Source organism: Chiloscyllium plagiosum, unplaced genomic scaffold (assembly GCF_037043375.1).
Source record: "Chiloscyllium plagiosum isolate Xiang-an unplaced genomic scaffold, Cpla_swu_hap1 HiC_scaffold_53X, whole genome shotgun sequence".
Taxonomy (NCBI): Eukaryota; Metazoa; Chordata; class Chondrichthyes; order Orectolobiformes; family Hemiscylliidae; genus Chiloscyllium; species Chiloscyllium plagiosum.
This window is the reverse complement of record NW_028270191.1, coordinates 14605809-14663446: the sequence shown is the minus strand read 5'-3', so window position 1 is coordinate 14663446 and position 57638 is coordinate 14605809. Positions and strand designations below refer to the sequence as shown.

The following is a 57638-nucleotide window of genomic DNA, read 5'->3' as shown; positions in this document are numbered from 1 at the left end:
TCAGGATCCATTTTGCCACCAGTGTTCTTTATGGAGAAAGTGAGGACTGTAGATGCTGGAGATCAGAGTTAAAAAGTGTGGCGCTGGAAAAGCACAGCAGATCAGGCAGCATCCGAAGAGCAGGAGAGTCAACGTTTTGGGCATAAGCCCTTCATCAGGAATCATTCCTGATGAAGGGCTTATGCCTGAAACGTCGATTCTACTGCTCCACGGATGTTGCCTGACCTGCAGTGCTTTTCCAGCGCCACACTTTTTGACAGTGTTCTATATGCTGACCAAGTGCATGAACATCTCTTTTGACTATTCCTTATACAGTTGGACAGAAGTGTGTCAGTGATGACTGCTGTTGGGTACAATTGTAGGAAATGTGTGTGGAACCTTTCCTGCTCCTTTTACTCGAGTAATCATGTCAAGATGTTTGCTTAAGAGTGCAATTCTGCACAAGCTGAGCCCTGGTTATAAACCAACTGCTGGTCCCAAGTATTCTTATCTTCGAATTTGTCATTATAGATCCAGAGGAAATACAAACTTTCATTTATATATTGTCTTATAGAACTAAGGAAAACCTAGTTGCAAACAATTTGTAAATATAGTTACTGATATTGGAAATGTGGCAGCCAATTACAGCAACCTCCCACAAACTATATAATAATGACCATGTGTTTTAGTGATGTTGATTGACAGTTAAATATTGGCCAGGTCGCCGAAAATACAGCCCTGGCTCTTTTCCAGAATGCTGTTGTGGGATCTTCCACACCCACCATGAGTTAACATGGAAAGTGTTTGTATAACAAAAAGCGAGACGCTTTTATACCTTACTGTGTAAATCTTTGGCAGAATTTCAAACGTCGGCGTAAAAGACTGCAAAGTCTCATGCAGAATAGTGGTAGGTATTTGTTGAACAAATATTAAAATGAAAATTATTTACGTAGCGTGCAACACATTTTCTGCTAAATTTAGTGCAAGTAAAATGGCGTCACTGTAGCTCCACCTATAGCTCGTCAACATTTTCTATTGGACAACTCTGCTCCGATGTGACCACAATGCAAGGTCACGCTTGGTTGAACTGCCAGAGTGTGGCTTCAGCTTGTTCAATAATTTGAAAGTCAGTGGTAGCAACGCGTGGGGGTTAACGCTATTGACAGTCTTCAGTATTTTTTTTTTAAAAAAAGCTCGGTTTGGAGTTTTTTTTAAAGAATCACCTTTCAGGCAGCGTGGAGTGATTAACTGATGTGGGACTGGGGATGAACATCGCATGCGTACTTAACGGGAAGGAAGCCTCAGGGCAGATCCTAAACAGATTTAGAATTCTTCACTTCTTTTCAACTGCATTTTATAGATCCATAGAACATGACAGCGCAGTACAGGCCCTTTGGCCCTCGGATGTTGCGCCGACCTGTGGAACCAATCTGAAGCCCATCTCACCTACACTATTACATTTTCATTCATATGCCTATCCAATGACTATTTAAATGCCCTTAACGTTGGTGAATCTACTACTGTTGCAGACAGTGCAACAGCACTACTCTGAATAAATAAATTACCTGTTTTGGACTTGACTATTTGCATGTAACGTCAAGAATTTTAATAAAATGTACTGGTTAGCTCATTAATACTAATAATATTAGAAAAAAAAAATAATCGGTCATTGCTACCATGACACAAATCACAAGCACGCAATATCTAATGATGAAAACAGAACGCTGAAAATAACAGGTATGGAGAGAAATAGTTAACATTTCCAGATCTTCGACTGGACTATTCGCAGTGTTGTGTACTTATTTCAAAATGTTAGCATCCCTAGTTTTTTTTGAAATATTATATGATACTTAACTACCTGACGTTTAAATCGTTTCATTGGTCTGGTATGCTTTACTGACTAAAAAGTGTGGTGCTGGAAAAGCACAGCTGGCCAGGCAGCATCCAAGCATCAAGAGACATGACGTTTCGGGCATAAGCTCTTCATCAGGTTAGGTGACTTCTAAAAGTTATTGGGCATAACGCGAGCACAGCTTATATGCTATTTTGTTCGTTGTGAAAACTTAAGCAATATGAGCCATTAAAATATGATTACATTGTTCAGTACCAATCACAACTCCTAGATACTGCAGCTAGACAGGATCCGGCTTGGGCCAAGTAAGATTTGCATCGCATACATCACATTTTCAACACAGTCTAATCATCTGCCCCATACCTTCACAGTTTAACATCAAGCACAGAACTATAACAATCGCTAGGATGGCTTTCCGAGGGAAAAGTCTTGCTCGATTAACATTCTTGACTTTTTGAGGTAACAGAGGCAAATATTAAACGGAGAAAATAACTGAGTTAAACTTAGGTATTACCTCCAAGTTAAAAATCACAACACCAGTTCATAGCCCAATAGGTTTATTTGAAAGTACTAACTTTCAGAGCACTGCTCCTTCACCAGGAATCTAGTAATAATCAAGACCGACAGCGAGCTTTCTTCCTCCTATAAAAAGGAAGAGAGGTCACAGTGAACACAGGCCCTTTACAGAACATGGCAAAATGCTGGGGAACCAGGAAATGGTGGAGGAGCTGAATAAATGTCTTGCATCAGTCTTAACCATAGAATTCCAAAAATATTAAATAATCAAAGGACAAAAGGAGGAGGGGAAATAAATCCAATAACTACCACAAGAGAAAAGTGCTAGGAAAAGTAATGGGGCTAAAGGCTGTTAAATCTTCTGGACCTGTTGCGTTAAATCTTCTGGACCTGGTAATCTTCCAGGAAGTCCTGCAGGATTGAAAAGCTGTCACTGAAACCTTTATTTGTCAGAGTCAGAAAGCAGGTAACAACTGTCCTGTTAGCTTTAGAAATACATAATAATCAAGCAGTCAGCATGGCTTTTCTCATAGAATCCCTACAGTATGGAAACAGGCCATTTGGCCCAACAAGTCCACATCCACCCTCTGAAGAGCAACCCAGAGGTCCATTCCCCTACTCTATTGCTCTACATTTACCCCTGACTAATGAACCTCACCTACACATCCCTGAACACTATTGGCAATTCAGCATGGATCATTTCCAGGTTCACAATTATTGACATTACATTAATGACTTGCTTGACTAAAATAAAATGTACTACCACCAAGTATATTCACCCGGCACCAAACCTTGGTTGGACCATACTTAAGCATACTGTATGAAGTCCTAATCACCATGCTATAAAAAGAACTTAAGCACTGGAAAATACCAGAAATGCATGGCAGACACATCAAGAAAGGATTGACAGGCTAAGTTGCTTCTTCTAGGATTCGGGGGGGGGGGGGGTGTGGAGTGGAGAGGAACTGAAGAAATAACCTAAAAATAACCTAATAGAGGTTGTTAAAATTATTAAAGGCATTGATAGAAATGTTTCATTAAAATGAACAGCATAACTCTACCCAAAATAGTCACAATTTGGGACTCATTACCACAGGAGGTGGTTGAAGTGAATAGTATGGATGCATTTTAGGAAGAAGCAAGGTGGACATTTGGGGAAAAACAGAATACAGGGTTGCAATGGGAAATTTAAATAATGAAGGATGGAAGGAGGCTCAAGAGGCATAAAAACATGAGCTGGCTGAGCCATGTGGTCTGTTGCTATGCTGTGAATTCTATGTATCCCATCAACTTCCTAAGATTTACCATTGACCATAAACTAAACTGCAGCAGCCATATGAATAATCAAACAGCAGAATTAGATCAGAAGATTGAGGATGGAGGCAAGTAACTTAACTGACTCCCTAAAGTTTGTCCATTTATAAGACACGTCAGGAGTGTGATGGAGCTCCAACACTACTGAATAACTCAACACCATGTAACATTTACTCCCTCCAAGGCACAGCAGCACTGTGTACAAAAGATGTAGGGCAGAAACTTGCCAAAGGTCCTTCAACAGCACCCTCTAAACATTCAATCTCAAAGACCAAGGCAAGGGAACACCACCACCTGCAAATTCCAGTGTTACAAAGACACTTCATATTTAATATTGTTTTGTGAATTTTGAAAAATTGCACAAAAATAATTTTAAATGTTGTAGAAATTGCTGTAATGATTAAGAGGTTGCTGAAAGGTCTCTGTGAACATTGAGAATTTAAAAAAAAATTTAATCACATAACTACTGTGGCTGTAGACCCCTGGTTTGAAATGTGACTGGCTTGGGGAGGTGCTCGTTTTATCTTCTTTCAATTGGAAGCAGGCAGGGTTGAGAATTTTGGTTAACAATACAGTGACACCAGCAGTGCAGGTTCAACGCCCTCACTGGCTGAGGTTATCACAAAGGTCCTGCCTTCTCCACCTCATCCCTCACCTGAGGCATGGTGACCCTCAGGTTAAACTTAGCACCAGTCATCTCTAACAAGAGTGCAGCCCCCTGGAACTATGATGACTTGACCTTCAGTTGGAGGATAAAAATAAAGAACAGGCCGAGCTGTAAGAAGCTGCTCAGCCGATAGCTAATTTCTGAAAAAACTTGTTTAGTTCAGGATGAAACCTTTTTGTTCCTTTGAAAAAGCAAACGAAAAAATATCTCCTGAGTAAACCATGTCTGCAAGATTTCAGAGATAAACTGTGCACAATTAGCAACACGGCCACACCAGCCAGAACATAAATGGATTCAAACAAACATTTTGTGCTCTATCCTTTTGCATTAAAATAATAAACTATTGGTCAGTGTATTTTCATTCAGAAAGCTCATCCCTGCAGAGAAATGTTTTTTCTCTTCTGAAGACAGTGTGCATGTTTGAGGGATTGAGGGATAAGCTTTTACAATTTCCAAATTACAGTGTATGTAAACCAGTTATTGCATCTTTATTCAATAAGCTGTTTTATAATAAACCAATAACTATTCATTAAGAAACCTGGTTGATAGATCTTGTTTAAAACCTGATGAGATTGACTTTTTGTTGTGACTGATGGCATATTGGGACTTGAGTGATGGTGCACTCCCCACTAGGTTGGCTTGGAACTTGATCACCACTGCCAGTGTAAATCCCATTAGAAACCTGGAACTTCCTCCCAAACAGCACTGTGCATTCAACAATGGTACATGGGCTACAACATCTCAAGAGGTCTCATGACAATCCTCTCAAAGACAACTCAGCATGGGTAATCAATGCAGTTGTGCCAACATTCCAAGAACTAAATACAAAAGTAAAAACACTCCTACTACCATCTGAATGGACCTCTGGGGTACAGTTTTCTAGACAGGTGGCAGCCATTGAACAGCTGAGCAGAAATGTGGACATTTCTGAAACCTGGGAAGATAGTTCTTATGCTGGCCAGACACTCGGCACAAAGGTGTTATCGTAAAGAGCAATGATGGGATCTCTGACAGACCTTACAGTCTCTCTCTTGTTGCTAGTATAGACCCATGTAAGGTCATTGCCAAAAAATGGCAAGGTGGCAGCCAAGTCCTTTGTTAAAATAAAAAACTACAACCACCTAATGCCAACCAGATATTCTGTTGGCATTTCCCTGGATAAGACGATTGTGGATAAGGAAGTTTTCAGGGATCCTGTTTTGAAGTGTAATGCTAGGCAAGAAGCTAAAGTAAAATGTGAAGACAGCTTAAAAAAAAACTCTGCAGTTTTCATAGCTCAGCTCGATAGTATCCTCACCAGACTCCAGCAGGTCACTGAATAGTTGGCAAAAGCCAAAACCTTGGTTCCAATACATGGAGGAAAACTGTAGCAGCTTGACCTTGACATTAGTGGATATCAATGAATCCAGTACTGAAAGTTAAATTGTGACAATTCTTCATATTGTCTACATACAATTATCAAATCCAGGGAAAACAAGCTCCAACGAGGAAACGTTCATATCTGTACAACTGATATTTTGTTTTTCTGTATTTTAAACCTTGTGCAATGTCATTTTGCATCGGTTTTACTAGGACCTTGCAAATCATGAATTGAGACAAATAGTTCTCTCCCCCCAACTGTAATGCTGTTCCATAAAGGAGACACCATGGTCAATTCCTGATCAGAGCTGGATCAAACAATGAGTAAGTGAATGTTGTAGTTAATTTTTCAAAGATTGACAGTAGAAGTTAAGAGATTACCAGGCTGTCAACAACAACATCTGGTGACCTAATTACATAAAACAATGAGCTTGAACAGTATTAAAAAAAATGGGTAGGCCATTCAATTTCTCATGCCTTTCTTCTATTTATACTTGTTCAATAACCCAATCCAAAATACTCATCTTTGCCCCATATCCCTGAATGATTCATTAAAAATTCAGATTTAAAATTAAACTGAATTAGTATTGTCTTTATGAAGACATGGTTTAAGATTTCTACCACCTTTGTGTGTCGAAGAACACATAATTGAGGTGTAGCTCAAAATTTTAGAATATTCCCCCAGTTAGCAAATGTTGAGGTGTATACCTCAGGTTGAGGTCCTGGATGTAGGTTTGCTCACTGAGCTGGAAGTTTCGTTTTCGGACATTGCATTACCATACTAAGTAGCATCATGAACAATCGGAGCTACAAATCTTCTAAAAACTCGCTAACACCTATGGGCACGATATGCTAAAACTGGCTTGAAAATGGGAACCATTGCCATCTGACAAAGCGCCACCCGCGAACAGCTATACTTCCTGCACAAATGCCTAAAGAAGCAAGTACTATTTAAATGTCTTAAACACATACCTCCCCTTAACACCCCACTAGCCAAAAGAATAGCAGAGCAAAACGGCCGCAGAGTACTTAGAGAAATGATTTATGATGTCCACAACAGACGTCGTAAACACAACCGGGAAATTTCGCATCAAAAATCTTTACTCACTAATGCAACAGACCATGAATGGACAGACAGTACAACCAAACCAAACCATAGACATTAGACAGCGACAAACGCAGAAAATGAAAAAGAAACTAGACCTCCAGAAAAAACTAGACAAACTTACACAAAATAACAAAATAGAGGCATGGATAAAAAAAATCGTATCTGACCGACCCTTAACAGACAAATCAAAACTTCCAGGATGCCTACAAGATAGATTTCTTAGCAGTATTAGAAACAATACTGAAAGATAACCAACTCACGAAAGAGTTGGCACAGCATGGTGGCTCAGTGGTTAGCACTGCTGCCTCCCAACACCAGGGTCCCAGGTTTGATTCCAGCCTCGGGTGAATGGGTGGAGTTTGCACATTCTCCCTGTGTCTGCGTGGGTTTCCTCCGGGTGCTCCGGTTTCCTCCCACAGTCATAAAGATGTGCAGATCAGGTGAATTGGCCATGCTAAATTGCCCATAATGTTAAGTACATTAGTCAGAGGAAATGGATTTGGGTGGGTTACTCCTCGGAGGGTCGGTGTGGACTTGTTGGGCCGAAGGGCCTGTTTCCACTCTAAGTAATCTAATCTAAAAAAGAAACCCAGTAAACCATCAGACAGTTGCACCAACATTAAGCAGGAAAAAGGAAGAAAACACGCTCAATTACACAAGGAAAGCAAGCACTAGAAAGACAAAAAATCAAAATCATTGTTATCCTACCTGCAGACAAAGGATGCTTGACAGTCATTTTAAATCAAAGAGACTACATTGAGAAAGCGAATACACTACTTGCAAATACTAACACTTACCAACAGACCTGACCCCACAACTAAAGAACTGAATCACAGCCCTACTCAAAAAAAAACTTCAGAAATTTGGAGAAATAAATAAGACTGACTTCCAAAAAGTGAGACCAGACGGATCCAACACAATGCTTCTATGGATGACCCAAAATTCACAAAGCAGGAGCCCACCTCAGACCCATGGTCTTGCTAATTGGAACACAACAGACTGGCCAAGGAGCTACACCAAAGACTAAAACACTTACAAGACTCAAGCCACTCCATCCAAGAACTCCTGAAGACCAAAGACACCAAAGAAAGAAGAGGATGAAATAATTGTCTCCTATGATGTAACAGCCCTGTTCACACCCATCAATATCAACCTGGCCAAGGAAACACTGACTACACTATTAGAAGAACCAGACACATACACCAAACACGCCAACTTTATCAGCAAGGACAATATCGTCAAGCTCGTGGAGCTATGCCTTACCACCCACTTCAGCTTCAATAACAAAATTTACAGACAAACCAATGGAACATCCATGCGATCTCCAATATCTGGGTTCTTAGCAGAGGCAGTAACGTAATGTAGAGACTCGAACAAACAGCTCTGCCAACCATCCAATCCAAACTTTGGATCCGCTACGTGGATGACACCTTTGTCATCACTAAACAAAAGGAATTAGAGGAAACCTTCAAGGCAATCAATACTACTTACTGACATAAAATTCCCCAAAGACGGAGGAATATAATAACAAACTGCCGAGATGTTGCAGTAGAGCGAACGGCCAATGGGGAACTTCAAACCAGCGTCTACAGGAAAACAACACATACGGACCAAATATTGAACTACAGAAGCAATCATCTCAACATCCACAAATGAAGCTGCATTAGAACATTTCAATGATCCACCATACACTGCAGCACAGAGGAACTACTAGGAGCAGAGGAAAATCACCTATATAGTGTATTCAAAATGAACGGGTAACCAATGAACAGTCCGCCAATTTCCCAGCAACAAACCCAAACAAGCAGACAAAATGCGCCCAGAAACCATTGCCACTCTCCCCTACATCAAAGACATCTCAAAAATGACTGCCAGATTACTCAGACCTACTGGCATCATGGTAGCCCACAAACCCACTAAAACAGCAGCTAATTAACTTGAAAGACCCTATACAGACAACAAGCAAAACTAATGTCATTTACAAAATACCATACAAGGACTGTAACAACACTACATTGGACAAACAGGCAGAAAACTAGCCACCAGGATTCATGAACATCAACTAGCCACAAAACGACATGACCTAATCTCACTAGTATCCTTACATACAGATAAGGAAGGACACCACTTCGACTGGGACAACACATCCATCCCAGGACAAGCCAAACAGAGACACTGACGAGAATTCCTAGAAGCATGGCATTCCAACCGGAACTCCATCAAAACATTGACTTGGATACCATTTACCACCCCCTGAGAAAAGGAGCAGGAAGTGACATCACCAACCCAAGGAAACCTAAACACAAATAAAAAGCAGGCCATGCCATCAGTGCTTCATCCAGAGGCTCACTGACGTTACCTAATCTGGTGAAGAAACCTCTGAAATCAAACCTTCCAGCTCAGCGAGCAAACCTGCATCCAGATATTCCCCCAGTCCTAGGCTCCCCATCCAGGAAATACACCATGTGCATAATTTCATATATTAAACCCTTGGGAGTTCAGGTAACATTGTTAAAATTTTTGCTGCCTGCTCCCTCCAAACTAAACATATCCTGGGCATCATACCAGACAATGTTCACAGTACTCCATTAAGGTCTAACCGAGCTTTGTATCTCAATCAACTTGTTTATATTTTAAGAGACCACATTCTTCTTTTTGGACTATAAACTGAAATGGAACTTAGGACCACTATTACTGAAACGCCAGTAGAGTTTTGCAACTTGAAAATTATGTGCCTCACATTTTGAGCTGCGCAGTACAATGTTGCTTTTTGATCCAGTGAAGGGGAGAACAGGACCAATTGATAGAGAGACTTTTGAGTTAAGGAAGTTCTGCCTGACAGTAGCCCTCTGACTGGTTGAGCTGCAGAAATGTTAAAAGCTGCAAGTCTCAGGGAAGCAGTGCAAAACATCCTGAACCTGTGAACTAAAACAATCTATCTTCCCCTTTGGCGTGGAAAAGGCAGAAAATCAAGCAAGCTTAAAAAGAAATGAGGTTCACCTGATCAACCAATGAAAGAACAACCATCACCTTACAGATAACAGCATGCCATCAGTGCTTAGACTAAAATGAAAAAAAACACTCACCATTGAAATCTGGACTGGTGATGTTTGGGATTTTGTTTACCTAGTTTATGTTTTTACCCAATTATAGTATCTGCAGTTTGCCTTTTGACTTAATCATGAATGTCCGAGTACTTGGGAGTTTTTGAAGGGGCACAGTTTAAGTTGCGTACTAGTAAATTAGAAAATTTCAAAGATAAAAGGACAAGTGTTGCAATAGTTATTGTCTGCTATTCGTCATTTATATAAATGACTTGGATATGAATGTAGCCAGTATGGTTAGTAAGTTTGCAAATGACATCAAAACAGGTTGTGTCATGGACAGTGAAAGTTACCTCCAAGTACAACACAATCTTGATTAGATGGACACATAGGCAGAGGAGTGGCAGATGTAGTTTAATTTAGATAAATGGGAGGTGCTGCATTTTGGAAAGGCAAATCTTAGCAGGTCTTATACACTTAATGGTAAGGTCCTGGGAAGTGTTGCTGAACAAAGAGACCTTGGAATGCAGGTTCATAGTTCCTTGAAAGTGGAGTCACAGGAAATTAGGATAGTGAAGATTAGTTGAACAGAGAAAGACTGATGAAAGCTGCAACTGAAGGATTTGGAAGTGGTTGTGCACAAATAAAAGCTTTGCGGGGGGGGGGGGGGTCGGTGTTCTTGCAGTGCAGTGATAGTATTCAAACTTCTGGTCCACGAGGCCCAGGTTCAACTCCCTCCTGCTAAGAACATTTTTGAACAGGTCGATCAGAAAATACGAAGTTCAGCAGGTAATTGGAAAGGTAAATGGAATATTGGTCTTCATTTCAATGGGAATGAACTATTAAAATAGGGAACAAACAGAAAATGCTGGAGAAACTCAGTAGCATGGTAGCATCTGTGATGAAAGTGTTGAGTCCAATGTGACCCTTCACAACTAAAAGGGGTTGGAAACTGTTTCTATACTTTTGACAGAGATGGAAGAGCAAAAGCAACTGATGGTGTGGAGGGCAAGTGCAGAAGACAAAACAGTTGCTAAAGTGATGAAAAGAGATATAAAATGGGTGTAAATTAAGGTGTGAAAGAGAAGAAAATGGATCCTCTCTGCTGAAAGCACAGTAAACAGGACACAAGCAAGACAAGGCACTGTGTATGTATGTGAAGAGAGGAATGAAGAAAAACATAAACAAGCATCAAGTTGAGAGATTTATTATAGAGTTCGAGAGGATGTAAAGTACCCAAGCAAAAAAAAAAAAGTGTTCTTCCTTCAGCTTGCATTGTGCTTTGTTGGAACATTGCAGCAGATCCAGGACAAAAATGTTAGCATGGGAACATGCTGATTTATTGAAATAACTTTGACCTTCCAGATGCTTGCTACTAGTAGTCAAAGTAGCGATGTTCTACAAAGTGATCATCCAGTCCCCATTTGGGTCTTACCCATGTAAAGGACACTGCGCTGTGAGCAGCAAATATGAGCAGACTAGATTGAAAGAAAGACAAAAAAGAATGCCGACGGTGGAGGGGAGGTTTGTTTGGTAGTAGCATCTTGAGATGACAAATAGCAAAGGGTGATTTTTTGAATGTGGAGAGCAGTGAGGTGGAAAGTCAGGACAAAGAGAACCCTATCACTATGATAGCAAAGGGGGAGGACAACTGTGGGAGATGGGTAGGACATAGGGGATGGTCCAGTCAACCATTGTGGGAGGGAATCCTCAGTTTAGGCAAAAGGTAATGTTGGACACACCTCTGAAAAGATAACATTGGAACAGGCATGGAGATGAAGAAACTCAGAATGGAATGGATTCCTTGCAGTAAGTAGTGTGTGAGGAGGGGTACTTAAGGTTGGCAAATTTGTAAACAGTATTAGTGGACAGCCCATCCCTAGAAATGGGGGTGCAAAGGTCAAGGAAGGGAAGAGTCAGAGAAGTACTAGGTGAAAGAGATAAGAATGGAAATTGGAAGCAAAACGGGTGAATTTTTCCAATTTGGAGAGCATGATGCAGAAATATATTGGAGAGCTGAAGTGGGGATGGGAATGATTCCTGAATACCACTCAAGACAGCTTTATTATATCAACATCAAGGTTTATGAACTCTGGGGATTCAGAATCCCCTTTTAAATGGTACCAATGTTTATCAAATGCCACTTGTTCTCCTTCCAAAATAAATTACTTCACATGCTAAATTTCATTTATGTCTCTGCCCTATTCGTTATCCTTGAGAGGTCAATTATCTAAAAAACATTCACGTTTCCAAGCCTTGTCTCAACTTCCAAGTTTCAAGGATATGCCCCTTAATACACAGGTCGTTTTTAAAAAAATACATCATACACTAAATTTGTGAAAGTAAATGCTCCAAAGCCAAATCATCCCTACCTTCTTCATAACTAGCAGCACTGATAGATTTCTGAACCATACCAGTGTGCACTCCAAACTTCACCATACCTCAACCAACGTGAAGATCTCATTTGCTGTCACAGATTAATTTAAAAACATTAAGAACACAAAGCAAATTTCAAGAGATCCAACTGAAAAACAGGAGCATTGAAAATGTGAGTAACAGAATTGATTGGTTACTGTCTATAGCAAACCTTGTTTCAATAGGCACCTTATCAACCACCACTCTTGATAAACTGGCAGAAGTTCTCTACTTCAAATACCGATCTGTGATGTCTGGGTATTTATACTGTAAATATGGTATACTCCTGCATCACATTTCTATTACTTACTGTGTTTTTACATTGATTTTAGGTGTGATGATTTTACATGTACTTGTTTTGAGGAATGTTGATGTCTCGAAGCTTCACTTGATCAGGGTTTACTGCAGTTATGCATATCCCTTGATATTCCAGAACATTTAATAAACCAGCACCCTCCTAGTCCCCTAGGTACCTGTTAATTAAAAGTTTGCTTTACCTCTTTCTCAAGCTGGTCTTCCTGCAAGTTTGCAAGGGAGGGGGACAGAGCACAGAAATTAATTTAAACTTAATTTACTCGGATTTTCAAAATAAACCTAAATAGATTATGAAACGGATGAAATGCTCAATTTAAAAAAGGGCTGAACTTCCATTTTAGACCTATACAAAGCATCCAGTGTTCTTGCAATACTAAATTCAAATCTGACTTTCCTTCTTACAGACATGTTTGTTGAAAACGTGCTCAAGTTCAGTAACGAAGGCCTTCATATATAATGAGCTACCTTTTGAAGTATAAAAAGGATAATTCACGCATAACAAATAAAGGGAATAGGGAGTAAAACTGTTTAGAGCCAAATGGTTAGTAGAGAAGAGCTGGTCAAAATACAAATAGCTTCCTATTCTTCAAATGGCATGACCGAAATCTTACATCCATCGAAACAAGCAGATGGAATCACTGGATAACATCCCATGAAAGATCAGCTTCCCCACCAATAGAACATTCATAAATGCATTGCTAACATCAAAATTTTAATCCCAAGTCTGAAGTGGGGTTTAAACCACAAATTGGTGATGTGGGAATGTTTGATAACACTTCACAACACTGGTCAAAAGATGCAAAAATTGTCCGCTCTTTAGATGAGATTAGATTAGATTCCCTACGGTGTGGAAACAGGCACTTCGGCCCAACCAGTCCACCCAGACCCATTTCCCTTAACTAATGCACCTAACTCTACAGGCAATTTAGCATGACCAATTCACCTGACCTGCACATCTTTAGACTGTGGGAGGAAACTGGAGCACCAGAGGAAACCCACGCAGACACAGGGAGAATGTGCAAACTCCACACAGACAGTTGCCAGAGGCTGGAACTGAACCTGGGATACTTACAAGCCAATTTAGTACACAGCCAAGTTCAGAATGAACTGCAAAATATTCTTGTGCTGGTGGGCAATTTCGTCCTGAAAACTCAGTATGAGGATTATGAGGTGCAGTTCATCCTCTTTTCTCTAACGGAGTGACTTGAAAGATCATTAATTGCCTATTGAAATCCAAACAGCTTGTCATTACAGCATACTTAAGCAAAATGAATTCAAGAACAAAAACTGTCTGGGTTTACATAATACCACACCCTCTCCAACACAGCAACTAAAAAGCTAAATTTGGCAACAGCCATCTTTGCCAATACACCAAGGACCAAGCACATTATGCAGCACCTATACAATGAAATAGATCAGCTTCAAGATCATTGCAAACAACGTTTGAAGGAGTTCACATGGCTGGTGATCTGCAAGACAAATAGATTGAAAAGGACAAAATCATTTCACAAGCACCACTCAAATTAGTACCATTGCTTCACCAAATTCTCATATGTATCATCAGATTAATGATTTGGGATGTGTTTGATGGTGGTGGTGTAATGGTAATGTCACTGGACTGGTAATGCACCGAAAACACGAGTTTGAATCCCACCATGGCAAATGACGACATTTCAATTCAATTTTAAAAATCTGGTACTTCGTTGTAAAAATATCCCATCTGGTTCATTAATACCCTTTAGGGAAAGAAATCTGCCATCGTTACCCAGTATGGCCTGCATTCAACTCCAAACCCACAGCAATATGGTTGACTCTTAACTGCCCCCCCACTAGGCATTGAGAGGGGCATATGATGGTAGGTAGGAAAATGCTGTTTTTTAATGCAGAAGATCTGGGGGTGGGGAGGAGGAGGAGGAGAAGAGAGAGGAGGAGGAGGATTAAAACCAACATTTTCCTCACTACCATCAGTTCTGAGGAAGAGTCACTGGACCCAAAACTTGAACTCAGATTTCTCTCCACAGATGCTGCCAGACCTGCTGAGATTTTCCAGGGAGGTTATTCTTAAATTACACATAAATCACCATATAAAAGTCAGCATTAAAAAAGGTGTGGTCAACGTCCTGAGTATCCAACACATAGACCGCGAGTTTAATTTGAACTACATGGATGGAATTTGTAAGGGATAATCGATAAATTTCAACAGTGGTCCTAATACTGCAGTTGAAAGCGGTTTTACCCATAACAAAAAACATTGACAGACTCCAAAGTTTGCAGAAGCGCAAACCACAGATTTATACCAATCCATGTCATCTCTCTTCAAGAGCCCTTTTCAGTACTCAAATTTACACAAGGAAAAGACACACCACTCTAAATGAATTTAACTATTTCAAGCCACATTTATTTGAGATTTATCTATATAAATGGTACAAATGTACTGAAGCTGCACCAAAAAGGGACTGTTACCCACTCCTGCATTTTCTGACGCTTACATCGTCAATTCCTGCAAAAATAAAAGAGTTATCAGAAACTTGCAATATTCAGCATAGTCAATCATAATGATTAAAGCTACAACAGTAAAATAAATTTAGAAACTACTCTTCATAGTTAGTGCTAACATTAATTTTTTAAAAACGCAATAAATTCAATCATTAAAAACATAAGCAAGCAACTCACCATAATAGCATTTACAATATCATTGTTGTTATTTTTCAATGCTCGGACAGCCTTGGCCCTCGACACGTTGGCTTGGGACATAACTAGTTCTATGTCCTTAACCTCCACACCAGTCTCATCAACCTATAAAGAAATTAAGAAGTTATTTCCATTTCCTACATTTGTCTCCCTTTAAAACAGGGCCACTACCATTCCCAACCCCATGAAGAGAAATTGCAAGGTGAAAATATACCCATCTGCATGATAACGTTTGCAACAGCATATGACTGCATTCTTAAATTTAAAATACACAAGATTTCTGGACATTTGTAGGTCAACAAACTGTCCATAGGCGCTCGATCCATGAATGCTGCCTGACCCGCTGCGATCGCCAACATTTTTTTCAGTGCCGATCCCAGCATCGGCAGTAATGTGCTCCTACCCATTTCTAGGCAGTCCCTGGATTGCGAACAGTTCTATCCTTCAATCCATTTGCAAGTTGGAACACATGCAGTAAGATGTAAAGGAGCCACTTGAACATACGGGAAGTATTTGCATGTCATATCTTTAAAATTACACCCGTACATGATTAGATTAGATGACTTACAGTGTGGAAACAGGTCCTTCGGCCCAACAAGTCCACACCGACCCGCCGAAGCGCAACCCACCCAGACCCATTACCATTACCCTACACCTAACACTACGGGCAATTTAGCATGGCCAATTCACCTAACCTGCACGTTTTTGGACTGTGGGAGGAAACACACACAGACATGGGGAGAATGTGCAAACTCCACACAGTCAGTCGCCTGAGGCGGGAATTGAACCCGGGTCTCTGCATGGGACTGTATTTGCTTTAACTGATACTCAAATCCAGATTTAACGCAAATAGAAGACTCAAATTTACGTTTGAGGGACGGCATGATGGCAGAGTGGTTAGCACTGCTGCCTGACAGCGCCAGGGATACAGGTTCAATTCCAGCCGAGGGTGACCGTGTGCATAGCTTCCATGTTCTTCTCATGTCTGTGTGGGTTTTCATCATTTTTCCAGTTTTCTCCCACAGTCCAACGATGTGCAGGTTAGGCAGACTGGCCATGCTAAATTGCCCATAGTGTCCAAGGATGCAAGCTAAATGGATTAGCCAGGGGAAATGAAGGGATATGGATGGCATAGGAGTCGAGGTAGGATGCTCTTTAGAGTTGATGCAAACTCTCTTTCCACATTGCCGGAGTTCTATGACTTTATGCCAATAAAGCCTTCAAATATCAGTTCAAATTAACGAATGGACACCCAAGTATATTCCTGCTTCTTGAAGGCAGCTTACATCATGGTCTCTATTTCCCCCTCCCCATTGGGCCAAAGCAATTTAAAAAAAATGTTGTGGGTTATGCACAATAGGTAGAGTTCAGGCTTATTGCCTTCGGTCAACAGAATTAGGCAATTTCTTCTCAAGGTCAAAGTACTTCAATAGCATTAAGGTCAGTTGTGTCGCTGTCCATAAGTGGATAGCCTGCTAACACTCAGTTGAGGACTGCAGACTGGGGACTTGGGTCTGAATCCCACCATGGCAGATAGTGAGATTTGAATTCAACAACAGAAATTCCGGCTTAATAGTGACCATGTAACCATTGTTGTTTGTAGTAAAAACCCACCTGGGTTCACTCATGTCCTTCAGGGAAGGAAGTTTGCCACCGTTATCTGGTATGGCCTATATGCAAGCCCAGACTAATAGCAATATGGCTGATTCTTAACTGGCAATTTGGGATGGACTGATATTGCTGGCTAACCCTGTGACATCCATAACTGATGAACTAATAAGTAAAGATTGTGAAGTAGATAATATTGTTATTGTTTGGGAACTTCGATTCAATAAATGCAGGAAAAATGAATTTTAATTCTCAGTTCTGCAAAGGAAAGCCATTTTGAGCAGTGAACTAAAGACAGCTTTTATTCAAAAGTGTGCGACTGAAGTTAATAACTTGATTTAATAAGTTAATTGTTAAATGTTTACAAAGTTGAGTTAGGGCTCTTGAGATGCAGTGGTTGTGTTCCCACCTCTGGGCCAGGAGACTCAAGTTCAAGAGATGTGCGTCATAATTTAAAAAAAAATCAACCTGTTCAGAGATATCTACAAAGTTGAGTGATGATACGGGAACAGTGATCAGGTTTCATTCAGAATGGGTCATCCTACCAGAAAGACAGTTTTAAGTTTGCAGAGCAGGGAAAAAAAAAAGTGAACAAGGAGTAGGCCATTCAGCCCCTTGAGCCTGTTCTGCGATTTAAGACAACTTTCTTGTCACCTCAAAACCTGCAGTCCCACCTACTCTGCTAAATTTCCAAAATATCTCAAGCTACTTCAGTCCAGGCGATTCAGGATAGCGGCAACCCAGTATGTCTGCCCTGCCGAGCTCTGCACCAGAACCCAGACAAAGTGGTGCACTCACCCTCCCTTTATTACCCAATGTGGTAGAAATAGTTATTGTTTAAGCCCCAGAATTGTTCAATGTTAAAATAGTTAGGAAAATGACCAAAGGGAAGGAACCGCGAGGATCACAGCAAGCAGTCCACCATGTGGACTGTTTCACATGGCTATGGCTAGCCATTCATTTAAATGGTGCACCTGGAACATTAAGGGGACTCATTCACCAATTAAGAGAAAACAAGACTTAGAAAAAAGAGAGAGAGGGTCGATGTAGCCTTACTGCAGGAAACACATTTAACCGATAAGGAGCACTTGAAGATGCAGCAGAGTTCGGACAGGTGTTTTTCTTATCCTTTCATTCAAAAAGTAGAGGAATTGCTATACTCATCCAGAAGAATGTCCCATTTCAACTGTTAGACCGAATTAAGTATGAATATGGGCGATTTATGATTCTTAAAGCTTTAATACATGGACAGGAATATGGGATTTTGAATGTACATTGCCTGCCCCCCCCTCCCCCCGGCACATCCCCTCAAATTTTTAGTGGATGCGCTTTCCAGGTTGATGGCCCTTGGGGCGCGTCATACAATTGCAGGAGGAGGCTTTAATCAACTTATGGATTCCAAAGTAGACAGGACACCTTGAGGCCTTGCAGGTAAGTCCCTGCAATCCAAGCAGTTGATGGACCTGATCAGGGAGCTGGGGTTAGTGGATGCGTAGAGATATCTTCACCCCAAAGATAGGGATTTCACCTTTTTCTCTAATCCACTTAAGTGCGATACCAGAATTGACACGTTTTTGTACCATCAACCTTTTTGAATTCGGAGCTGTCTTGCAGAATCGGGAACATAGCCATTTCTGATCATGCAGTGGACATGGAGGTCAAGGCCGGTGGTAACAGGATAGGCTTGCGACACTGGCACAAGTTTGTAGAGTATTTTTTATGGGAATTTAAAATCTTTTGGGTCATTAATTTGGGTAATCCATTGGTGCTCTGGGAGACTGCCAAGACCTATGCAGGGGGTTAGATTATTTCTTACTCAGCGACCCAGAAGCAGCAAAGGGGATCGCAGCAGCATTTGCTTGAGGTAGCTGAGTTAGCATACTTTGACAGACTGTCTGTAACCAAGTTGCAGCGCATTACAGCCCTCAGGGCTACTTTGAATGCTGTGCTCACTCAGACAGCAAAGAGGGAAATCTCTTTTGTGAAGCAGAGATTATTTGAGTATGGTGATAAACCAGGTAGATTCTTCGCATACCTGGCCAGCAGCGGAGTCAGAAATATGAGCTATCTAGGAGGGACCCCTTTTGTTACTTTCTGGTCACAGGCTTTCTACAGAAAAAGACTACATTGATGGTTAGTCCCTGTAAGTCGGATATGGAGAGAAGAGCGCCCATAGACTGGAGCACACTCTCGGTCAGCACCTCTATCACTTGTTAGGAGGTAATGTTTCGAAAGACATTGAGCGGCTATCTGGAATCTGGACTCAGGAAGTACAGACGCAAGTCTTGTCAGAGGTGTGACAGGAATTTTGGGAGAACGCAAGGAAGATTTTGATTTGTAACAGGATGCAGACTATGCAACTGAAGGTAATCCACAGTGCTCATCTGGCATCGGAGCCGCTTGCGAAATTTAAGAGTGTCGCCAATGTGCCCCAAATGTAAAACAGATGTTGACACTCTTACTCAGCTTGTGGCATGACCACAAGCATCGCAGGTATTGGGGTGCCATAGCGAGTGTTTGGAAGAGGTCTTGGGAACGGAGGTTAAGTTGGATCTCCTGTGTCCCTCCTCTCGGGTTTGCCAATCTCCCCTCTTTGGACACGCATGGGAAGGAAACTGTTTAATATTCTTTCATTGTGTGTGAGGAAGAACATTCTAATGAGCTGGGTGTCACAGAATCCCCCGGGACTCTCAGGCTGGCATAGATTAGTCATGCAGCACATCCCCCTGAACTTCCTTACGAGTATGGTGCACCAGAAAACAGGAACTGTTTTATAGAACATGGCAGCCCTTTCTGAATTATAAAGACGCAGACTTGTCAGCTGTATTGCGTACTCATGAGGGCTATGTCTGACGGTCCGGGGGACCCTGTGGTTGTTTGGGGGGGGGGGGGTGGAGAGGAAAGAAGAGAGAGAGAGAGAAGAATCTTGAACAGATACGGGTTTGTCTATGGATGCCCTTGGTGTTGGGGAGCTTTGAGGGATTGCGCCGTGTGTAGTAACTTAACTGAATATAACTTAATTTACCTTGGTTCAATTTATTTTTTTTTCTTACTTATTGAATTGTAGTTTTTTCCTCTCTCCTCAGAAGTTTGTGGAGTGCAGTAGTAGTTTGTTTTCTGTTACTGTTGTTACATTATATGATTGTTATACTGTTTTGTAGTGATTTTGTAAAAAATTTAAAATCTTCTTTCCCCAATAAAAAGGTTTACAAAATAAAACTACTTCAGTCCAAGGAGGAGTAAAACAGTCAGTCAGTTGAATAAATTGAAAATGGTGATATTTCATTGGGATTGAGCAACTTTCTAGGATATTGCTGGGGAAAAAGGGTTTAATATTTCTTTTTTCTGGTTTATGTCAAGATCTTCTACATTAACCTTTTGACTTTGTGTAATAAACAAGAGTATGTTCAGTTACTGGACTACTATAATAACCAAGCTAGGTTTCAGTCACAGCCAACTTGTCCAGTGTTACCATTAGTCGAGATCATAAGATGAACATTTACTGAAGTTAAGCATTAAAAAGAAAGGTAATAGTGCCAAAGAACCCAAGTTCCTTAAGGAGGACTAGTGATACTATTGATAAAAACTGCACTATTACATATTTAAAATATTGAAAAATTACATTTGGGCCAACCACGAAGGGACAGAGTGACCAAAGCACAGGGTGAAAGATGATTCAAGGAAGAATGGGAATCTGGAATTCTTCCCTGACAAACCCATGTTTCCACCCCCCCCACCCTGCAAAAGACATTGAGACAGAGTCCAACAAACAGTTCAAAGCGGAGGTAAATAAGATAAGATTGTTATGACAAGGGTATTAAAGATTACAGAATACAGGTAGGTAGATTAAGGGATAACAGTCTATTCTTGTTTGACATCCCCAAGGCACACGCATGATCATTACTTACATGTACAGAGTTTGTTTGGACCCAGTATGAAACTTGCGATCCCAAATTAGATATGGGCAGTACCAAGTACCATGCTGTTTTCCAGAGCCACATGATAATTACAGAAGATATACATACATACCTCTTCCTCTTCACTTTCCTCTTGTACAGTTGGAGTCTGTGTGTTTTCTTGGATATTGGCAACAGATTCTCCCTGTACCTTGAATTTCTCTGCAGCAGCCAATTGAGCTTGCTGAGATAAATCTTCAATCTAAGCAGAAACACAAGTCATTGTCACTGTACAAAAGCTACTTTAAACGTTGCAAGAAAATACTCTTTAAAAACAACAGCCTCAGTAGAAGAAGAAAATAGGATCGTCAAATGTGAAATAAGCACTCAACCAGCATTGGTATATTTCAAAGAAAAGCAGGCAACCCACTCCAGGAATAAGATTCATACCCATACTGAATTACAAAGCAAAACAAAATGTACATGAAATGGAGCCTTTCCTGCTTTGTGCATCATCTAGTCTCTCCGCCTTTCTAAATACAGAGGAACCTCAATTATCCGAATATCGATTATCCGAAGGAGAGCTCGAGGTCCCGATAGAAACATTACATTTCCAAAACTGACCATGTCTTTTGATTATAATGATTAAACAGGCACCGTCTCCAAATGACTGACTTCCTGCCCTCTTTCTCTCCCTCCACACTTTCTCTGGAGTTCTGCAGAGGGGAGTACCCTAAAGCCATACCTTTCCCAGCTAATCTCTCCAACATTGTCCTGTACATGATAAAGGTGGATTTGTGTGCGTGTTTGTTTGTTTTATTTGGAGACTTACTCCACAAAAGGTGGCAGCAGTCTTGTTGTTGATGTCCAGTTGAGTTGCCCCGGAGAGAGGGGGGTTGGGCAGTGGACAGTGTTGGATAGGGTTGGGGTCAAGCGGGGGGCCAGTGTTGGACCGGTGACAGGGGGAGCAGGGGCTCGCGCACAGTGTATTGCTGCCTCGTCTCCTGGACAGGGTGCAGACTTTAAAAACTCCAAGCCCCAGAGGAAAGGCATTTATTCGGTTAATCGATTGTCCCAACGAAATAGTGCTCGTCCATCTCGTTTGGATTATAGAGGTTCCTTTGTATTATATGATTGACCCAGGCCAAAGCACAGGGAGACAATCGTTGAGTAAACGGGTACATTAAAGAGGGAGGGATACTAAAAATGCTGTTACAGGGTAGCTTTATTGATTATTTCTGATAGCACTAAGGGGGACAAAATTAGCCATGCCTGTAATAAGCCTTAACAAGGTCACAGTTTCAGAACAGGACCTTCATTCCAGACTCATCTTGCTAGAAAGTCACCCAAGGTCAGTAAAAAGCCCCAATATTACAAATGCAAGTTAAATGTACCTTCGCTTCGCCAAAAACAATATAGGTATCTGATGCCGGGCTCTTGTAGACATCTGGTTTTGTGATGACAAACAAAATGTTTTTAGATTTTCTTATCGTGACTCTGGTTACTCCAGTAACCTGGCGAAGCCCTAGTTTTGACATTGCCTGTAAGGAAAACAAGGACTTTCAGGAACGTTCTAGTTACATCAATCTTTCTAATTTTCCAGTGAATTAACGGCTTAGTTTTTTTAAAAAAAAGACTGAAAGTCTGGATAAGGCACTGGCTGCAAATATGGATTTAATCTAGTTTATAGGGGCTGCTCAGCAGAAAACACTTGCTTCACATTCTTGGTCTCCAACCCTTCACCAGAAACCAAACTGAAAATAAAGTACGTAATGTTGCTTCTCAGTGGCCAATTAGAGAGCTGACAGAAGCTGACTCTCTTCCCTGGGAACCTCTTGATCTTCACTCAAGAGTCCATCTGGTTAACAAGATCACAAACTCAATATTAGGAAATTGTAACAGAAAACCCAAGTGCCTGCTATCCATTCTATAATGATAGGAATAAAAACAATCCAGACTTTTAACATAGGCTATTGTGAAACTAATACTTGTGTGGTATCAAACTATTATCAGATCATGTATAAAATGTATTAAAGACAGATATCTCAACTCTCCAGAAAACAAAGATTTTCATGTTTACACTGAAAGAAAAATGTACTCACTTTCCGTGCTTTCTTTTCACTTCTGCTCTGTTTTGCTTTACTGACTGGTTCTTCATCTATTTCAGCTGCAGCTGCAAGCTTTGAAATGAAGGAAAAAAAATTACTTTGTAGCCACATTATGAAGAAAGACCCCTCTCAAGACAAACTCCACTGAAAGCATACCCATTTCTATTAATCATACAGCACAAAGATAGCTCAGTTGCTGTAGTTGGTGCATTTGTTCATACAGCATACAAACCAGGCTTGACTCAGGCTGAGGTGGCACCTCATTTAAAGCGGCAAGAAGAAAGAACACAAAAATTCCCATCCCTTGATATCTTCTAGTACCAGAAAACGCGCAGCAACAGGGTGACATTGCTGCTCTTGCTACCAATCAAAACATATGCAGCATAATTCTCCCCATGCAAGCAGTTACAATAGAGTTTCACAAAAATGCAAAACCCACTTATTGTTTGGGTCTTAAAGTGTCAACACAGCTAACTATAGTTTTTACATGGTGCTCAGTCAATGCTCTAAATGTTGACAAATAAAAAAGGTGTTTGTAAGAACCAGCAATTGAGGAAGCTTTCCTGTTTTTGAGAGGACTTGCAAACAGAAAACTAAGCTAGTCTCAAGGAAGGATGGCTCTTTCTTCAATGCTCAAAAATTTACAAAAATATCATTCCTTCCGTTTCTGAAAATCTAATCAAAATTTTGGAGTGTGATCAATTTCGTGGACAGAGATTCAGACCGAAGATTCAATAAACAGATGAGAGCGAGCTTGGAGACTTAACTATATTGCAGTTCTGCGCGCGACTTGTGCTCAAAATTCTTCTAAGTCACAATTTATTGACATCCAAATCTAAGATGCGTTTAGGCACAAAGGCAGAGGAAGCTCCAAGCTACAAAGACTTGCCAGCTGAGTACAGCCAATACTGATGACACCCTTCGCACACCACATAACTTTGATAGTTTTATTCCACTCACAAAAGAAAACTTGCACAATGGTCTCAAACAACTTTCAACCTTTATTTATTCATGAAAATACAAAATAATTTTACAAAGTTGGCATTAGTGCAGAGGTGCATTTAACTACTTCAAACCCTTCCCACAAAAGTGATTCAGCATTTAAATACCACCACGTTGCAATTCTTTTTCAAAATACGCAGACCTTTCAGTTACGGCAGCAATATGACATGGTGACACAGTGGTTAGCACTGCTGCCACACAGTGTCAGGGTCCTGGGTTCAATTTCAGCATCGGACGACTGTCCGTGTGGAGTTTGCACATTCTCCCCGTGTCTATGTACGTTTCCTCCAGGAGCTCCGGTTTCCTCCCACAATCCAAAGATATGCAGGTCAGGTGGATTAGCCATGCTAAATTGCCTATATATAGTGTCCAGGCATGTGCAGGCAAGGTGGGATAGCCATGGGACATGGACAGTTACAGAGATGGAGTGGGTCTGGGTGGGATGGTTTTTGGAAGGTCGGTGTGGACTCAATGGGCCGAATGGCCTGCTTCTACACTGTAGGGATTCTATGATGACAAGAAAGCAAATAACTGGAGCCAAGTACACAAGAGTGTGACAATATGGCACATGAATGACCTTGTGAACTAAATGGAATTTGATGTTCTCAGCATAAACAGGAGTGTGACTTCCAGGATTTAGCCTGGCAGAATAAATTCCATATATTAAAACATGGACAAAAGAACTTGACTCGAGGCAAATTAGCATTTTCACAATCAAGGGGCCCTCCAAAACTGAAGTCAACAGGAATCAGTGGAAATCTTATTGCAGTCCACACCCACCACAAAAGGGAGATAGATGCAATCGCCAGAGACCAAACATCCCAGCCTGAGCATTGTTGCAGGAGTTCCTCAGGGTACTGTTCAGAGACTTGACCATCTTCAGATGCTTACATTCAACACCAGATCAGAAGTAGAAGAGATGCTCGCTGATGACTGCAGAGTGTTCTATACCATTCATGACAACTCAAGATACTGAATCAATCAGTCATTGTCCATATGCAGCTAAACCTGAACAACATTGATACTTGGGCCATAAGGGGGGCAAGTAACACATGCAACATGAGCACTAGACAATGATTATCTCCAGCAAGAATAAAAATAAAACCAACTAATACCACCTGACATCCAATGATATTACTTTTGCTAAACTTCTCGATGCTCTTGAACCAATCTTCATTCACCATCCACAAAGCACAAGTCAGGAGTCTAATGCAATATTCTTCACTTGCCTGGAGTACAGCTCTAGCAACAGAAGACACTTGCCTCGGTCAGAACAGTCTACTTGATTGGCAACCACCTCCAATATACACGATGCATTACAACAGCTCACCCAAGGCTCCATTAATAATATCTTTTCAAATCTACAACTTTTACTGTCGCGAATGGGAAAGGCAGATGCAGTGCAACATCACACCAGCAAGTTCCCCTCCAAATCAGACACCAGTCTAAGAGTAATATCACCATTCCTCTATTGTCAATACATCAAAAACCTGAAACTCCCCGGGCAACAGCACCTACACTGGATGAACTGCAGTGGTTCAAGGCAGCAGCTCACCAGCTAAGAGAGTTACTTGGGATGAGCCAATGTCAGTGACACTCATGTCCATTGATGGAATAAAAGATAATCAAGCTCTCTGTTTGTGGAGTATCATTCAGAGTTAAGAAAGGGCAGATGGCACCCCAACCATATTCCAATATGAGCTATGTCTTCAGAATACATGGTAAAGTGTGATACAGTGCATGCTTCTGAGGAGAAATATTTTGAAATATACCCAAGCAAAACATTAAAACTGGAAGAGGAGGGGTCTGTAGATAGGATTCTTTACTGTGAAGACATTTGCCTTTTGAAACAAGGTTAGAGGGTGTTTATATTCACATATTTGCAGACACACCTGAGCTTGCTGTGTCGCTGACTGCGTTGTATCCTGTTCCTCCAGTTCTGGTACCGACTCATCGCTGTCCGACTCTGTCCCAGACCCTACAAAATGTCATATATTTAATACAGCACTTCGTACATTTTCTACGTTTGTGGCACTTTAGTGACTTTCAAAGAAATTGTGGTACTCGTCTTGAAAGTGAGGAACATCACTTTATCGTAGTTACCAAACCACGTTTATCAGGCAGCCATGCTAAGGTGAAGAAAAAGTGTGAACTCGTGCACTAAAGCTTTCACCCTGTACAAGAATTTTATTACAAAGGTGCAACATTAACATTTTGATATTTTTCTACAAATGCCTTAAGCAACAAACCTCAGAACCCAAATGATAACTGTAAAAGAAATAGACCTTTGCAGCATTACAGAAACGTTTTACCTTAAATTTGTTGTTGACAAGGGAGAAAGACAGATCTGGATATTACAATGCTCGGTACTGGTTAAGCTTTCACACCATGCAATATAAGCAATTTAAAACAAAGGTTAGCGTGAATGTTCTTGGTACCAGTCAACACTCCAACTTATACAGGTGCTGTAAATTCTCCATATTTGTACCTGCAATGCTCATCCTGTGCACAGAAAATAGGCAAACTTACAAAACAATCTGGATTTAAAAATAAAAGATTACTCCAAAGTTTGCCTCAAGCTTTGGGTATGAAAGATGCTTACTAATCATTAGATTTTAAAGTACAAGAACCACAATGTACTCCAAATATTCACAGGTTGAGGGAGGCAGGCAAGTTTTAGCATGTGAGACAAGACGTTAACACAGATTAGATTAGTGTACCAAGTGTCTATTAACATATTAAAACCAGTGCATTCAAGTGTTAAATCCCACTTGTAAAACAAAACAGCAAATAAACAAAAGTGGACTCCACGTTTGCATTAGTATGCAAGCTCTAAACACCTAGTGGACAGTTGAAATTTGTACATTATGTAATCAACCTGTACCAAATGGGACAGCAATTCCTCAATGAAAATTGATTTCAAACAAGATGTGATTGATCAATTCAAAGAGGACATGCAACATTCAGTAGTAACAACTTATCTTTCTTCCTTCCACCATTTTACAAGATGTTAATGCTAATCATTAAGAAAATATGGACTACACACTTTACATAAAGTACAGATTTCATACCGCATTACCTTCATTTGTACAAGGACAGGCTAACTTTAAGTTACCCCATACACACTGGAGGACAGAAGACAAACATCCCCACAAAAATACTCCTCCAGAACAGAGCACCGTACTTAAAAGTTAGCTGTCCACAAGATGTGAACTTTTATAGGACAAACCTTTACTTCCCAGCTCAAATAGGCAGGACACTACGACATGCACACCTCAACCAAACTAAATACCCTCATTATTCTGCTTCACCACAGGCTCCTTTCCAGTTGAAGCAGTCTTGGGAATTGCCTTCTCAATAACAGATGGGGGAGGACCTTCACAGAGGGGAGTCTCGTCGATGGCAGAAATCAATGGTGGCATCTCATCATCATCAATTTGAGCAGCTGAAGATGATCCAGGTGATGGGGTAGAGTGTTGAACAGAGGCAGATGGAAGAGTGAAAGATGATGGAAAATCAGTGACAGGTGTTGTAGATTCTGACAAAGAAAGTTCAGTGGACAAAGGTGTTTCATGAAGGGAATGATCAGGAGCAGGCAAGGGAGGCTGAAGCTGTGCATTAACAGAAGGATCAACAGACAGAAGCAAGTCAGTGCACTGAGCAACTTGGTCAGATGAGGTTAACTGAACGACAAGGGGTTGTAACTCTGAATTAGACAGGTCAGGAGATTGAAGCAGTTTAAAAGGCGAGACTACAGTCAGTGCCTGATCAAAAGCTGGCATAGGTAGTTTATCAGCAGAATGTGTTTTGAGGGACACAGAAAAACCATCAATTACAGGGAGAGAGGACAGAGGAGGCTCAGTGGTTGCACTGACAACTGAAGATGGCTCAGTAATGCATGTAGACATTGCACCTTGAACCTCCGTTGCAAGAGGGGTATCTAAAGGATTGGCCAATAATGTATCTATTGCAACTTCCAGAGAATTAAATGACACCGACAGCTCAGTTGTATCAGTGGAGGAAACTGAAGGGACATCTGCTGAAAGTAGCTCACCAGTGGCATGGGAAGCAATGAGATTGGCAGACAACTGTGCAGTATCCGTAACATCTGTCACAGTTTGAGCTGAAGACTGTCTAGAGGAAATAACAGTATCAATAGGCAAAGTCAGGGTGGCAGAATTGGAGACAGGTGACAGCAGACCAGCAGATGACAGCAAATGACTGGCAGAGTCAGTAGATAGTGGCTGGTCAGCAGCTGCATCGGTGTTAGTGGGCAACAGCAACTGATCAGCAGACTCTAGCAACTGACCAATAGCATCAGTGTCAGTGGGTGGCAAATGACTGGCAACATCAGTTGGCAATGGTGACTGATTGAGAGCATTGAGACATGGAAAATGACCACTAACACAGGCAGCATCAGCAGATATTGGCAACTGATTGGCAGTATCAGTGGGCAATGGTGGCTGGCCAGCAGAACTAGTGGGCAACAGTGGCTGGCGAGCAGCATCGGTGTCGGGGGGTAACTGCAACTGACTGGCAACATCAGCTGACAATGGTGACCGATTGAATTCATCAACATGAGATGTCAACTGATCAGTAACACTAGCAGGATCAGTGGATGATGGCAACTGATCAACATCAGTATCAGTTGACTGAGCAATAATGTCAGTGGGCAACGATGGTTGGCTAGTAGCACAGGTGGACAACAATGGCTGGCTAGCAGCATCGCTGTCGGTAGGTGACTGCAAATGACTGGCAACGTCAGTTGACAATGATGATTGACTGAATTCATCAACATGAGATGTCAACTGACCAGTAACGCTGGCAGGATCAGTGGATGATGGCAACTGATCAACATCAGCATCAGTTGACTGAGCAATAATGTCAAAGGGCAACGATGGTTGGCTAGTAGCACAGGTGGACAACAATGGCTGGCGAGCAGCATCGCTGTCGGTGGGTGACTGCAAATGACTAACAACGTCAGTTGACAATGATGATTGACTGAATTCATCAACATGAGATGTCAACTGACCAGTAACGCTGGCAGGATCAGTGGATGATGGTAAGTGATCAACATCAGCATCAGTTGACTGATCAACACCATCAGCGGGCAACGGTGGTTGGCTAGCAGCATCAGTGTCAGTGGGGGACTGCAACTGACTGGCAACATCAGTGGATGATGGCAACTGATCAACATCAATATCAGTTGACTGATCAACACCATCAGCGGGCAACGGTGGTTGGCCAGCAGCATTGGTGGGCAACAGTGGCTGGCTAGCAGCATCGCTGTCGGTGGGTGACTGCAAATGACTGGCAACGTCAGTTGACAATGATGATTGACTGAATTCATCAACATGAGATGTCAACTGACCAGTAACGCTGGCAGGATCAGTGGATGATGGTAAGTGATCAACATCAGCATCAGTTGACTGATCAATACCATCAGCGGGCAACGGTGGTTGGCTAGCAGCATCAGTGTCAGTGGGTGACTGCAAATGACTGGCAACATCAGTGGATGATGGCAACTGATCAACATCAGTATCAGTTGATTGATCAATGTCAGTGGGCAATGGTGGTTGGCAAGTAGCATTGGTGGGCAACAGTGGCTGGCTAGCAGCATCGCTGTCAGTGGGTAACTGCAACTGACTGGCAACATCAGTTGACAATGATGATTGACTGAATTCATCAACATGAGATGTCAACTGACCAGTAACGCTGGCAGGATCAGTGGATGATGGTAAGTGATCAACATCAGCATCAGTTGACTGATCAATACCATCAGCGGGCAACGGTGGTTGGCTAGCAGCATCAGTGTCAGTGGGTGACTGCAAATGACTGGCAACATCAGTGGATGATGGCAACTGATCAACATCAGTATCAGTTGATTGATCAATGTCAGTGGGCAATGGTGGTTGGCAAGAAGCATTGGTGGGCAACAGTGGCTGGCTAGCAGCATCGCTGTCAGTGGGTAACTGCAACTGACTGGCAACATCAGTTGACAATGATGATTGACTGAATTCATCAACATGAGATGTCAACTGACCAGTAACGCTGGCAGGATCAGTGGATGATGGCAACTGATCAACATCAGCATCAGTTGACTGAGCAATAATGTCAGTGGGCAACGATGGTTGGCTAGTAGCACAGGTGGACAACAATGGCTGGCTAGCAGCATCGCTGTCGGTGGGTGATTGCAAATGACTAACAACGTCAGTTGACGATGATGATTGACTGAATTCATCAACATGAGATGTCAACTGACCAGTAATGCTGGTAGGATCAGTAGATGATGGCAACTGATCAACATCAGCATCAGTTGACTGATCAACACCATCAGCGGGCAACGGTGGTTGGCTAGCAGCATCGCTGTCAGTGGGTAACTGCAAATGACTGGCAACATCAGTGGATGATGGCAACTGATCAACATCAATATCAGTTGACTGATCAACACCATCAGCGGGCAACGGTGGTTGGCCAGCAGCATTGGTGGGCAACAGTGGCTGGCTAGCAGCATCGGTGTCGGTGGGTGACTGCAAATGACTGGCAACATCAGTGGATGATGGCAACTGATCAACATCAATATCAGTTGACTGATCAACACCATCAGCGGGCAACGGTGGTTGGCCAGCAGCATTGGTGGGCAACAGTGGCTGGCTAGCAGCATCGCTGTCGGTGGGTGACTGCAAATGACTGGCAACGTCAGTTGACAATGATGATTGACTGAATTCATCAACATGAGATGTCAACTGACCAGTAACGCTGGCAGGATCAGTGGATGATGGTAAGTGATCAACATCAGCATCAGTTGACTGATCAATACCATCAGCGGGCAACGGTGGTTGGCTAGCAGCATCAGTGTCAGTGGGTGACTGCAAATGACTGGCAACATCAGTGGATGATGGCAACTGATCAACATCAGTATCAGTTGATTGATCAATGTCAGTGGGCAATGGTGGTTGGCAAGTAGCATTGGTGGGCAACAGTGGCTGGCTAGCAGCATCGCTGTCAGTGGGTAACTGCAACTGACTGGCAACATCAGTTGACAATGATGATTGACTGAATTCATCAACATGAGATGTCAACTGACCAGTAACGCTGGCAGGATCAGTGGATGATGGTAAGTGATCAACATCAGCATCAGTTGACTGATCAATACCATCAGCGGGCAACGGTGGTTGGCTAGCAGCATCAGTGTCAGTGGGTGACTGCAAATGACTGGCAACATCAGTGGATGATGGCAACTGATCAACATCAGTATCAGTTGATTGATCAATGTCAGTGGGCAATGGTGGTTGGCAAGTAGCATTGGTGGGCAACAGTGGCTGGCTAGCAGCATCGCTGTCAGTGGGTAACTGCAACTGACTGGCAACATCAGTTGACAATGATGATTGACTGAATTCATCAACATGAGATGTCAACTGACCAGTAACGCTGGCAGGATCAGTGGATGATGGCAACTGATCAACATCAGCATCAGTTGACTGAGCAATAATGTCAGTGGGCAACGATGGTTGGCTAGTAGCACAGGTGGACAACAATGGCTGGCTAGCAGCATCGCTGTCGGTGGGTGATTGCAAATGACTAACAACGTCAGTTGACGATGATGATTGACTGAATTCATCAACATGAGATGTCAACTGACCAGTAACGCTGGTAGGATCAGTAGATGATGGCAACTGATCAACATCAGCATCAGTTGACTGATCAACACCATCAGCGGGCAACGGTGGTTGGCTAGCAGCATCAGTGTCAGTGGGTGACTGCAAATGACTGGCAGGATCAGTGGATGATGGCAACTGATCAACATCAATATCAGTTGACTGATCAACACCATCAGCGGGCAACGGAGATTGGTCAGCAGCATTGGTGGGCAACAGTGGCTGGCTAGCAGCATCGGTGTCGGTGGGTGACTGCAAATGACTGGCAACGTCAGTGGATGATGGCAACTGATCAACATCAGTATCAGTTGATTGATCAATGTCAGTGGGCAATGGTGGTTGGCAAGTAGCATTGGTGGGCAACAGTGGCTGGCTAGCAGCATCGCTGTCAGTGGGTAACTGCAACTGACTGGCAACATCAGTTGACAATGATGATTGACTGAATTCATCAACATGAGATGTCAACTGACCAGTAACGCTGGCAGGATCAGTGGATGATGGCAACTGATCAACATCAATATCAGTTGACTGATCAACAACATCAGCGGGCAACGGAGATTGGTCAGCAGCATTGGTGGGCAACAGTGGCTGGCTAACAGCATCGGTGTCGGTGGGTGACTGCAAATGACTGGCAACATCAGTGGATGATGGCAACTGATCAACATCAGTGTCAGTTGATTGATCAATGTCAGTGGGCAATGGTGGTTGGCAAGTAGCATTGGTGGGCAACAGTGGCTGGCTAGCAGCATCGCTGTCAGTGGGTAACTGCAACTGACTGGCAATGTCAGTTGACAATGGTGACTGATTGAATTCATCAACAAGAGATGTCAACTGACCAGTAACACTAGCAGGATCAGTGGATGATGGCAACTGATCTTCAGTATCAATAGGAGGTGACTGATCAATACAGTCAGTGGGCAACGGTGGTTGGCCAGTAGCGTTGGTGGGCAACAGGGACTCTTCACCACCATCAGCAGGTGATGATAACTGACTGGCAGTTGATGGTGATTGAACTAACTCATCAACAAGAGACGACAACCCACCAGCAATACTGACAATGTCAGCAACTGACTGCTGCAACTGACTGGCCGCAGTATCAGTGGGAGATGACAATTGATCAAGAATGCCAATGGTTGATGGTGGCTGGTCAGTAATACCAGTGGATGCTGGCAAATGAGCAGTCATAGCAGCATCAGGGGGTGAAGGCATTCCAACAGTATGATCAGGCAAGCACAGCCTATCTAATGTAGCAATACCATCGTTGAGTAAAGATGCAGCTGCAGCAGTTTCAGCCATTTCATCAGCCAAAAGCTCGATAGCTATGCCAGAAACAGTGGGGGCAATAACACTGTCACATGGAAACTGTCCAGAGTTGGTAGTAACGGAGTCAGCAGATAAAGACAGTCCATCAGGGGCAACATTAGTATTCTTCAGTGAGTCAGGCAAAACAGCAGTTATTTCCAGATCAGTCAAATGTTGAGTTGGAGTGCTAGTGGGCAAGGACAACTGATCAGTGGTGGGGCCATCAACTGCATCAGTAGGTAAAGGTACACTAGTTACAGCAGAACAGGCTGGCAAAGGAATATCATTGGCAACAGTAACCTGGTCAGATTCAGACAGTCTAAAATCAGAGCCTACTTCAGTGTTCAGGGGATTAGATACAGTCAACCCAGACAAGGCAACCGAGTTAGTGGGCAAAGTCAACTGATCAACAGTGGCAACTGCAACTAGGTCAGTAGATGCATGTAACTCATCAACAGCATCAGTACGTTCAGCAGGTAACAGTGGTTGCTCAGTGGGGAGGCCAGCAGTAAGTGAAGGCACCTCACTAGAAATTATAGAAATAGGAGAAGATAGAGACAGCTCTAAAGGTGGTTGGACAAGAGACACAGAATCAGACAGTAGGTATGAAGAATCATTGGTGGTGGTTTGGTGGGATGGAAGCTGGAGATCAACGCCATGCAAGTCAGTAGCAGCTGAAAGCTCCATCTTATTGGCACTGCTGGATTCATATTCAGCCTGTCTGTACTCACTGGCTGAAGAAACTGATTCATGCTCAGAACAGGTTTCAATGGTAGCTGTTGAAGATAACCAAAAAATCATGAATAAAAGTATAGAGCAGTGTTGTCATTAGGATTTAGGTGTTCATAGAAAATATAATCAACTCCAAAAAAAGTTATTAAATTCACACCACGGTAACAGGTAACTGGATCCATGTTGTAACTTATATTCCATACAAGCCTACATCCACTCATTGGCATATTCTCTTCCTTTCCCTCTTGTGCTTATTTAAAACAAGTCAATGTTATTTGCCCCAAGCATCCTGTGGTAGAAAGTTTCTTCTAAAATCTCTACTGAAGTCATCAATGATGACCTAGTATTTACAGGCTTTGGTCTCTCCATTCCCCATTTTGTCACATCTACCCTTTAAAGATCTGAAATCAGATCAACCTTTAGTTCTTTTCAAAAAGCTTGCTGGGTTTTTCCTGATATGTATACAGTATCATTAATTCTGGTACTAGAGTTCACATTTTCTTTTGTGAATATACCCAGTTCCTAATACTCAAGTCAAACATGTGTTTTAATGATTCGACAGTGAAATTTTGCAGTGTTAACCTCTGTTAGAGATGATCCCCAGTGGTTTTATTTACTTTTTAAAATAGTCTTATTAACCAGTGTTATTGCTATGTATTTGCATCCTGAGTATTCTCCACCACCATTTAGATCATTACCTAAGCATTTCATGTTCTTTACTTATGCAACCAAAATGCAAGATCTTGAACTACAACTACACTAGTTTGCCAATTACATTTACACCCATTCTGCAAGTTTAAGATCTTCATGTACTTTGTCACATTCTTCATTGATATGGACTATACCCCAATTTTGTGTGCTGCATTTGAAACTGCACTTGTTGATTTTGTCAATATGCCTTCTCTCTTCCACTGTGCTACCCCCAATAATTTCTGACTTGAAGCTGCCATCACTCAAACAATAGGGAAATGTAGAGGATAGCCCATTCAAATGAAATGAATCTCAATTTTTGCTTTAGGAAAATGCTCCAGGCCTAACCAGTCACTGTGGTGATAGTAATAACTTGATGTGACTAATTGAGGAAATCTCATTAAATAAAGTGCTGGATTTAGACAAAACAAATCTTAAGTGCATTGGAAACAATTTGTTAAATAAGCCTATTGACAACACAGTCTTCAAGAAAGAGTTACAAAAATTGAAAAGACAAGATAGAAAACAAACATTCTGAATTCTCATGTCCACATCAAGTGTAAAATAAGCTTTAGATGTGTCACATTATAAGCAAGTGATCAACCACCTGACCTTAATAATTTTGCATTTTTTGATGGGATATGGATTTCAAAGCAGTTAATTGGACTCCTTTATGGATTAGCATGCAAGGAAGAGATGGTGTCAATACCTATTCATTACTTTTAGGCTTTTAACTCACTGTGCTCCTAAGTGACACTCCTACACTTTCAATAGTATTGAGCAGCATCTCAAATATAAATAAGCTAGATTTAAAAAATACTTTTAGAACAAAGTCACCTCATTGGCATTTACAATATATGGCATTAGTTACTTTGCCAGGAACATTTCTGTTTTGTCCATGGAATATCATCTTAGCCATGCAGTGAAGTACAAAAGGCCTTTATCACTTCCAGGACAGAGTTGGGCATGGGGTGGGGTGTTGGGAAACCTCTTGAACAAGATCCCAGAAGAACAACAACAACTTCAGAACCAGAATTATCACAAGCCAGTATTCTTTGAGAAGAAATTATTAAAAATAGCCGTAACTACATATAATAATTCAACCATGCAGTTACAGCTAGCATAAGGGTCAAATTTAAATGGTTTCCAAATTATTTTTTGTAGCAATGCCAATGCTCAGGAAATTGAACTCTTTAAAAACAAAGATATTGGTTTCAAGAATTACCAGATTAAAAACATGATACGTACAGTAAACTTACTCAAATTTAGCAAAAATAGATCTCCCAAGCCAAACATCAGATAAAACACGATTACTGCACTGGTACAAGTTTAGTTCCCCATAGGAATCACCAGAGTTCAACAATTCAGGTTAGGCTGTTTTATGCCATGTTTTGCATTGACTGAATCAAATGGTCAAATCCATTTCACTTTAGGATCCACATAGCTAGTTGTCACAAGAAACGATAATCCTAGTCTGGAGTCTAGAGGCAAAAAGACTGTAAAACCTAAGTTACCACCCACTTTAAATGGAGTGGTTAGAGTAGTTGAGAATACACAAGTGCACAAGAACAAACAAGAAAGTTGTTAGCGGAACTGCAAGTTTCAGATCACTGTTAGTTTAAGGTGTCATCTATTGTCAGTCTACCTGCAGTTTGAACAGACTTCTCAGGAGAAACGGGGGATGCAGGTGCTTGGACTGCACCAGGCACAGCAGGAGCTTCTGAGGCAGGAGCACCGGCCCCAGCTAGAAAGTTGAGTGATAACATGAGTTACAGACAAACATTAAAAGCAAGCTTACAGTCTAGATTAAACCCAGAAAATTTTACACACAATCATTGAGAAATACTGTAGTAAGCCAGAAAAAGAAACAAACCAAGTTAACATTTGCTCACACCATTTTTGATCATTCATAACATTTGACTGGGTTTACCAATCCACATTACACCTGTCAAAACAAATTTAACAACACATTGTTCAAAGCCTTTGTACAAAGTTAAAAAAATAAAAATAGGATCTGATCAGAGACAGTATATTACTTCAAAATAAGAGTGTCAGCAAGGCAAAGCAAAACAAATGGTTTCATTTCACAAACCATTAAAAAGAGCAACAGAAATATTATACTATTAATTAAAATAAAGGAATTTGATAACATAATGAAGTGTCCAGGAACCAGCTTGGAAAATCTACATCTACATTGATTAGCAAACCAAAATGGTTTCAGTCAAGAATTTTACCTCAGATTTACCAGACAAAAAATAGGTTGTTCAGCCCAACTGGGGCAGTGACTTGCTCCACACCAGCCTTCACCCTCCCCTTTTCGTTCAACATATCCCTCAAATTACATTCTCTTTTGTACTGTAAGGTTCCCCTTAAATGCATCTATGTTATTTGCCTCAACGACTCCTAGAGGTAGCAAGTTCCACATTCTCACAACTGTGTTTTTCCATAAATCCACTAAAGAATTAATGATCATTTCATATTTATGCCTCTAGTTTAGGATTCCCCAAAAGTTATATATAATCCTAAACTAGAATCCTAAACTAGAGGCATAAATATGAAATGATCATTAATTCTTTAGTGGATTTATGGAAAAACACAGTTGTGAGAATGTGGAACTTGCTACCTCTAGGAGTCGTTGAGGCAAACAACATAGATGCATTAAACTCCTAACAAAGCCACTCCTTACCTTTCTATGCTAGGGAGAGTCCCAGCGTGTTCAGTCTTGATCTTAAGTCTGTTAACACCTTAAAATTTTCCTTTTGTGTAGCAGCTCACGAGCACTGAATCAATTAAGTTTGTTATAGTAAACTATTTACAACATTGGTGGCATCTTAGGAAGAGAATAAGTTAAATTTCTACTCAGTAATATTGGTTTATCTTCTGACTTCTGCAAAAAAAAAAGAATGCTGCATAGATTTCCTACTTGAATTATAAGAGGTTCAAGCTTTTTTTTAAAAAAAAGATACAAGCCAATCACCAAGACTGGATGAATCTTTGGTCTCAGTAATTTTAAAGAAAGGCATTCACACAGCCAGAATTTTTAAAGACCATCCACGATACACAATTTAGTCAAGATGCACTGCAAAACAAAATGCAAGCATTGATTATTTTTTGGGCCCAATACATAATTTGCCTCTAAGCTTAAAAAGCATAGACAGTGGCACAGGTTACAACTTGGCATTGGTTCAACATGGCAGCTTACCAAAAAGAACCAAAAACAATAAACCTACAAATATCAAAATTGCTAGAGAATGCTGAAAATCTGAAGTACCACAGAAACATCCCACAAGAACTCAAAGTATTAACGAATGGTTAACCAGACAATTTATGGATGCATTTAGAGTCAGAAGTGTCTACTTTCTCTTGACAGAAGTCTAAGTGAGAAAGGTTCCTTATTCAGGTCTGGTTTTGCACTTTTATCGAAAGAAACAAGCCAGCCAAAGCACAGAAGCATGACTGGAGATTAAAACACCCAGAGCAAAATACTTTCTGGATTAGCAGGAGTTAGTAACCTTTAAAAGTAACATTTTTTAATCCCACAAATGCAATTATGATAGAAGGCCACTTAGCCCCAAGAGCCAATGAAACAATGGCAGAAATCAGCCATAATTTCTATAAGGCCACTTTTGCCCCATATTACTAAATACCTTCGGTTAACAGAAATCTTAAGTTTTAACAGGGGATTTAACATGCTATTTACAGAACAATTCCAAATTTACACCATACTTTGTGAGAAATGATTCCTAATTTCAGTTCATAATTCAGTTAGCCAAGGATGTTACTTCAGGAGGTCTCGCACTAGCACTTCACTCGTCATTCAAGCCAACTTCATCGGTCAATCTTCACACAAGCTAAGGTGTCACCCTCAGCCAAAGTCACCTCACAAATCTGCTTTAAATATTTCATGTTCAAAGGTTTCTGTTCCCAACTAACAAGACATTTCACCTGCATAGGAACAGCCACCAAGGGTGAAACACAAACTCGTCAGGCAAATAAAAAAATTTAATGACAATCCCCAACTCGAGTAACATGTCTTGCTTGCTGTGACTTCCTCCAAAACCAACACCTAGCACTTGAGAAAAGCAAAGAGTCACCCCAAGGGATTTACATATAAAATAGAACTGTGCAACTGGACAGTCAAAATATAAAGTTATGATTCTCAGACCACTAATTTACCTTGATTGTTTAATTTTATTCAATGTCATAAACAATGAACATTGAAAATAAAAACTCAAATCAGGACAAGATTTGATAATCAATTTGCACTCTGTTCATCATCCCTTCTCTATACCCTTAATTCCAAATGATCCATGAAAGGGAAAATAGATGCAGCCTTTCAGGATTCAGTCCCCCATTGAAGTAACAAATTCAGCCATGATTCAAGAACAGTTCAAGAAATACGTTGAAAGAAATGTTCATGTACCTACAGCAGTGTGGGGCAATTTCAAACACAGCTTTCTGTGGCCCTTTCTGCTCTCCTGAAGGGGCACACTTACTGGTTACATAGCAGCTCTAGACATGCAGAATTCCAGCTCAGGTCTGCACTGAGGGAATGCTCCAGTGAAGCTACCGTTCAAATTTAACTCAAACATTAAGACCCAATAGGTGCTCGAGAGATGCAGGTGAATAATTTCACAGAACAATGCCAAAGGACCATCAGGCACCAAAATAATATAACCAGTTATAGTGATGATCATTTCAACTTCACTATAGATAAATGCTTAACGCAAAGTGACTGCTGGATTTGTAATATTTTCCTTTCAAAAAAAAACATTGCAGGATCATAAGGTAGCATTATTGCAAACTTTTCATTGTTGTCATCTTGTCTGCTTTGCACAAGTCGATTGTCATATTTGCCTGCTCAGTGATATTTGTACGCAATGTGCTTTACAGCAGCTCATGATATAAGGCACCACACACACTTTAAGCCTTGCATGTGTAATTTTGCGCAATGTAGCTGCTGCATTTGCCTACATAAGCAGTACTTCAAAAGCATTCTTACAAATTGCCCTCAAGATATGCTAAAGTGCTATATGGCGGGATGTTCACACAAGCTCAGTGAAGTGCATTTTATTTCGCGCAAATTGGCCCTGCATTTGCCCAAATGTGGATCACAGCACTTCAAATGTAGTTTTCAGCATGTATGGGACTCCAGGCCACCATGATAGGGAAATTCAGTAATAATGTGAGTCCATTGTTTATTTTGCGCAAACTGGCTGCTGCATTTTCTATATTGACAGGGCTACTTCACAGCATTGTGTATATAATGCTTTAGGTGTGTCCTTGCTGTTATAAATGCGTGGTCATTTAACTTCTGCTCTCACCTGCTGAGTTTAAATCAGTGATATGTTTGGTGTAATAAAAACAAAGTCATCAGTAGCAGGCACCATAAATTTTACACTTAGAGGAAACTTGTGGCTTTTATACATGTTAGTTTACAATTTCCATCACATCCTTTTATTGTAGTACCTTCTACATTACTCTGTAAAAGCAGGTGTATTCAAATGCAGAGTTATTTTCAAGGGATCATGGAAAATAATTATCGTGGTTAGAAACTAAACAAAAAACCTGGCTATTAATGGCAGTTATGTTGACAAAGCTACCACCTTACTACTATCGACAACGCACCTGAAAGCTCCTGAACAGCTTGAGGCAGTGTATTCTCAGTGATGGCCCCAGTTTGGGAAGCTTCACGTGCCAGTCCAGAAATGGCAGATTCTGTTGAGTCAGTACCTGCAGCCAATTCGCTTGAAGCAGTGCTTTCTCCCCCAGAGGCAGAAATGCTGACATCACTGTATTCTTCTGCTGTAAAGGATTTGGGACAGTACTACAAATGGACAATATAATACTGACATTGCCCAAGTTCGCAAATTACCCTTGGGGTTCGAACGCCCTCTTTCCTCTTCACCCCACTACTCCCAAAAGAAAAGTAGCCTTCACACCAGGTGACCACATGCACTAATAATGTGCTCCTGTTAACATAGTGAGGACAGTAAAGTGACCAGCATCCCATTAGGTGCTTAGTAAATATTTACTAGTCAGTTGCGCTTAAGCTGTGAAAAAACCAAGGGGAAACTCAAGTACCATATAGCCTTGTATCAAGATCAGAAGTGCATATAATATCAAAAGATGTTTACACTTACATGGAGTTATACACCACAGAAACAGACCCTTCGGCCCAACCAGTCCACGCCAAACATAATCCCAAACTAAACTAGTCCAACCTGCCTGCTCCTGGCCAATATGCCTCTAAATCTTTCCTATTCGTATACTTATCTAAATGTTTTTCAATGTTGTAACTGTGCCCATATACACCACTTCCTCAGCAAGTTCATTCCATACATGAACCACCCTTTGGAAAAGAAAAATTGTTCCTTACATTTTTTTTAAAATCTCTCTCCTCTCACCTTAAAAATATACCCCTTTAGTTAGGCAAAAGACACCTATCATGAACCCTACCTGTACCCCTCATGACTTTATAAACCTCCATAAAAGGTCACCTCTCATTCACCTATGCCCCAGTGAAAAGTCCCAGCCTTTCTTTATAACTCAAGCCTTCCATGCCTGGCAAGATGCTGGTAAATCTCTTCTAAACCCTCTCTAACTTGTATTTTTCTGGCTGTGGAATATCGTCAATTTAAACTTTAGTGTGCTACAAAGCTCCTAACATGCGCTAGCCCAAAATCCTTAATCGACGTAGTATTCAATCATTTCACAACAAACAACAACTTGACAACTTTGGCAGGCAGCTCATGGTTGCACAACAGTGACACTGAGCTTTAGAAACATATCCTCCTATAACCTGACACTAAATCAAACTGTCACTTACAAACAAGCAACTGATTTAAAATTATCTATATTGAAAATCCAAATTTTCATTGTACTGAACCTTTCTTTTAAGAGCAAAGCCTGCAACACTATCAGATTGTTCTAAAATCAAGGACAAGTGGTCATCCTAATGATTTAACATCCACCGTTTATTTCAGTGCAAAGCACTTTCAAAGCTACATCAAGACTGTGCCTACTGTACATTATAACCTCTTTAATGTATGCTTCATACACTGTGCTCAAGCCTAAACAGAATGCAATGGCTGCTATTTTGTAACAATCGTGTGGAGAATCGCATCTTTGTGCTTAAAATGTTTGTGCAAACACTTAATGCTGCGGAGCAAAATGCATAAAACTGCATGAGCCTCAATTTCAAGTGTTTTTATATTGCAACCACCACCCTGAAGTGGCAGTACACCTTGGAAATCTGAAGAATTTACAAAGCCAACACATGTATAAAAGCAAAATACTGTGAATACTGGAAATCTGAAATAAACTGAAAATGCTGAAGAAAATGAAACGCAAGCCTGTTTCCACAACACAGGTACCTCTTTCTGCAAGGAAAGAACTAACTTTGTAAGGGGGGAAAAAAAAAAGACCATGTGCATAACCAAAACTTAAGCCACGATGAGTGTTCCTTCAGAAGTTCAACTTGAAAACGTTTGTGAAGATGACCAGTTTAGGCTAAGGATACCAACTTAATAACTATAAAGATACACCCAGAAACAATTGGCACCATCTACATTTTCTCCTTGCCTATTCAATTTTCCACAAAAGTAGAAGTCATAAATCAGCAAAGAATTGACAGATTGCCACTGACATTCAATTCAAAGTAACACTGCAGTACAAAATGGTTGCGACACTCACCTTTCCCTCAGCAAGTGGCCTAATAGGCCACAAGTTTCAATGTACCCTGGCAAAAGCCACTTATTTAAAAAGCCGTAGATGCAGACATCTTGAAATCTTCCAATCATCAGCACCATTTGACCTTGATGGTTGGATGCCCAGAGAAACCTTCCCTTATCAATCTTTGTGCTTTCCAAAGTTATGTTAAGAAGCTCTACATTGAGGTATAATACCAATCTTACTGTACACTGACAGACATTTGTGCAAGCATGCAGAAATAGAAGGTGGAGGAGAATACAAACAGCACTTGGAAATGGACCATTAATGAAAAACAAAAAAAAAGTGCGAACCATGAAACCTTAACTGTGGAGTTGGAGGGCAATTCGCTGGGTACTTGAAGCCACAGGTCAATAGAACAGTTACACAAGTATTAGTATGACTAAAAGATGACCTACAATTAATATCCCAAGCCTTGGTCATTACTTAATGCAATCCCAATGAATAAACCAAAAATAAACTGGCCCAGCAGTGTAAACAAAACCCACAAAACCACTAATAAAAATCCCTTGTGCAAATTAGCATGTATACAAACCTGTTTCAGCTTGAGGCTGCTGCATTTCTTGCTCCGTGGCAGGAACGGTTTCTGTGGCTTCACCAGGCATTCCTAGAAAAAATACATACAGTTAGCAGAAATTCATTAATCATAATTAAGCACACCCATGAACAGAATTAAGTAGCAATGTTGCCAGAATTGTCTGGTCGAACGGAAGATGACAACCTTTCAAACAATTTTCTTACAGCAAGTTTGTTCAAAAGTTCAACTTTCATACAGAAGCTGTATTGTTCAAAATGTGCAGCTATTTACTGTAAAATCAGATTCACCAGACCCATTTCACTGACAGTCAGTGCTCAAAGACATTGTGGCATATTATAGTAAAATTCAAAAATGTATCATGCTCAGCCAAGCCGAACTTAAAACTGTGGATGAATCATACCAGGCCAGGCCCAACTTTGGTATTTCAGCCCTTTGTTTAGATTTTGGCTAAGAAATTATAATCACATCAAGAGACAAGACATAGAACTGGCAAACCCAGGAGGCCCAGGTTCAAGTCCCACCTGCTCTAGAGGTGCGTGCATAACATCTCTGAACAGATTAGAACATCTCTGTAACTTGTGATTTTGTGAAGGCTAAATGAGTAAGGAACATGCTAAAGATGCTGGAAGCATAAACTAAGCATACAGATTATTGGAAAACACTCAGTTGGTCAGTCAGCAGCTGTGGAATTAGAAACAGTCAACATTCCAGATCTGCTGAATGTTTTCCAGCATTTTCTGTTTTAATACCACAGCACAATGCTGTCTGCTTCAATCAGCTCAGATCACTTAGCACCAAACGCACAAAGGAAAATCAATGTGTGAAGGAAGTGACAATGTACAGAATACAATGATCAAGAACAGCAATTGTATATTTTACTGTTTTTGAAGTTGCAGGAACATTCAGCAGGCATTATTGGATGAGTGAAGTTCAAACATTTGATAAAACTTCAATTAGACAACTAAGGAACAAAGTTCTCACATTATCAATGCACCATTCACACATGGAAACATACATAATTCAGCTAAAGACAACTTGTCCCACTAGCAAAACGGAAATTTTAAACATTTAATGACTTTGGCTCTTTAACCGAGTTCAACTGCTATATACCATATCTTAAGCGTTTGATCACATAGGTTTGAATATTTTCTTAAAGCAGAGTTTTAAGATGATAGCATGTAGTGATTTATTAATGCTTAGTGCAATCATAGCATTGGGGAAGGCATTCTTGGCATTTGAGAGAATAGTTTGCAGAAGTTACATAAAAAAAGAAACCCATAAGTAATATGTACCTTGGAAGGCAATCGTCAGTCACAAATAACCTGGGAAAGTCACACTGAACATCAAGTATAAACGTGAGTTTTTTTTTAATATGAACACAAACCATTACAAAAAACACATTTCAAAGAACGGGACAAAATATAGCAACCAACAAAAAAAAACTTTAAAGATGATTTGCAGTTATATAAACGGCTTCCTGTAAACTGGAAACCCCACACAACCTAAAGGTACGGTCGAAACAACTTTCCGTGGCCTACCTTAACATAACTTAAAAAAATTACAACTAAACGAAAACGGATAGCTAGCGAAACTGGCTACACGGCCACACAAAGCACATTCGGGCTATGCTCGCGACTGCTGGGGCTCTTTTCCACCCTCTCCCCTCCAATAATCAACCGGTGGGACACCACGAGATTGTTGCTGCCACCCGCTCCCTCAGAGCTCCGCACATTTTTGTTCAACATTACGTTAATACAACTTGTACTGATCAATTTTCACGACATCTTAAGTATAAAGTGCTCCTTTCCCTCATCAGGGCAATTTTGCACTCATCACCAATAGTTTAACGATCGGATGGAAGTGGATTTTGTACAGACACTTACTGCTTCAGTTCGTCAAATCCAAGATGGCTGGAGAAAGAGACTGAACTTCTTTCACTTAGATATTAAAAAGATTGCACTTGTGTTTCCGGGTCATTTGCTCACCCAGGAGTCCCGCCACTACTGTTTGCTGATTGGGCAAGAATGACTATTTCCGGTTGATTCGTTGTTGTTTCCCCTGGAATGTGAGGTTTTTAGATTTCTGCAATGTTTATATACCTGTATGACGGATCGATTTGTATAGAGGTGGTATTCTGGATCACTGAAGAGCACAGCAGTTCAGTGTCTGCTTGCTGTGTCAAAAGTTCGCACTTGCATCTGTTTTGGGTTCGAATCCCGGTGGTGTTATACACTTCTGGATGAGGTGGGACTTGAACCTGGCCTAAAGGTAGCGACATTTTCGCTACCACAAAAGCCCTTTTGCTTGTCTTTTTGTATTTTTTTGAAAATACATTACTTAGATGTGCAGCTGAGGATTCCTATATCACATCAGAATGGGAACTTCTATTAGACAGTCACAGATACGGGAAAGTTCCCAGTTCAAATAATTGTAACATTGAAGGCAGGATTGATGTTAGAATAGCTTTTTGTAAGGAAAGAAAATAAACAGTCTGCTGCCCTGGCTAAGTTCAGGTAGTTTGGCAAATACTGAACATAAAAACTTTTAATCTTCTTCACGATGGCTCGGTACCATTTTGCACAACAACTTTAGCCTCTGAACGACCATACAAGTCAGTTCAAATGTTTAGTATTAAGCTCTTCAGGCTATAAAATCAGAGATTTAAATGCTGAATTCCTTCTTATTCTGGACTGTTCTTACTCCAGATAACTTTTTTATAGCAGTTGTTAACAGAAATTTGGCTACACTTTATAAGTATATTTGAACTTATGATTATGGCTATATTTGCTACAGGCCTACACAGCTACTATTGTGCACATGAATGTGGCATTTTCCATCAAATTGCAGCAAGAACCAGCAATGACAGATTTGTATAAATTCCCAGTCAGCACTATAGATGGGCAAACACAATGTGTGAAAATCTGCATTGTCATCATTAGGAATCAAATGTATCAAAGGGTTATTGTAGTCAGGAATGTTTGGATCCCAAGATCAGTTTTCTTAATTGCAATATGTAAAAGGAAGAGGATGAGATTGAAGTTTAGTGCTTGGGATACATTGGCTAATGGTAGCATTTTGCTGTTGGGCTGGGGGTGGGGAGTGATTAGAAATGGCATCAACTTAAGCTTCGTGTGACATTGTTTTTCTTCTAGCACATCCAGGTTGAACCAATGCCAAGTAATACTGCAGATGTTGGAGATCTGAAATAAACACAGAAAATGCTGGACAAGTTAGCAGGTCTGGCAGCATCCGTTCAGGCAGATACAAATTTAGTGTTTCAAGTTTGATATGAGTCTTCTTTGGAACTGAAGAAGCCAATTAAACGATTTTTTTAATGCTGTTGATAGAGGGGTGAAGGAGCAAGTGGATCAGATGGTAAATGTCCAAAGCAAAAGGTAAAGGGAGTGCTGCTGGTAGTTGAGGAGGATATAGATGCTAAATAGTTATTAATTGTAGGTGTGAATAGTAGAACATAAGTTGTTTTTGCTAAGAGTAATTGCATGCAAACAGGATATGGGATGGGGTGCAATCAAGATGGAAGATGGTGTTCATACTCTGAACTTGTTGCAGTCAATGTCCTGAAGGCTGTAAAGTGCCTAAGCAGAAAAGTAAGTGCTGTTTCTGCAGCTTGTGTTGGACTTTGCTTGAGCACTACAGCAGCCCTAGGACAACAATGTTAGCTTAAGAGTAAGATGATTTATTGAAATAATAAGCAATTGGAAGATTGGGGTCATTGTTATGTAAAAGCAGAGGTGTTCTGCAAAGCGGTCACCAAGATTGCATTTGGACTTGCCAATGTCGAGCAGACTGTAGCGAATACAGTAGACTCAACTGAAACAAGTAGGAGTAAACTGCTGCTTCACCTGGAAGAAGTGTTTGGGGCATTGGACGGTGATGAGCAAGGAGGAAAAAAGGCAAGTGTTGTGATTACGTGGAAGGTACCATGAGTTGGGGAATAGTGACAGAGGAGTGGACTAACGGGTCAAGCAGGCAATGGTGTCTCTGGATTGCTTACTGCAGAAGGGAAGGGAAGATATGTTTGATGGTGGTGGAAAATGTTGGTAGGATGGTAAGTGAGGACCCTATCATTTCCTATGGGATGAGGGGAAGGAGAGAGGGCAGAAGTGCAGGAAATGAGTTGGAACAGCTGAGGGCCCTGTCAGCCACATTGCTGGTGGTGGTTGGGGGAATGGATGTCCTCGGTTGAGAAAAAGGAAGATGCCAGAAGCGCCTCTGAGGAGTGTCACAGCATTGGGAACATATATGACAGGTGGAAAAACTAAGAGAAATGGAGTCCTTGCAGGAAACTTGTTTTTATATTCTGTCCAATCATAATTTGCCACCTATCTTTGCAAAATTATGTCCTTTGAGTTTGAAATATCATTACTTGACCACAGATGGTGCTTCTGTCCATTAGAATTTTTCTTATTTGTTTTGATGAATCTATGCTTTCTGGAATATCCCTTTAAATATTTGCCACTGCATCTCTGTTCACCTATTCCCCAGTGTTCCCTCTAGTTTTCTTTCAGTTGCACAGGCCTCTGAGATCTGTGCATGACAGTGACTTCTGGAAGCAGACCAATAGCAATCATTGTGTGCAGAACCTTGGAGTGGCTGTGCGCACAGCTTTGAGGGAAGGCTGCCCATCTGTTAACCTAAATTGCCAGTTCACTTTCGATAGCTCTGCTTTCTTGCCCTTATAATTGCTTATGCTTAAATTTAAAATAGTACTTTTGAAGCCACATTTCTCTCCCCTAAACTATATGTAAAATTTAATCACATTATGTTCACTTCCACTATGAAGCCAGTAATTAATCTTATCTTGTTGGTCAAAACCAGTTCTAGTATAGCTTGCCCTCTGGGTGCCAGAACATACTGGTCTAAGAAATTGTCGCGAAAACAGTCAATGAATTCCTCATCTGGACTACTTTTTCCAATATAATTTTTCCAGTCTATATATAGGTTAAAATCCCCCATGATAATTGCTGTAGCCTTCGAACAAGCTCCCATTATTTCTTCCTTGATACCCGGTCCTACCACGTGGTCTGTTGTGGAGCATGTACACAACTCCCACAAGTGACTTCTTGGCCCTGTCATTCCTCAGGCACACAGGCTGCTTCGAAATCCTGGTTTCCTGAATTAAGGTCATCCTTCTCTATTGTGCTAATACCATCTTTGATTGATAGAACCTTTCCACCACCCTTTTCTAGCCTCCTGCCCTTCCTAAATGTCATATACCCTTCAATATTAAGGCCACAATCTTGATCATCCTGCGACCATGTCTCAGTTATGGCCACTAGATTGTACTTATTTATCTCAATAAGTACAATAGTTCGTGTTTTATTTCAAGTGCTATGTGCATTCAAAAACATTGCCTTAAGTTTTATCCATTTCTTATTTTTGTAACTTCTTATCATTTCTGCTTAATTTCTCTGAGTTCTGTATTCTCTGTCCCTTCCTGTGTTTGTCAGCTTATCATTTCCCACTTGAATTCCTTTCTGTTGCCTTTTCCCCATTCTGATTCACCACAACTTCCTGAATTTGGGCCCTTGCGCTCACTATTTAGATTAAAGCCCTATCTACATCCTTAGTTATGCGGATGCAAGAACACCAGCCCTAGTATGGTTTAGGTATGGTCTGGGAGAAAGTGAGGATTGTAGATGCTGGAGAGTCAGAGTCAAAAGGGTGGCACTGGAAAAGCACAGCAGGTCAGGCAGTATACGAGGAGCAGGAGAGTCGACGTTTTGGACATTCCTGAAGAAGGGCATATGCCCGAAACGTCGATTCTCCTTCTCCTTTGATGCTGCCTGACCTGCTGCGCTTTTCCAGCAACACATTTTTAAGCTCCCCAGTATTTGTGTCAGTGCCTCACGAAGCAAAACATCTCCTCCATCAAAACTACAGCCACTCACTCATTTCTCTAACCTTGTTTACGCTCTGCCAATTTGCATGTGCTCAGGTAATAATCCAGTGTTTATGACCTTTGAGATTCTGCTTAATTTGGTGCCAAGTTTCTTTCTGCGGAAACTCCTTCCAAATTCTATCTATATCATTGCTACAACAATGATTCTTTCCAACCCACTGCAAGTTCTTCTCTGTCCCAGAGCAGATATCCTGAACCCGAGCACTGGGCAGACAACACAGCCATCTGGACTATGCTGTTTTGTACTGCCACTACAGTCCTTTTAGCTCCCCGTTTGAATGGCTTCTTGTACCCTGGTCATTTAGCTCATCCATTCCACAGCCCCTGCTCCAAACAAGCACATACCTCACACCTGTTGGACAATCGCAGAGTTAAAAATCACACAAAACCAGGTTGTAGTCCAACAGGTTTATTTGGAAGCACTAGCTTTCGGAGCACCGCTCCTTTATCAGGTGGTTGTGGAGAATAAGATTGTAAGACACAGAATGTATAGCAAATATATGCTACATATTTATATGTTATAAAGTTATATGCTATAGATTCTGTGTCTTACAATCTTATTCTCCACAACCACCTGATGAAGGAGCAGCACTCCGAAAGCTAGTTCTTCCAAATAAACCTGTTGGACTATAACCTGGTGTTGTGTGATTTTTAACTTTGTACACCCCAGTCCAACACCGGCGTCTCCAAATCATGACAATTGCAGAGGCTGACACCAGTCTTCTAGATTCCCTGACTGCCTCACCTGTAGTTGCACCCTCCTCTCCCTGACCATATCAGAGCACACTATCCTAAGAGGTATGACTATTTTCTGGTATAAAAAAATCCAGATAAGTTACCCCCTCCCTGATGCATCATAGTGTCTAGTTCAGCCTCTATCTCATAAACACTTGAGCAGAAGCTGGATGAACTTCAGACACTTACAGCAGATATACTTGCCCTGGATCACAATGGATTCCACGAGCTCCCACATACTGCAGCTTTGACAACCTACCTACGCTGCCGTTCCAATGAGTTTTAAATTAATTATTTAGTTATATTATTAACTTATTATGGTACTTTTTATGTATTGTATTACTTGAGGATACAATAGGCTTGAAACAATTTACAGATACTCACCTAACAGTTCGCTCTTTTCTCTGTCCCAAGCTACTTGGGTATCTGTCCCTTTTCCCAGACTACTCCACTATGATGCTGACTGCAGGACATTCTTTCCGTGAATCTCAACACTCCCTAAAATTTTCAGCCAGAAGTGCCAATTGAATGATCCATCTCAGCCTCCTCTGGAGATCTCCACCGGCACAGATGCCAGTCTTTAGTCCATTCAATTCACTCTATGTGATATCAAGAAATGGTTCGAGGTGCTGGATAATGCAAAAGCTTTGGGTCCTAACAACATTCTGGCAATAGTTCTGAAGACTTGTGCTCCAGAACTAGCTGTACCCCAAGCCAAGCTTTTCTAGTACAGCCATAACACTGGCATCTACCCAACAATGTGGAAAATTGCCCAGGTGTGACCTGTACATAAAAAGCAAGACAACTCCAACCCAGTCAATTATAGCTGCATCAGTCTACAGGTAGTTCTATAATACCGTAGTGAGGTTCCCATGTGATACCTTATAATAGAAAATCATGCAGTAGAAATAATGGAGCCTATGGAAAAAGCAGGGTTGGGGTGAACCACCAAAAATACCAGTAAAAATCGAAACATAAATAGTAGTTAGCCTAACACAAATGATAGCACAGTCTAAAGTAAATTTTGATTTGTTGCATGGTATTTTCTAGTGCAATTCATCAGAGTCTTCAACTGATTCCTCTCAATTGGCAGTCTTCAACTGATCAGTCTTCAACTGATTCCTCTCAATACCTGCTGGCTGCACTACATTTTAGCCAGTCTCTGATCCCATCCAATAGTAACACTGCACAAGTCAGATCCCAGAATGAAACCTGCCTTGATAGATCAAGGACTGAATCTTAATTTATTTCGCTAAGTGTCAGTTTCATTAAGTTTTTCAGAGGGTTTCACATCGTGATGCTTGGGAACGTCTACCACCTTATTTTACAAAACCCGCTTGAATTCTCTCAAACACTCTGGCACCATCATACCATGTGCCATTTCCAAAACAACTCACCACTCCCTGAATACCCCAGAATTGACCAACATCTGTGGTGCAGCACCATCTTTTAAAAAGACATTGTGCACCCAGACAAGAACTGTCAGTCCAGATCTGCCCTGCATGGTTCCTGACATTGGCCCTGGATGTGGCAGACAACAGAAAATTGGTGCCTGTCTTTGTGGGCAGGGACATGGAGATGCTGCTGATGGGGATGGGGTGAAGGAGAGGCAGGAAGTCTTTTTCTCTCAGGCCAACAGAGGACGTCATTCTACTGGAACCATGCCAACCTGGACCAGGGTTACCATCCAGACCAGTGCAGTCTCAACAATCTGAAGGAATGCACAGAATGTAGGATGATGAATGACCTTCTCCGTTCTGCACGTGAAAATGCCACTATTTTCTCATTGATACCTCACACTCACTCTCTCTGCTACTGTACCTGCCATTTCCTGCAACATCTTCTCCACTCACTCTCATCCTCACAAACATCTGACCCTGAACCTCTTCTGCACATCCTACTCATCCCCTCAAGACGTCTCCACACATATCAAAAGTGTGCCACCAGCTTTCTTTCCATCACCCACTATGTGCACAGTTTCCTGGCTTTGACCACCCTGAGCAGCTGACTGACCATGTCCAAGCCCCTGTACTGGTAATTTTTTGCAGTTGGTTACTAGTGATTCGTCACTGAAACAGATTCACATGACTCTGCAGATATTCCTTAACATCTAAACATACTTAAAGAAAAAGAGAAAAAAAAGCTCTTAATACAAACAACAAAGCCAAGTTTCAATCTGCTCCTCACCACTGTCCTTTTACTGTGAGTCGATTCCAGTGAAATTTCACTTCTATCTCAACTCTTTTAAGTTTTTAAATTAACAGATTGCTCCCAGCTCCTTGTCCTCAGGCTGTAGAGACATTTTCACAATGCATTTCCAAGTCCACGAGCACAAATATTTCACAACATCTTTCACGAGAAAGTGCATGAGCTGACTGATCACCTGATGCCGACGCTGAGTCCAGTCCTCTGTGCATCGTGCTGGGAATCGTGTAATAGCGAACGGGAGGTTCGCTTTATTTTTAAAAAATCGCATTACAGACTAAACGCGCTTAATAAACAAGCATTATAGAAGAACTAGCTATACACTTGATCATCAGTAAAGTGATGGAAGGTGTCACCAACAGTGCTATCGAGTAGCACCTGATCAGCAATAACCTGCTGAGTGCTGTTCAGAAGGGCAGGAAAAAGTCTCGGAGGGCCATAGTCATAGGGGATTCTATTGTAAGTGGAGTAAATAGGCGGTTCTGTGGCTGAAAACGAGACTCCCGGGATGGTATGTTGCCGCCCCAGGTGCTCGGGTCAGAGATGTCACTGATCAGGTACAGAGCATTCTGAAAGGGGAGGGTGAACAGCCAACGATATAAGTAAAAAACGAGATGAGGTCCTGAAGGTAGAATTCAGGGAGCTAGGAGAGAAGTTAAAGAGGAGGACCTCAAAAGGTAGTGATCTCAGGATTACTACCAGTGCCACGTGCTAGCCAGGGTAGACAATAGGTGCAGGAGTAGGCCATTCAGCCCTTCGAGCCTGCACCGCCATTCAACATGATCATGGCTGATCATTCCTAATCAGTATCCTGTTTCTGCCTGATCTCCATAACCCTTGAAATGAAAAAATAGGCAGGATGAACACGTAGCTTGAGGGATGGTGTAGGAAGGAGGGGTTCAGATTTGTGGGACATTGGGACCGTTCTGGGGAAGGTGAGACTATGACAAATTGGATGGTCTACACCTGAACCAGACTGGAATTAATGTCTTTGGGAGAATCTTTGCTACTGCTGTTGGGGAGGATTTAAACAAACGTGGCAATGGGCTGGGAACCAGAAGAGAAGACTAGTAGACAGTGAGGTGGAAACTAGAAACTGTAAGGAATAAGATTATGAAGTTACCATTACTAAGGGGAAGAGTAGGCAGAGAGCAGATGAACGCAAAGGAATTGGTGTTCTGAAGTGCATATGCTTTAATGCAAGGAGTATAGTGGGTAAGGCAGACGAACTTAGGGTTTGGATTGATGCCTGGGAGTATGACATTATTGTGATCAGAGACTTGGTTGAAGGAAGGAAGTAAGCAATTAAATGTTCCAGGATATAGATGCTTCAGACAGGACAGGGAGGGAAGTAAAAAGGGGGAGGAGTTGCGTTGCTGGTCAGGGATGATATCATGGCTGTGCTAAAGGAACACACTATGCAGGGCTTGAGCAGTGAGGCATTATGGACAGAGCTGAGAAATAAGAAGGGTGCAGTTACATTGTTGGGGCTGTACTACAGGCCTCCCAACAGTGACTGAGGTCGAAGAACAAATAGGTGAGGATTATGGAAAGATGTAGAGGCAACAGGGTGGTGGTGATGGGAGATTTTAATTTTCCCAACATTGACTGGGATACACTTAGTGTCAGAGATCTGGGTGGGGCAGAATTTGTAAGAAGCATCTAGAGCAGTATGTCAATAGTCTGACGAGGTAAGGGACCATATTGGATCTGGTGTTGGGGAATGAGCCAGAACAGAGGGTAGAAGTTGCAGTGGGGGATTTCTTTGGGAATAGTGACCACAATTCTAAGTTTTAGAATACTCATAGACAAAGATTAGAGTGGTCCTAAGGGAAGAGCACTAAACTGGGCCGAGGCCAATTATATCAAAATTTGGCAGGAGCTGGGAAATGTGGATTGGGGACAACTATTTGAAGGGAAGTCCACATTTGATATGTGGGATGTTTTCAAAAATAGGTTGAAGATAGTGCAGGATAGGCATGTCCCTTTGAAAACAATAGATAGGAAAGGCAAGATTCATGAACCGTGCATGACAGGAGAATTCATGCTGGATCAGTGGTTCTGGAAGAGCACAGCAATTCAGGCAGCATCCGAGGACAGGCAAAATCGACGTTTCGGGCAAAAGCCCTTCATCAGGAATAAAGGCAGAGAGCCTGAAGCGTGGAGAGATAAGCTAGAGGAGGGTGAGGGTGGGGAGAGAGTGGCATAGAGTACAATAGGTCAGTGGGGAAGGAGATGAAGGTGATAGGTCAGGGAGGAGAGGGTGGAGTGGATAGGTGGAAAAGGAGCTGGGCAGGTCGGACAAGTCCGGACAGGTCAGGGGATCGAGTTGCTGGAGGTTAGAAGCTAGGATGAGGTGGGGGAAGGGGAAATGAGGAAACTGTTGAAATCCACATTGATGCCCTGGGGTTGAAGTGTTCCGAGGCGGAAGATGAGGCGTTCTTCCTCCAGGCGTCTGGTGGTGAGGGAGCGGCGGTGGAGGAGGCCCAGCACCTCCATATCCTCGGCAGAGTGGGAGGGGGAGTTGAAATGTTGAGCCACTGGGCGATTTGGTTGATTGGTGCTCAACATTTCAACTCCCCCTCCCACTCTGCCGAGGATATGGAGGTGCTGGGCCTCCTCCACCGCCGCTCCCTCACCACCAGACGCCTGGAGGAAGAACGCCTCATCTTCCGCCTCGGAACACTTCAACCCCAGGGCATCAATGTGGATTTCAACAGTTTCCTCATTTCCCCTTCCCCCACCTCATCCTAGCTTCTAACCTCCAGCAACTCGATCCCCTGACCTGTCCGGACTTGTCCGACCTGCCCAGCTCCTTTTCCACCTATCCACTCCACCCTCTCCTCCCTGACCTATCACCTTCATCTCCTTCCCCACTGACCTATTGTACTCTATGCCACTCTCTCCCCACCCTCACCCTCCTCTAGCTTATCTCTCCACGCTTCAGGCTCTCTGCCTTTATTCCTGATGAAGGGCTTTTGCCCGAAACGTCGATTTTGCCTGTCCTCGGATGCTGCCTGAATTGCTGTGCTCTTCCAGAACCACTGATCCAGAATCTGGTTTCCAGCATCTGCAGTCATTGTTTTTACCTAGGAGAATTCATGCGACTAGCCAAGAGGAAAAGGGAAGCGTACATAAGGTCCAGCAGCTAAGAACAGAATGGGCCTTGGAGGAATATCGGGAGAGTAGGACCAAACTTAAATGAGGAATCAAGTGGGCTAAAAGGGGTCATGAAATAATTTTAGCGAGCAGAATTAAGGAGAATCCCAAGGCCTTATATTCATAAATAAGAAGCAAGAGGAGAACTAGAGAAAGGGTTGGTCCACTAAAGGATAAGGAAGGAAAGTTGTATATCGAACCTGAGAAAATGGGAGATTCTCAATGATTACTTTGCATCAGTGTTCACTGAGGAGAGGGACATGATGAATGTTGAGATTAGAGATAGAAGTTTGTTTACTCTGGATCACATTGACATAAGGAGGGAGGATGTGTTGGGTAGGCTAAAGGATATTAAGGTGGACAAATCCCCAGGACCGGATGGGATCAATCTCAGGTTGCTGAGGGAGGCAAGAGCAGAAAAAGCTGGGGCCCTGACAGATATCTTTGTAGCATCCTTAAACACAGGTGAAGTGCTGGGGGACTGGAGGGTTGCTCATGTTGTCCCCCTGTACAAGAAGGGTAGTAGGGATATTCCAGGTAACTGCAGACCAGTGAGCCTGACATCAGTGGTGGGAAAGGTACTGAAGGATAGAATCTATTTACATTTGGAAAAGAATGGGCTTAGCAGTGATAGGCAACATGGTTTTGGACAGGGTAGATCATGCCTTACCAATTTAATAGAGTTCTTTGAGGAAGTGACCAAGTTGATAGATGATGGAAGGACTGTAGATGTCAGATACATAGACTTTAGTAAGGCGTTTGATAAGGTTCTCCATGGTAAAATAATGGAGAAAGTGAAGTCACATGGTGTGCAGGGTGTTCTAGCTCAGTGGATAAAGAACTGGTTGAACAACAGGAGTCAGAGAGTAGTAGTTGAATGGAGTTTCTCGAAATGGAGAAAAGTGACCAGTGGTGTTCCACAGGGGTCAGTGTTGGGGCCACTGTTGTTTGTGATAAATATAAATGATCTGGAAGAGGGCATTGGTGTCTGATCAGTACGTTTGCAGATGACACAAAGATTGGTGGAGTAGCAGATATCATAGGGGACTGTCAAAGAATACAGGAGAATATAGATAGACTGGAGGGTTGGGCAGAGAAGTGGCAGTTGAAGCTCAATCCGGGCAAATGTGAAATGTTGTATTTTGAGAGGTCTAATTCTAGAGTGCACTATGCTGTAAATGGAAGAGCCTTGGGAAAAGTTGATGAGCAGGGAGTTCAGGTCCATTGCACCCTGAAGGTGGCTGCACAGGTGGATAGAGTGGTCAAGAAGGCATATAGTATGCTTGCCTTCATTGGATGGGGCATTGAGTATAAGAGCTGGCAGGTCATGTTAAAATTGTACAAGACTGGTTCGGCTGCATCTAGAATAACATGTACAGTTCTGGTCGCCACATTACCAAAAGGATGTGGACGCTTTGGAGAGGGTGCAGAGAAAGTTTACGAGGATGTTGCCTGGTATGGAAGGCGCACTATGAAGCAAGGTTGAGTAGGTTAAGACTGTTTTCATTAGAAAAAAGGAGATTGAGGGGGGAACCTGATTGAGATCTACAAAGTCATGAAGGGTATACAAAAGTTAAAAATCACACAACACCAGGTTATAGTCCAACAAGTTTAATTGGAAGCATTAGGTTTCGGAGTGCTGCTCCACATTGCCATCTCCAAATCATGAAGGGTACATACAGGGTGGACAGAGATAATTTTTTTCCCCAGGGTGAGGGATTCAATAACGAGAGGTCACACGTTCAAGGTGAGAAAAGTTTAAGGGGGATACATGTGGAAAGTACTTTACACAGAGGGTGGTAGGTGCCTGGAATGCATTGCCAGCAGAGGTAATAGAGGCAGGCACGGTAGATTCATTTAAGATACGTCTGGACAGATGCATGAGTGGATGGGGAGCAGAGGGATACAGATCCTTTGGAATTGGGTGATAGGTTTAGACAGTGGATTTGGATCGGCACAGGCTTGGAAGGCCAAAGGGCCTATTCCTGGGCTGTAAATATTCTTTGACACCCAGTTTGGGTTTCACCACTTTTAGATTAGATTAGATTAGTTACAGTGTGGAAACAGGCCCTTCGGCCCAACAAGTCCACACCGACCCGCCGAAGCGCAACCCACCCATACCCCTACATTTACCCCTTACCTAACACTACGGGCAATTTAGCATGGCCAATTCACCTGACCTGCACATCTTTGGACAGTGGGAGGAAACCGGAGCACCCGGAGGAAACCCACGCAGACACGGGGAGAACGTGCAAACTCCACACAGTCAGTCGCCTGAGGCGGGAATTGAACCTGGGTCTCTGGCGCTGTGAGGCAGCAGTGCTAACCACTGTGCCACCGTGCCGCCCTAGGGCTACTCAGCTGCTAACCTCATTGCAGCTTAGTCCAACATGGGCAAAACAGCTGAATTATAGAGGTGAGAGCAATAGCCCTTGACATCAATACTGTATTTGATAGTGTGGCATCAAGGAGTCCTAGCAAAACTGGAAGCAATAGGTATTCAGGGAAAACTCTGCTGGCATACTTGGCACAGAGGTAGATAGTTATGTCTGTTGGAGGTTAGTCATCTCAGCAGGAGTTCCTTACTGTAGCATCCTAGGTGCAGCCATTTTCAGCTGTTTCATCAATGACCTTCCCTCCATCAGAAGTGGAGATATTCACTGATGATTGCACAATTCATGACTCAGATACTGAAGCAGTCCATGTTTAAATGCAATATCCAGGTTTCAGCAGAAAAATGGCAATTAACATCCGTGCAACACAAATGACAGGCTATAACCATCACCAATACTAAACACTGTAACCAATGGCCTTTGACAGTCAATGGTGTTACCATCACTGAACCCCCACCCCACCCAAACACTTGGTTGCCATCATCTTGGGGTTACCATTGCCCAGAAACTGAACCTACCACATAAATAAACCTACCACATAAATAAACTGGCCACAGCAGTAAGTCATAGACTAGGAATTCTACAGCAAGTAACTCACTTCCTGGCTCCCAAAAGCCTGTCCAACATCACCAAGGCATAAGTAAGGAGTGCGATGGAATAGTCCCCATTTGGCTGATGAGTGCAGCTCCAACAACACT

At 41.8% G+C, this 57638-nt stretch overlaps 1 protein-coding gene and 1 pseudogene across 3 annotated transcripts; one reads left to right on the top strand and one right to left on the bottom strand.

Annotated features, from left to right (window-relative positions):
• Nucleotides 1–5243: 5243 nt before the first annotated feature.
• LOC148134649 (large ribosomal subunit protein eL27 pseudogene) lies at nt 5244–10457 on the top strand (annotated as a pseudogene).
• A 4484-nt stretch (nt 10458–14941) lies between these two features.
• naca (nascent polypeptide associated complex subunit alpha) lies at nt 14942–42594 on the bottom strand. Of its 3 annotated transcripts, none has more exons than XM_043682006.2 (11): nt 42523–42594; nt 39885–40061; nt 35902–36000; nt 33566–33610; nt 27167–27412; nt 25767–25852; nt 22867–22944; nt 22159–22305; nt 20898–21026; nt 15243–15365; nt 14942–15069 (listed from the first exon to the last, which is right to left on the bottom strand). In XM_043682006.2, the coding sequence occupies exons 1-11, from the start codon at nt 42590–42592 to the stop codon at nt 15055–15057; spliced, it is 1215 nt and encodes a 404-aa protein (XP_043537941.1). In that variant the 5' UTR covers nt 42593–42594; the 3' UTR covers nt 14942–15054. The 3 variants fall into 3 exon arrangements, with proteins under 3 accessions (XP_043537941.1, XP_043537942.1, XP_043537943.1); XM_043682007.2 differs by having other exon boundaries at nt 27167–27319; XM_043682008.2 differs by lacking the exon at nt 39885–40061.
• Nucleotides 42595–57638: the final 15044 nt, after the last annotated feature.

Excerpts from the sequence above, each read along its gene's own strand:
- naca (XM_043682006.2), bottom strand. The coding sequence starts at position 42,592 with ATGCCTGGTGAAGCCACAGAAACCGTTCCTGCCACGGAGCAAGAAATG. Across the intron at positions 36,001-39,884 it reads AGCTGTTCAGGAGCTTTCAG|CTGGGGCCGGTGCTCCTGCC; the intron begins GTGCGTTGTCGA and ends TCAACTTTCTAG. Across the intron at positions 15,366-20,897 it reads AGGAAAGTGAAGAGGAAGAG|GTTGATGAGACTGGTGTGGA; the intron begins GTATGTATGTAT and ends ATTTCTTTATAG.